The sequence below is a fragment of the Euprymna scolopes genome, chromosome 2 (assembly GCF_053919585.1).
Source record: "Euprymna scolopes isolate OS-2025 chromosome 2, ASM5391958v1, whole genome shotgun sequence".
NCBI classification, from domain to species: Eukaryota; Metazoa; Mollusca; class Cephalopoda; order Sepiida; family Sepiolidae; genus Euprymna; species Euprymna scolopes.
The window spans coordinates 138,679,926-138,752,014 of record NC_136483.1 but is presented as its reverse complement, the minus strand read 5'-3'; the positions used below and the strand labels follow the sequence as shown (position 1 = coordinate 138,752,014).

Genomic DNA, 72,089 nt, shown 5'->3' with positions numbered 1-72,089 from the left:
AGGACGCACACCACAGGAGACTTTTGATGAAATGAAAGAAACTTATGGTGATAATGCCCCATCATATGACCTTGTAAAACGCTGGCATCGTGAATTCAAACATGGCCAGAAGTCTGTGGAAACAGCTCGCAGACCTGCCCCCCCCCCACTTCTGCCATTGATGAGGCATCTGTCTGTCAAGTTGAGGCTGCCATTTTGGAAGATCAGCGCATTACTATTCGCCAAATAGCCCAAGATGTCAAGATTAGTACAGGGTCTATGGAAACTATCATTCATGACCATTTGCATATGCATAAGGTGCCTGCCAGATGGATTCCCAGGTTGCTCACGCCATTTCAGAAGCGAGAACGCGTCGAGTGCTTGAGGATGAAATTGGAGATGTGCCAAGAAAAGGAGTCAAAGTTTTTCAAAAGACTGATTACACAGGATGAAACCTGGGTCCATCACTATGAGCCAGAGACCAAAGCCCAGTCAATGCAGTGGAAGCACTTGGACTCACCACCCCCAAAGAAGGCAAGGGTGCAGCCCTCTGCTGGCTAGGTCATGCTCACAGTCTTCTGGGACCAGGACGGAGTAGTGATGACAGATTTCCTGGCAAAGGGTGCCACAATTACAGGAGCCTATTATGCTTCACTTTTGAGGAAATTAAGGGAAGCTATCAAAATCAAGAGGCGGGGCAAGATCAGCAATGGTACCATCCTCCTGCAGGACAACGCTCCAGTCCACAACTCGCATGTCGCCAGATCAGAAGCATGGGCGTGTGGTTATGAAATCCTTCCCCATCCTCCCTACTCTCCTGACCTTGCACCCTTTTCAACCATGACGGTGTTTTTGAACGAAAAGCATTTCCCAGATGATGCCGCCTTGATTTCTGAAGTCACATCGTGGTTGGAGGACCAACCTGGGGTGTTCTACAAAAACGGTCTCCAGAGCTGCATCAAACGTGGTTCCTATGTAGAAAAAGACTAATAACTGTGCTAAGTTTCGTTGCCCTACTACTATGGGAAGTGGGTCAGGGGCATTACTTATTGCACGCCCCTCGTATCTTAACATAGACTGTAAGAAAAACTACAACACGGTCGTCAAACGAACGGAAAACAAAGCTTTTTTTTTTATAAACAATACTGATATGTATTCAATGTATCTACACCGTTGGGTGTAGATTGGCGGAATTTATGACATCGTCAGAGTGAATAAACGAATTAAGTGAGAAAGTTTGTGAACTGCCGAAAGTCTACAAACAGTTTATCTTCAAGTAAGGATAACCGGTACTCGGATGTCCGGTTGGTAGAAAGGACGTCTTTCTTCAGTGGTGCCAGCTGACTACTGTTCACAATTCCCAAAAAAGGGCAGGAAGTAGTCATTCAAAGGTCGGTTGAATTAGTACGCCCTATGAGTTGATTGGTTTCTCGTGTAACCCAACCACCTCAAAGGGGTTCCTCTCCGAAAGAAAGAAAGAAAGAAAGAAAGAAAGAAAGAAGGAAAGAGATATCTGAATGTTCATCAATACTGCGCTTTTTTCTCTTCTGATTTTTTCGTCTTTCGCTGGGTTCGTTTAGTTCACAACAGGCGAAGGATATTATAGAATTAAAAAGAAAAGAATTTCATTCTAACATTTAATGTCAGCTTTATTGATTATTTTCGTTAGTATGATTTGTATGAAGAGTTAGTATTGGGAAGAGTTCCTGTGTAGAGACGTTGATGAAAGATTAGACAGACCCGTTGAGAGAGAGAGAGAGAGAGAGAGAGAGAGAGAGAGAGAGAGAGAGAGAGAGAGAGAGAGAGAGAATTCACGAATACGTGTTGAAGTAGGAGCATGCGTCCATGTATGAACGGAGACAAAAGATTAGAGAGTCCAGTGAGAGAAAGAGAGTCTGTGTGCGGAGGTAGCCATGTTGGATTGTTTGTCTTCTCGTTGGCCCAGAACCAAAGGCCCGGATGAAGTTGCGCCCTAACCGAAGAGTGTGCTGTCAGGCAAGAGCCGGGAAGAAAGAGAGAGAATTGCAGTGGGCTTAACATTTTATAAACTCATTCACGTGGTCAACTCGTCTGGATGACGGTCTTTGATTGGACAAGCCAAAAAGATAGTTGGTTGCTATAACCAATCAACAATAATGTTATAAGATAGACGAATATTGGCTGAAGAGAGCTTGATAAGGATACCTTAAACGGGCCTTATTATCGGGCTTGAAACCGACGGTACCAATGACCTGTCTCAACTAACAACTTTCTGTACACAAAATATAAATATATATATATATATATATATATATATATATATATATATATATATATATATATATATATTAAGCATATTTCATTCAATAAAATAAACGTTTTTAAAATAATAATTCTGTTTTTTTTTTTTAATCCTTTCCAACTTCCGAATAACGGTCTTCACTTAATGCATAAACTTTAAGTATTTACTTCAAAAGTGCTCAATACGTAGGTAGCGCTAGTTAGTAAGTTATAAAATATATATGGCGATTAAGCTACACTGAATATTCCGCGTTTCATCCACTCTAGGACTCTTTAGGCTTAGGCGCACAAGCCTGAAGAGTCCTATAGTGGATGAAACGCGGAATATTCTGTGTAGCTTAATCGCCATATATATTTTATAACTTACTATATATATATATATATATATATATATATATATATATATATATATATATATACATATATATATATATATATATATATATATATATATATATATATATATATATATATATATATATATATATTGTTGAAAACCAGTTAAATTAATCTATCCCTGAAAATGAATGCAGAAGGATGCAACAAATATGGCTATTACATTAGCCAGTCTCCGTCTGAAGTGAAAACCATTATTCGGAAGTTGGATAGGGTCACAAACAGAATTCATCAGTGTCACTATGTACAACTGACGTGCGACTCAAAGTTTGTACCTCAGTCACTACTCACAATTGATCTAAGGTAGCATTCTCAACCTTTCGTCTACCATTGACCCGTCGGCTTTATGTATTTTTCCATTTAACCATGATCCCATGCTGAAATTTATAGCCATCATAAAGTGGCAGAAAAACAAAATGGACAAAAAGAACCTTTTATAAATTGTTTGGTACTTTTTGTATAAAATTAATTAATTACACACAACACAACAACGAAGTCAAAGCCATATTGGACATATGAATCCAGTTAGGTACGGTTTTAGATATGATACATCACCACCACCACCACCACCACCACCGCCTTGAGTCCCTGGAGGAGCATAGGTCATCCGCAACAACCCATCAGCGTCCACGGCCCTGGACAATTCGCTGCAGCCCTCCAACCCCAGGAGTAGCCGATCTGCTTGGCTTCCATCTCCAGGTCTCTTCTCCAGGGGTTCTTTGGTCAGCTTCTTTTCCTCTTCCCCTGAGGGTTCCAGGTCAGGGCCTGGTGTGTAATGTTTGTTGGTTGTTTCCTCAGGGTGTACCCGATCCATCGCTTTGATACAATTTGAAAAGAAATAATTATTTTTAAATTATCGAGTACTTCAATTATTTACCCCCCCTGACTATATAATGTTTTACACCCCACCCCAGGGGTAAATTTACTCCTGATTGAGAACCTCTGATCTAAGTTCTAAGTTGGCACACTCACTTGCATTGATAAGAAGGAAATTATCAGAGTTAAGTTTTTATGATAATTAAGTTGCGTATTTGCTATTTATCTTTATATTTATTTTTCTCATCCGCGCTCGCCCCTTAAAGAAAATAACATACAATTCATCATCATCATCATCATCATCATCATCATCATCATCATCATCATCATCATGGATTCAACGTTCGTTTTAGATGCTGACATTTTTTGACGACTTTTTAAAAAATTCACTTCCAAACTTATCTCTTGCCAGACTTCTTTTTTAGTCATTTCCATAACGAAGTGAACAGTTTTATAGGGCCGGGTGTCCTTCCTGACCAGTGAATGACAAGAACCATTGATTTTTTTTTTTTGGGGGGGGGGGGGTTAGACACTATCTCTCGGTAAATTGTCCATCAATTATTATTTTTAATAAATATTTTTATATCTACAGACATTCAAGTTTCGTGGTACAGTTTCGTGGTAAGTGATAGCCACGTAATCGCTGACAGACACAGTATTTACTACGAACTTAGTTGACAGGCAGTGTAATACGGAAAAGTGACCATAATTAAATTTCTACCGTATTTCTTTTACAGTGTTCTGAGTCAAAAGATGAGAACATGATATTGTAAGGATAGGATTAGTCGTTATGAAATAAAGAGAGAACGAAGGAGTAGATAACAATACAAAGATGATTGAATTCGAACGAAATAATTTTTTTCTGGGAAAACGTGCCAATAAGCGACTAAAACGCACACGAAACAAAATTCTATATGTAGCAAATTTGGTTTACAGAGCTTTACCGGTAAAAGAAATAAGGGGAAAGCTGACCTTTCTGTATATAAAGGCAGACATCACGTGTTGAATGGCAAGCATTAAAACACGGCACAACACGTGCTACTGAAACCTGATAACTCTTAAAATATATTATACAGGGCGTACAGACGTTATCGTTTTGCATTTAAAACAAAATTAAAATACTTTTATGTATTTACTTAAATTGTACATCCGGGTGGCCAAGTAAATCTTCGTATCGTATGGTAATGTACTTGCATATACCGGATGTGTTCGTATATATATATATATATATATATATATATATATATATATATATATATATATATATATATATATATATATATATATATATATATAAAATAAAGAAATAAGATTCAACATTGATACATTATGTATACATCCATACAAATACATGCATACATAGATACATACTATGTGACAATATATTAAAAAAAAATTTTTTTATACAGATCCAGATCGATTATTTTAAAACAAATATCACTAACAATAACAATGCTAAGTAGGAGTTTATACAAAACTCTTCTACCTACCTGGTTCGGCATTCACCATGAGTGAGTTGAGTCAGCTTCCCCCGAAGGAGGAAGATTCTAGGGATATTAAAATCACAACGGTTCCCACTCGCATGTATGTAACCGTCAGAGGCGATAGCGACGTTAGTTTTTGCAGTTTTTTTTTTTTTTCAGGGATGTGTTGCCTAATATTACCCAATGGTCACTTATCTGGCATTAGCCAGGTTTAATGTTGCTTAATTTCGGTCTGATAGCGAGAACCGTTGTGTGAACGTGGTTATGCTGAAATCTTACAAACTCTTGTTGTCTGAGAGAGGGGGGTCGGTTTCTGTAAATACCAAGTCTTATAGACTGATTCAAATGTTAAGGGATACTGATACATCTTAACTTTTATTATTAGAATTTTTATTATTATTATTCCAGAAAACTTTTCAGAATTTTATTTTTATTTTTTAATCCTAACTGCAATCATGCGGTACCAGAGAGCAGGGTGGAGTTCGGCCCTCTTGCCTTTGTTAGTAGAATACCTATGCTTGTTGACCAGGTGTGACTGGTGGTGGCGGTGGCGTTTGCGCTGAGATTTTTTGCCTCTCATCAGTTACCTCCTCTTGCCCCGTGAGGAGTGGGAAGAACGACTTTTATCCGTTTTCCTCAGTTTTCGAATTTCGCCGGTCTGAGAAGGACATGCAAATCGTAACTCCGTCAAGAAAAAAGTTTTTTACGTTAAATATGGTGTTCTGTATTTTTCTCCTTTAGGGAAAAACGTTTTCAATTTCATTCCCAGTTAATAAAAAGCAACAAGGTTTTACCAACTGGGAAATTTTTAATCTGAAAAGACTAACTGAGGAACCTTTCGTTTTTTTAGATATTTTTCTGTAAGAAACAGAAATTTAATTTGCTGACCTGACAAGACAAGACGGACAGATTCAGCTCACACGTTTTCTACGAAAGGAACTAAGGAAGGAAGCCGTTTGTAAGACTGTTCAACCGAAACGAGACAAGACAGGTAGTTTTTCGGCATTTTTGTTATAAAAGAAAGAGATCATCTTGGAAGACATTTTTACCGAAATTCCCTTCTCATCATGACATTTTAAAAGAAAAAGAAAACAAAATCATTCGATGATTGTGAGAGTGCCTCTCAAGAAAAGGACTGAAAAAAAAGTAAAACATTTTTAAAGACCCCTTTGCGCATACTTCTTTTCTTTCAGGTTTTACAAACCAAGCAAGACTATTTTTGTATGATTATTTTAAAAGGGACAGCGTATATTTTCCCGTTTTATTTGTCACTATCGTTCGGACGATAAATTTAACCTTGTAATTCCATTCGGTAGAATTAATTCCAGAATTTGTCTTTCAGTTAGAGACCCCTTTTTGTATGTTCTATTTTTTATTTTTATAGTTGGTACCTGAGATTAATTCTTAAAATTCTTTGGAAAATAAAAGCAATTCAGCATTTATTTATTTCAATAAAACTTGACTAAATTAGTATACTTTTCAATAAAACTTGACTAAATTAGTATGCTTTTCAATAAAACTTGACTAAATTAGTATGCTTTTCAATAAAACTTGACTAAATTAGTATGCTTTTCAATAAAACTTGACTAAATTAGTATGCTTTTCAATAAAACTTGACTAAATTAGTATGCTTTTCAATAAAACTTGACTAAATTAGTATACTTTTCAATAAAACTTGACTAAATTAGTATGCTTTTCAATAAAACTTGACTAAATTAGTATGCTTTTCAATAAAACTTGACTAAATTAGTATACTTTTCAATAAAACTTGACTAAATTAGTATGCTTTTCAATAAAACTTGACTAAATTAGTATACTTTTCGGATCTGGTTTTTATTTGCTTCTTTTTTATATTTTGCCTACATTTTGTTAGTTGTCACTTTGTCTTTATTTATGAAACATTTTTCAGCATTTTAAAAAAAAAAATTCTTTCTCCATTTTTTTAAATATTTGTTATACCCCCGAAAAAAACGTATTTTGTTGGTAATGATAACTAAAAAATATGTCAAACTGGTAATTCCATAATAACAAAGAGAATTAAACAAAGTGCTGCAAGCATGCACTAGGTGGTTGCATATTTAGTGGGTTGCGTGTTTTTAATGCATGATTAACTCCCTTTTGTTTATTATCACTTATTTTTTTTTTTTAGATAACAGGTTTTCTGTGTGAGAGATATTTACTGAGGTAATAGAAACCACAGAAGAAATTGGAAATGTGTCTGATCTGGGGTTTTGAGCACCTAGAATCCGATTTTTCATTGGAAATGTTAAAGCTTAAAAAAAAACCAAAAAAATAAACCGGTGTTCATGCTGAGCTCAAAGTGCTTGAAAAAAAGTAATGTCCAATAAGATAAGGGGCATCCTGTGTAGTAGATTTTTATGTCCATAAATTGACAGCAGATTAGCTAACATATTTTGTAGGTGTCCTTACTAAAACACGTTTTATAGTGTAACAAATATATTTAAAAAAAAACGGGGGAAAATAAAGCAAAAAGAGCAATAAACAAAGTGGGAGGGGGGGGGCAAAATAAAAAGGAGAAAATGAAAAATAAACACGAAAAGTATATCAATTTAGTCCAATTTTTATTAAAGAAAAAATAATAAAGTGCCGATGGCTTTTATTTTCTAAAGCAAGGGCAAAAAATTAACCTTAAGGTAATTACATAATAATAATAATAATAATAATAATAATAATAATAATAATAATAATAATTAAATAAATAAATAAAAACTAGAAACATAGGTAAAAAAGGGTCTAAAGATAAATTTATCATCCAAACAACAGCAACAAGTTATAGGGGAAAAATGGGAAAATATTTGTTTTCCTTTTATTTAAAAAAACAAACAAACAAAAAAAAAAATTTTTTACTTGACATAAAACCTCCGTTGATTGTTACTAAACTTTCAACGTAATTTCATTCCCTGTTAATTATAAGCCAAAACGGCCTTATCAACCAGGGTACCGCTTTTTGACGAGCTGGATTTTCTCCACATTAAAAAAAAATGACCTTATCTCTAACTCTGCCCTCGTGGAGAGGCAAGTAAATAGGAAGAATCAACGTCGAAACTTAACGGGAGAAACGACACCAGCTGTCTTCTCTATGGCCGGCTACATTCGATCTGAAGAAAATGGGCAAAGAGCCCCTCCTTCACCCCTCCTCTCCTGTCAGGGCAGGGAAGGTGGTGATGATGATGATGATGATGATGATGATGGTGGTGGTGGTGGTGGTGACGAGTCAAACGATCCCGGGACCCACTACCAGTCACACCGTACAGGAAGGGGCAGACAAAACTAAGTGTAGGCTTCCCATTTTACAAAGGCAAAAAAGGCCGAACTCCCACCTTAATCCCGGTAGGCACCAAGGTTAAAAATAAAATTCCCAAATAGCCTTTTTAAATGGTCTACCAGAAAGGATGCGAATTGCTATGTATATTTCAGTAGATGGGCAGAAGAAAGGGGGTTGGTTTTCTGGATGTCTCACAATCAGATGAGGTTTGTGTGCCTCTTACAGACAAATGGACTCTGGAGCTCTTAGCTAATGGGGTGTGTTCAGACGGACTTTTGTTTTAATTTAGTCAGGCTAAGAATTTTCATTTACAAGTTTGTTGTTCAGGAGAAGAAAACGAATATCATTGTAATATCTCCCCAAATAAAACTTTGTTAGTTGTTTTAAACTTGAGTTTTCATTTTAATTAGAGAGAGAATTCTGATTTGTATTACACATAGATTCGAAAAAGTTGTCAAAAAACAAATATATAACAAATAAATGTTATCAAAGGCAAGATAAGTTACTTTTCTACCTAACTGGATAATTTTTTTTAGTGTTTTTTTTTTTTTAAATGTAACATGTTTATTCAGCTCGAAAAACATACAGTTCACCGATGTATTGGAAAATTAAAATGGTGCCGGACTCTCTGTTGGACACGGTAACTTTTGGAAAATGAGTTAAAAATAAAAAAAATACACAAAATATTGCTAAAAACCCACCGAATATAGGTCAGCCTATGTCGTGGTAACATATATTGAGTGAGTTTCTAACAGTATTTTGTATAGTTTTTTATTTTTAACTCATATGAAAAAAATGTCACCATTAATTCGTGTATGTTGAACCAAATAAGTGATTAAAGTTCTGAATTATTTTAGATGAGGGCTGATTGTTTATATTAAGTGTAATGATCGGACTATTGTTCTCATCTTGAGTGTTATTTATATGCAACGTTTCGGTCAGCATGTTCGTTGTTGTTAGGAAAATAAAAAAGTTACTGGCTCTGTATATATTTTTGTATTCTGTGAGTTAATCTCTATTTTATGGTTATAGTTTCGAATTTGTGAAAAAGAAAAAAGTGGTTAACAAAGGGCAGGCAACTCTAATAAAGATCAACAAGTTATTATCTCCTTTTCATCGCCAAAATTTGAAAGGTGTACAATGTTTGTTTTTTCTACAATTATGGGCTTGGTCTGCTTTAGAATTTTTCTTTTTCTTTTTTTTTTTTTTAGCATATGTGCTGCCTTCTTAACCATAATATAGAAACTAACTCACAGAATGTAAATATATCTACTGAGCCAGCAACTTTTCTCTTTTCTTTTTCAAACAACAACCAATATGCCTGAGGACTGTTGAAGGACAATCCGACTGACGTTGCACAAATAACACTCAAGATAAGAACAATAGTTCGATCAATACAAGTAATATTAATAAGTGATTGTCTATAAAATCGCACTTATAAAAAGTGTAATAAACCAGGCTAAATTGATCTCAATAAATTTTTTAAAAACCCATTAAACATAAATTTAGATTAAGCGATTCCTCAATTATCTGGTAGATGAACAAATTGAATTAATCATTAGAAACCTATATAAAACCAATAACAACACGCCAAACAATTCCAATTATATTATCATATTTTACCGTAACCTTTTTTTAAATTAAATGAAAAAGTTCTTAAAAACATAATACATACATATGATATATAAAATATAATTTTTTAAAATATTTTAAATTATAAATATTGTAAATTATAAATATTTTAAATTATATTTTAAATTTTAAGTAGTCACATACCTAATACATGATAACGTTCCAAATATGGCATCTTATCACCCATGCATTATTTAAAAAAAATATTTTTTAAAAGCTGCACAGTTCGAACGTAACAGACGGGAATAAGCTAAACCAATAACACACATGATAACGCTTGAGTAAATACTGTTGAAATTACTTGCAAAAAAAAAAAAAGAAGAAGAAAAAAGATTGAAGAAAAAACAATGAAAACTAGTTGTTAGCTTCTGGGTGACTGGACGACGATGAACTGATAAAAAAGTAAATGTAGTCAATTACGGTGACAAGAACTGAGAGAAAGACCAAGTATTTAAGATTCCTGGTGGAAATTTATTTAGGAGGCGAACAGATTGGACAGATTAGATTGGAAACAGACCAGCGGATCAGGTCGAGCGGATTAGCTCGAAGCATGGAGTGAGTTTGAAGGTATGAAACGAAGAGACGAAATAAACAAGCAGAGAAGTTCAGTTGAGTCGTACCAAGGAGTTAGTATAGCTCGGATTCTGAACTTGAAAAATGGAAATTTAACTCGGAGACGCTAGTTGCAGAACCCCAACGACACACACGCACCTGTTACCAACAGATCAAATCTACAATGTATATATATTTGTGTCATTGTTTTTATTATGTGTGTCTATGTTGCTCGGCGATCGCTTTACCCTAGGATCAACTTGTCCAGGATAAGAAGATGAAAGAGAAGGAAACTCACGACAAACATGCGTCATAGAGATAGGAGAGTGGAGGGGATGGGGGGTCTGGTTAAACATTTACACTATTAATTAATCAATACAAGAATCAAATTTTATCATATATTTCATCCGATAGTTATAAAAATTACCCTCTTAATCCCTTTAATTTTACAAGTATTTTGTAATTCATCCAATTCCATCTTAAAATGGTCTATGCTTTTATTGTTCATGATTCTCAATTTTTATCATAGATATGTTCCACCATATAAACTCGAGATTTCAATTTGAATAGCCAGTGCTTTTTGAGAATCGTGCCCCATGTTCTTTAGAACGATAAAATGTAATTTCATTTAATTTTTTCCAGAATATACTTAAACTGAATCAATTAAAATAAAATAGGGCAATAACTATGTATTCGTCTATGCATAGTTATTTCCCCCAAAGGTATTTTTTAAAACTAAATGTTGCATAATTTAAACGAAACACACAAAACAAATGTCAAGTTAACACTGTATTTTTATACCAACTTGTAGGACAAGCAATCTGAGGTATAGGGGAAAAATGGTAAACTTATGTAAGTGTAATAATAATAATTACAAAGAGACATTGCGTTCAAAGTTATGAAAAACAGATAACAAAACATGTAATATTAAAAAATTGTATTAATGCATTTTTACTTAGAATATAAATACAATTTCTGTTTATTTTATAGCTCATCTGTTTTTATATTTTGTAATTAGTTGAAAAACAAGGAGTTTTTGCTAAACCATCGGAAATTAAAGCTGACTTTAAACTTTTATTAGATATTATTCGATGTACAAATAAGCCTGCCTCAATATTCTGACTGTTCTATTTCTATAATACGTTTCCTTTCACATCCTCTAATACGTACAGATTCAATAATTGTACCTATTTACAAAGCTCCCCCGCCCCCACGAGACAGAGTTAGACACCAGGGTCGTTTTTTAATGTGGAGAAAAGGTACAAAAATAAAAATTGTCTCAGTCGTGAAGGATTTCTCCTCCACTGAAGAACAGATACTACACTTTGATCTTGGCCAAAAGCAATAATTGTAGCCCCTTTATGTCAGAAATATTTGTTTTGGTCTATATCGTACGTTTCCTCTCGCGTTCTCCAATGCGTATAGATTCAGCAATTGTAGCTACATTTGTCTTGGAATACACACCGAACAATTTGAGGGAGATCTTCAAGCTGTTCTTGAACCGTTTCCGCTGATCCTCTATGATTCTTTTCCTTTGTACAAATCACTGTAAAAGCTGTTTAATATACTTATATTGAAATTGTAAAAGCTGTTTAATATACTTATATTGAAATTGGCTGACTGCTGTCTTTTCTTTTCTAACAGTACGTTTCCTTTTGTCTTCTTCGATTTGTGCAGATTTAGCAATTTTGACTCCTTTGTGGGTTGCAATATGCTAGGGAAATCTTTTAGGAGGTTAAGTTTTCCCATGAGTTGAAATACAAACTGAACTGACGATGGACACTTTCAAATTGTCCTAGAGTCGTTTCTGCTGTTCTCCTATGGTTCTTTTTCCTTTTGACAGTTCGCCATCAAGGAACTGCTTTGGGAGTCTTGAATCTGACATATCAGGTTGTTGCATAAGTTCCCACCGTTTCATAAAAGATTTTTTGTTCTAAAACATGTTTTGCTAGTGTTATATATCATTAGAAAGCACATATTCTGTTCATCGTTTTTTACTCATAATTTTTTTTCTTCGTTTTTCAGAACCGTTAAATGGATAAAAAAAATTTTTTAAAAATCACGTTTTTAACACCTTCTTTTCACCGTTAATCGAGGTCAAAAAGTGAAGTGATATTTGTGCTGTATATGGAGAAAACGCTATAGCTGAGAGAATTGTTCAAGATTGGTTTACCCGATTCAAACACGATAATTTTGATCTCAATGACACTCCTCATTCTGGAAGACCAATCAAGATAGACGAAGACCAACTTAGGGTTCTTTTGAAGGAAGATGGCCATTAGACATGTAGAGAATTGGATGAAAAGATGACATGATTTTGTGACAATTTCATGCCATCTTCGGTCGATGGGATTCACATAAAAACTTGGAGCTTTGGTCCCACATGAACTTACTTTTGCTGTTAAAATTGATTTTCTTAAAAAAAAAAAAAAAAGAATAAAAAGAAAAAAGAAAGAAAATCACGACAGGAACTTATACAACAATCTAATGTGACCTGCTCAACGAACCTGACACTGCTGCAGCATGATGTATGACCAGGCTAAACCTTCCGTGTCTGGGTATAGCCAATTAGAGAGAATGAAAGTAATATTCTTCACTGCTTCACTAACTCAAGCTTTGAGAAGTAGAGGAAAAACTAAAAATCAACACTCGGATATTTATGCTTCCTAACCAAAAATACACCAAACATTGATGCCATTGCTTTCTTTCCTTTTTTTCTCTTTGCAGAACTCAACCATGTTTTGCAAAATCTGAAACAAAAATAATTTTCTTCTAAATCTAATGTTGATAAGCCGTAACACAAAACAACCAAACCAAACACAATGAATAAATATTTGAAGATATAAAGAATTTAATGCGTAACAACTTTTTTTTTTTCCAAATTATTGGATCTGGCATTAAATAACCTGAAAAGGGTTGATATGCTGTAAAACAAAACAACCAAACTAAACACATGAATAAATATTTGACAATATGAAGGACTTGAAGCATAAAACATCTTATCAAAATTACTGTATTCGGCATTAAATAACCCAAAAAGGGTTGATATGCCGTAAAACAAACCACATTGGATATCTATGTATCGCATAAGAAAATCAAGTGTTAGTTTCATAAAGGGGGTTCATTATTTGTGAAAACTTACTGAAAATCAAAAAAAATAACATTGCATAGAAATTTCAAGTTTATAATGAAAAATAAACATGTAACGTTTAAACAAAATCCATTTTTTTTTTTTTACCTATAAATAAAATTTCTATTATTATTATAGTTTATTTTATAGCTCAGCTATTTTATATTTTGCAAGTAGTTAAAAAAAAAAAACATTTATCTCTGAACTGTTGAAAAGTTAAGTTCTAAAACTTAATAGTAGGTCTATGCAGTCAGTGTCGACCATAGATGAAGCATACTTAGATTAGTTTTCAGTTGTCTGCTTGATTGGAGCAGAACTGCTTATGGCTGAATGGACCAATGCAGAAGCGGCAGAATGTTGGAAACGTCAAACATTTTTAAAACATGTCGTTTTAAGCAAAAACAATATCACATACTTAATTGTCATGTCGAAAATAGTAATATGTCCAAAAATTATGAAAATTCATCAAGTAGAAAGTTATAGTTAAAAGTAATTTTTACAGAAAATTGGGTAAAATTGCACTTCATAGACGGTAAAGAGTTCATGCACAGGGAACAAGTCAAAACGAATATTTTAGATTACTTGTTCATGGCATGCTATATTTGTTGTCTATAGCGATAGACTTAGTAAAAAAAATAATTTTTGGATATTTACCTATTTTCAACATGATAATTAAGTACGTAATATTGTTTTTGCTTAAAACAAAAAAACAAAACGATTTGTCATCTATCATAACGATCACTAATATGTGTGGTCTATGGATGGTTGGCAATGATGTCCTTTGTGTGCGTTTATCTGCAGCAGCGGTTATCAAATTCTCTTCTGCTTTCAGATGTTGCTGCAGGGTTCCTTTCTATCTTGAGCAACCATCTGCAATGCTCTCCCAAGAACCAATGTTGATGTCGGTCGCCTTCACGTCTTGCCTCCTCATTTGTTTTGGAGTTGGGAGCGTTACTTCCATTAGTACTGTGATTAACTTAAGATTCAATTTAAAAACAGAAAGCATTAGTAAAAAAAAAAAAAAAAAAAAAAGTCAGCTAACTTAAAAATCAACCGAGATGTGATTGCTTTACACAATCCAGCCTAACAGTTTTTTTGTTTACTAAGCCTCATATTGCAATGATGATTTCCTCACTTTTCAATTCAGGCTATAATCACATTTGTTTATCTTAACCTTTGCATATAGGGTATTGGAATAGAAAAACTCGTGCCTATTTTCCCATGCTAAAAAGCAATCCTTTTGTTGTTGCTATTTAGAGAAATTTTTTTTCCATTTTTCGTATTCATAGAATAAATATTTATTGATTTTAAACACCAGTAAAATTTGTAGATCACCCATAAATGTATTATGTTTGCAAAAAGAAACACATTACATAGGTTTTAAAGGTTAAAAAAGTTCTATAGCTAAATATTTAGAGCTTTAAAAAGAATCAGAAATTTAGAATAGAATCAGTAATTGTGTTGGAATTGAGAAAATATTAGAATCGTCCGATCACTAGTTAAAATCTTTCCTCGTGCATAGGTGCTCAATAGTTTTGTTAAAACCACATCTGGCTATTTCTGCCACATATTAGTCTATGATAGAAAATAAAATTTTACATTTGATCGCTTTCTTTGATTTTAATATTTAGTCCTGATTACTATTTTCTTTTTCAAAAGAGTCATGCATAAAGGAAGTTCTAGTTCTCACTTGCACACTCAGGTTTGCTACAATTATCATTCATGGATCTGGGGAAATATTTTGGAAGGCACATTTTCTGTAGCACCGTTATTATCTATATAAAGTTAGGCATGTTCATATATTTACGTGTACATAATTTACTCCTAAACTAATTAACCAGTCATCATGAATTTTTGAACTAGCTATGTAAAGGATCCATTTTTAGTTTAATTTAGGGAATAAAACTTGAGTGGACGCTTTTCATGAAAATCCAAATGCCTTCGATTGTGAAATTTCAATAGATATTAGATTGTATATTCCCCAAATTTCAGTTTATTGGAATTTTAGGGGGCTTTAGAAGTCCTAATATAAGCACATCCTCCCATTTGAAAATTAAAATATTTCAGATTTGCATTGAATTTGATCCAGTTATGCACTAACCAACCAAGATTACCTAGATCTCAATTTTTGAACATTGAAGCTTAAATATGATTTAAGTTGGCACTCTGGTGGGAGTGGGGATAATTAATTTTCACTAAGAAGAAAAAAAAAAAAAAGAAATTGTACGACAAAATCAAAATGTTAAGACAAGAAAAAAACTTAAAATGATATAGTAATATGCATTTATTAAATCATCAAGTGTGAGCGGACGATCATATGATGCAGCACTGCATGGTCTGCTTTCTATTATCCAACTAGTGCAGCCTGAAAGACCTTGTAGAGTTCAACGATAATGCAAAGATGCTTGGTGGGAAAAGAATCATTTTAATTAAAAACTTTGGCATTTTAGTGCAGTTCAAATGCAAATTCGAAGTCACATGTTCAAGATTACTAGTGCAATCGAAATACTGATTTTTGAAACTACAAGAGTTGAGCTTCTAAAGAAATTTAGATAAAAAAAAAAAAAAACTCACACTAATCCATCTCTAACCAGGTCTTTATTCATTGCTCTTTTTCTCTGGTCAATTTTTACCACTTCCTAAGCTATTCTTTGGCCTTCACCTTCGAAGTTAACTTGTTACCTTAACTGTTCTGCATCTTCCATTCATGTTAGAGCCTACATATCGATTTTTTTTAAATATATCGTTTTAAGCAAAAACAATATTACATATGTAATTTTTATATAGAAAATAGTTATAGATCCTAAACAAAGTCTTCTGTTCTGTATATATCTAGTTATATTGGCCGGATTTAATCTTCCTCCTGGGTTTTAGACAATGTGGGTGTATGTTGGAAGCAAAAATCACAAAACAAAGTGCACACAAGTAAACTATTAACCGAACCAATAGTCAATTTTATCACTTACTCCCATACTTTCCTTAGCCTCCTCTATTAACTGGACCTGCTACCTTAACTGTTCTACATCTAGTCACCCACCAGCTCATCCATACATTTGGCATAATCATACTATAAAAGTCTCCTGTTTTCAACACATTTTCATATGCTGTTCAGATTTAATTTTCCTTTAAGTTCATCAGAAATAAACTGGTCTTTAAAAACCACATTAGACATCCACTGTATTACTATTACTTCTCTCCATGCAACTCATGCCATCAACTCTAATGTAGAGAAAAGGAGCATACAATGCAGCCCTCTACTACCAAACCTTTCTGGAAAAATCTCGCAGAGTTCGAGGTCAATATAGAAAAAGTGAGGAAACTTTCATGACAAGGAAATCCTCTCTTCCTGAAGAGAGGCCTTACTAGCTCAGAAGCAACCTGGGTTCAGTCGAGGACACTTAAATATCTGAAAACAGAAAGGAGGCAATCAACAGTTGCTATGACTACCTAATGGACCCACCCATCTGCAAATGCAAAGGAGAGGATCATATGATGCCCCTACTAACCTAGCTTGCAAGATCTCTCAGAGTTTGATAAGATAAAAAGAAAATAAAAAATAAATAAATATGTAAAGAACTGGGAAGCTTTCTGACCACACATTTGTAAACATGCCTATTGAAGAGAAACAATAGACACTATCCTTGAGTGTCTAAGGTGTCTTAATAACTAGTGTTTGAGAGAAACATTTGAATGTTCTATTAAAATTAAGCTCATCAGAAATAAAGTGGTCTTTAAAAACCACATTAGACAATGCAGCACTCCCATATCAGCCCTCTACTCTACCCTCTACTAAAATGAGATGAACATTATTCAAGTGTTAGCCTTAGGTAAGAGAGCCTCTTAATTTCAGAGAACTTCCAGGATATTTTCTTCTGACCACACATTGTAAAGATACAAATAGGTTTTCCAAAAGGCGAAGAAGTCGGTCTAAAACTTGAAATATTACTATTTTTTTTTTTCTCAGCAGAAAAACAAGTCTACACAACATGAAATTAAAGGTTTGTTTAGTGTAGTTACTGAGGATTGTTATATAAAAAGCCAAACTGGACCTGTAAATTCACCCTCGTCCGTTTGTACTTTTCTCAATAACTACACCTTGGAATTTTTTTTGAAATTTTGCACAAACATTAAACAAAATATGAGTAAAAATGTAACAGAACAGATTTTCCAGAAAAACTCTAGTTGCCTCCTTAGGGTGCCTTTTGAGTTAAAGTGGCTAAAATTGACACTTGTGCTAAAAATTGAAGACTTGGATTTTTATAAAACTTTCTGAAAAGTAACTGATTTCTATATAATTTTGTCTAAACTTTGCGATAAATGTTGGGTGTGCCCCAGGGGCTCTTTTAGGGCTAATAAAAAAAAAAAAAAAAAAAAAAAAAATCCATTTTTGGGACTATTTTATCATATTTGTTCAAAATATTCTGTGTATGTTTAATTAGCAGTTTTGTATGGTGCTGAACTCAAATTTTAATATGTTGAGTCCTTGGGGACTTTTTGGGCTAAATGGGGGGGGGGGGAAGACAAATAATGGACTTAGTCATTTTCTTTGTTTTGGATGGTGCAGAACTCGAATTTAGAAGGCCTAAAACTACACTGTTCATTTTCACCAGGATTTGACATCCCCTGGGGACTTTTGGGGCTAAATGGGGAGGGGCAATGCTGTCATTTTTCTTATGCCTTGTTCATTGCACTCACGGGGACGATACATGCTTCACTTGTCTTTTCTTTTTTTTGTAACTGAATGAAACGCAAATATGAGATTGTCCTTGACCTACAAAAATACAAACTTAAGCGCTAATTAAACAGTCTTCGGTGAACTTGAAACGTTCTCCACAAAATATTGAATATACAAATTTGTTGAGACCACACTGGAGATCAATGTTAAAGATAGGACATTATCAAGTGAAAGAATGACAGTCTTCATACAAAAATAATTTTTTATTGACAATTTAATACACTGGAAAGAAAGAACTGGTATATTACAAACGGTCAGAGTCTTGAGATTTCAAATAAAGAGAATTTAAGAGTGTAGGGAAAATTTGAGTACACGTTTATTTTGGCTGGCGACGTGTGCGCTTATGCATGTGTAAAATGGGAGGTTTCTCCATACAAAAATAATTTTTATTGATAACTGGAGACAATGAAACAAAGAGTTTGTAGAATACGAAAGACGAAAGATCAGAGAATCTTCGGACATTCCAAATAAAAATGTTTTGTCTGTAAGGAGAATTTGAGTAGAGGTGTTCATTTCGGCTGGTGGCGTGCATTCACGTGTGCCTAAAATGAGATGAACATTATGAATTTGCATGTATATAAAAGTTCGGAGATTCTGGGAAAGTTCCAAGTGAAGAGAATGGTTTTGCATGTGAGGAGAATGTGAGTGAACATGTTGATTTTGTGAGTTCACGTGATGTGCATGTAAATAGAATACACATTGAAGACGTGTGTGTATATAAGTGTGTCCGTTTTGTTGGTGAGTGTGTGTGTGTGTGTGTGTGTGCGCGCGCGCGCATGAACATGTTTAAGAGTGTATAAGCTGTTATTTTGTTTAGTACTTTATGTACATCTCTTGCTGCAGCAACCCCAAAAACAATTCTATATTGCACACATGTGTAGAGTCATGAAGCAAGTGAGAAACATACGTTTGGGTTTTTATACTACATGCAAGTTTTCCGGGGGGGGGGTGACTATTTCGTCTGTTGGCTAAAAGAAAATGCTGAATTGAAATTTTGTTTAATTGAGAGTAAATACGCAAGAATATTGGCTGATACTTCTGACAAGAGAATCTCAAAATAGAGCATTTTCTTAGATCTCAAGTGGCTGTCCCCCAAAGAATTTCATTTACCGAAAGGAGGTGTAAAATCAGTCTATGGATGTTATGTTGAATAATATGAGAGAGAAGGAAGTACGCATTTTCATCTAGTTATTAAGGGAGAGAGGGATATCAGGAGTCCGGTGACTTGTCTTCCATTGAGTTTAGCCTTTTGAGTTGGAGACGGGTGCCCATTTCCATCCATGGGACACTTAAAACCGACCATGGTTCATAGAGAGACTATTCCAAAGCTAATACACTGAATTTATGTTGTCCTGTGGCTTGTTTCTGGACAGTTTTTCTTTAAAAATCTTTAAATTAAAAATGGCATATAGTTCAGCCAACAAAAGACAAAAATAGATTTGGTTAAAGTATGGAATGATCGGCTTGAATCTAACAGCTAATAATCGATAACTTTAGTCCTATAAAAATCAGTGTTTGATTTTGGTACATCTGATTTATTTCTGCAACATTGATATATGTTCTAAGCAAGAACAAAAAACAAAAAGTAATTCAAATTAATCGTCTGTGCACATATTGATCAATCAAATAAATGCATTCCAAGAAAGTCTAGAACTTTCTTCAAATTTGTCAATATAAAATTTAAAAAAAACTGAAGAGAAAAAGCAAATCAAGCTAAGAGGTTTAACCCACACAAAACCGACACCCTTGACTGGCAATTTTGCCTCAATAAAAATGCCCAAGTCTTAACCAAACAAAGGATACACTATCAATTTCAAAAAAAAAAATAAAAACCACCAACTTTGCTTATTCTTCCTTACATAACAAAACTAAGCCTATGCCATTCTTAATACAAACAAATCACCACTATCAGTAATTAAAAGCCATCATGCCAACAGCAACAAATGGTCATTTTTGTGCAAAAATATTTAAACAATTTCTATCAAACGGACTAACAACTCTTTCAAAACATTTGGTCTACAGTTATCATCTTGGATGTTATTCATCAGCCAATGTTGACTTTAAACGTCTTTCAGGTTGTCTTGTCAAACTTGAGAATATTGGCAGAATTTCAAACTGAAATTTTATTTAATTTGAAATCAGAATTCTAGGAGTCCGAGGCAGAATTTCTGGAATTCTAGGAGTTGATCTGATACCACTCAACTCTGCAACCCTGAGAAAACAAATGTGCAAACCCCTCTGAAAACTAAATAATGTATATCAAGTAGTATAAAGATATTTTTTTTTAAGGAAAAAAAATAAATAAATAAAATAAAAAATAATATATATATATATATATATATATATATATATAGGTTGGAGATCTGATCACAGAAAATCTTAAGCACCAGACGAAAGCTGCCAGCAAAACCAGCTGCAAAGTAAAACAAAGTATTGCTTTGTGTGAGAGAATTGATAATGATTAATATGAAGATTAAAAAAACTTACAACAATACTTAAAAATAAATAAAAAATATATTTGAAAATGAAAACGAAAGTCTGTACATGTTTTGGAGGAATGAAATTAAAAAGAACAGTATCAGTGGGCGGTTTTAAAAGTTCTTGATATTTTACAAGTTGGTAAATTTTGAATATTTAAATTAATTATTACTTGTGGGACCTGTGGAAATTCCACAGTTGTATCAATCATCTGTTGTATATTGCTGCCGTGTTTAAGAATGTTTCCATTCTATGGACATGCAAGTGCAAACGCATACCCCACAATATTATTGCATCACTTTTGGTCAAACTGAAGTACATTTATAGATTTAAAATTTATACTACTGAGCGTCTATTTACAATCTGTACATTTTGGTTGGCACTAATGTTACTCTTAGTGTCAGTTGATATATTCACTTTTTTTTCCGATAGCTGTGCTGCTTTGGACAATAAGTTATTTTCAAAGACTATTCTCTTTCCATCAATCTGTGTGCTTTCCAACAGGTCCTTATTTGAGTCTTTTTTTAAAATTTTATCTACAATTTTGATCGCTGTCGATTGTATGGTCGTCGAGGGTGGTGAAGGGTTGCTCGATAATGATCCTGCTTTACGGGAACGAGATCTCCTCTTTTCAAGCGTACTGTTGTAAGTTGTGAACGCCTGATAAATCATCCAAATGTTGATGATCCCGAAAAAGGAGATGGACATGAAGAAGACTAAAAGAGGAACAGTTTTCATCTCAAACGGACTTTGCATATAGCAAATATATGTGAGAAATGTAATCGGCAAGATTCCGCGCAACGCAAATGTCAGATCACAACCGACAAGAATAAATATGTAATGCTTGCACAAATTTTTAGCATGCTGGCTGCAGTCTCGCATGATCTGTCCAATTGTGGTGACTGTCGAACTGAGCTCCATGAAAATACCGCAGATTCCGAGTAACGTATTCTGTTGGTAGCCACTGATGGTAGCATACGTCGCGAGGGCGACGGTATGGTGGATAATGAGTGCAGTAAATTTGGCATTTTGAGCCATGACAATATTGCCAAATGAAAGGAATAAATATCGGCCAATATTCATATTGAAAGTTAGCTTAAGCAGCTTTGGAATGTGGTAAGTTTCAGGAAAGAACAGAGGGTACCGCAGAATTAAGGTTTCGTGTAAACAGACACATCCTAGAATCACTGTTGACAGCAGAAGTAGTTCTTGCGTGATTCTGAATCTGAAACGAGAAAAAAAAAAAGTATAGTAAATACATAGATATGAAAATAAACTTCTCATTAGAGTCAGACAGTTTTCAAAGAAAGTCCTCCCTATTTTCTAAACTTTAAAACAATAACAATTATAGATTATTATAGATAGTAAGACATTTATGATGGTTTTAAAGACTTTGGAAAGGAAAAGGTTTTCCAAAAATTAAATATATTCTAAAGAAAAAAAAAATTCCTTAAAAAGGACGTCTGTAGTAAGTATTTTGACCACAACACAAAGTGGTAATAGTGTGGTAAGTTTAGATGTAACATCTAAACTTAACACACTATTGGTCCTTTGTGTTTTTGATCAAAATACTCTAAAATTAGTATTAAAAATGAAAAAATTCCACATGTTAGATCAAGGAATAAATTGGAATTTTCCATTAGAAATTAGATGCATGTACAGGAAGTTGGGTTATAGAAGTAAATCGAGGTGGCAGAATAGCGAGAGAGTCTGCTTTTTGAGTGTCTGGTGTCAAAGTGAATAGACACCCATTGTATGGTTTCCATCACCTATGAAAAAATGCAGGTCATCTGGATGTGTTGTAAATTGCCACAAAAAGTAAAACCCAATCCCAGAGCAAATAACGGAGTTTGAGTTTAAAAAATTTTTTAAAGTCAATTCTATTATTCCAGCCAAAAAGAGAAAAGATCAATATGACTACTACTACTACTACTACTACTATCATCATTGCTGAAAAGTGTGCCTATCCAATGTGCCAACTACTGGCATGTTAAGAGACTGCTGTTCCAATCTAATATATGCCTACTAATTTATTTACATTTAGAATCCCTAGTTTTATACTTACTAAAAAGCAAACATACGAATTCAATAATGTAAATTAGTAAGGGTTTCTAAGTATTTTTAAGTTCAGGAACTTCTGCCATTACTAACCAGTAGAGAGTTACCACTGTCGACCAATAGAAGAATCTATCATGCATTTGTACACATCGTGATGTATGGAAGTAAAACCTAGCCAGTAAAGGTTGAGAACATGCGTGGCATGGAGAGAAATGATATGGACGTGTAATGAGAGTTTTAAGGACAAGTTTCGTCCTGTAGACCAGAGGATTGGTTGGTTGGTTGTTTTTGTTTTACGGCATATCAACCCTTTTCAGGTTATTTAATGCTGAATCCAGTGATTTTGAAGAAAAAGTTTTTAATAGAATATTTAAAAAAAAAAAAAAAAAAAAAAAAAAGTTTCTATTTACCCCATAGTTGGGACCCTAACAGGTACTACCACTCTGGGTCAGAATGGACCTGGGAACAATGGCAATTAAGGGGTGGCTCCACACCCCCCAAAGCCCACATGCTGGGGCCTCACCATCGGATATAGTTTAAGGTCATATCCAGGATCGTAGACCAGAGGAAGATACGTTGATAGTATGCCACATTGAAAAGAGTTCTTGTGTTAATAAATGTAGAAAAGTTAAGGTAGAAGGTTCAGTTCACAGGAGAAAGTCAAGGAAAATGCGAGAAAATGAAATTGGATTTGAAAGAAAAAGGAAATAAATAAAACCTGGCCAGAGAGGTTAGTTTGGAAGTCAATTTCTTAAATTTGATGATTCTATTGTTGGCATTCATTTCCTCGATATCTTTTGAGTTAGAATTTTTTTCTAGGAAGACACTGGGTACTCACACTAAGGATCACATGAATATCGTCAATATCTTCAAATGAAAGCGTTTCTGTGAAATGAACTGGATTTGAACTTGGCACACCTAGCTTCAGTCTGTGTCGCTAGCCACTTATGCATCACTTCTCTGGTGTTGTTGATTATGTTGATGGTAACGATGCTAATTATTTCTTTCAATCATTTTAGTTTCAAGAACGTTGGTTTCATATTTGTCATTACTTTTTTTTTTTCTTTTTTTTTTTATTGACTAGTCTTGTAACGAGGCACCAGATTTTGCTGGCTTCAATATCTTGTGACAGGAGACCGGATACACAAACATCCATTTAATTTTTTTTAATGCACACATTTAATTTGGGTGGATGGGGGGGGGCATCCTGTTTGCATAAAATAATATAGAAAAGGCGTAACTTTAGAATAGAAATGGTAATCGTATCATTATTTCTATTAAGTGACTTTGTTAGCTAAAAATGTACATTTTAATGATATCAAAGTTAAATGTAACAGTACCGAATAGTTAATTCGTAAAATAAAAATGCACAATTTATATTAAAAAATTCTCTACCAACCTGCATGGTGTTAACGTGGAAAGAGTTTGGAGCATTTTTAATAAGAGTCAAAACAAAAAGCAAGCCAACAAATGTTACCAAACGCGAGATAAATTACTCTTCTACCTACCTGGATAGGTTGTGTTTTAACTTATTTTGAACCATTTATTTAAATTGAAACAAAAGTAGTGTAAATCTTGAGTTAAAATGAAAAAGAAAAGATGCTGTTTCATTACAGCCATTTGGATCTTCAATAATCGCTCAAAAATCGAAAATTAAAAATACTAGAAGGAACACATCGAATGTCACCAACCATACAAAAATGTAATGTTCTACCAGTATCTTGTTTAATTTTCGAACGATTATAGACAGTCCAAATGAATAATGAAACCCATTTTTTCATTCTAACTCAGACTTGACATTTGTTTCAAAGTAAATAAACGCTTAAAAGAAAAAAAAAATCCCGGCAAGTAGAAAACTATTTTGCTCTTAGTAACAGTTATTCATTGTGTGTGAATAATGTTTTGTTAGCTATTATAAAAAGTGGCCAAAACTTTTATACTGTTTAAAAAATTCATACAAATCGTTTTCACATATGCATATTCGGTAGAAATTTTTATTTGGTTTTATATAAATTATGTTTTGTTTATGAGTTCTCGAGTGTTAACTATTCTACTTTTACCAAGGTGGAAATTACTTCCAAACCCTTTACTTTTTAATAAAATCCATTTATGATACTTCTGTTAATGTTTTATTTATTCGTAATAAAATTTAAAAAAAATAAATAAATAAAATTAAAAAAAATAAATAAAATAAAAAAAGATAACGACAATTAAGGTTAAGTGATGCGAAACGGGTAATTCCAATAAAATACGCCCCTTAAGATAACAATCCTCAGTAATTACAAATATTACCATGATTTGAATTATTATTTGGTGTAGCATCCATTTTACATGCTGGCAGGTGTTGGTTGGACTGAACAACTTTAAATTGATTTCCAAAATCACCTATCTCTAGCCGGGTCTTTGTCCTTTACTTTTTCTTACTTCATTCCATAATCCTCACTTCCTTTATTTTTGTCCTTTAGTCCTCACATTCCATGAGTGATGTTTCTGACAAAGGGTGAAAAATTAGCCAATAAGTGCTAGATGGATAGATAGCATTTATTGGCTATTTTTTTCTCAAGCTCAGAACGATTTCCATAACAAAAAATCCTAGGCTTTCCCTGTGAATTGGACCATAACTGTTTTAATATCTACTAAGCAAAGAACTCCATTGTTCCAATGTGGTTATACCATCAAAATATCCTGCACATCTCTCCATACTCATCTCAGTGTTTTAGATTTTGCATATTATTATTACACTAGCGGGGGGGGGGGTACCTGACGTTGCCCTGTTATTTGGCAGTGTGTGTAAGGCGGGGGGGGGGTAAAGTAAATAGTAAGCAAAGTAATAACCCTGCTAAAAAAAAAAAAAAAAAAAAAAAAAAAAAAAAAAAAATCGGCGAAACCAAAAACAGCGAACAAAATAAAACTTTAAAGAAATCGGAAAACAAAAAGCAAAAATCAGGGGGGGGGGAAATGAACGGGTTTGGAAAAAGAAAAAAAAAAAAAAAATATGGCATAAATAACCCTTGGATTCGGTTAAGTCCATGGTGCATTTTACCCAGTAGAAAGCACAAAAGGAAAAGTAACGTTAAAATTCCATTCCAGGTTTTTTAAGCAACTACAAAGTAAACTGTCCCTTGTAAATGATCCCACAACAGTGTAAGTGGTGACGGGGAAGGAGGAATTTATTAGAGAGAAAAGAATTTACTACTTCCATTAATTTTAACCGATTATGGCAGTGAACTCACCAGAAAAAATATAGGAATCCACGATTATCAAGGAAGTGGAGAGGTAATAGGCTTATAACACCTCAGATATTGTGCTGCAGTTTGTGCATATTACATTTGCATGAAATGTCTTGATTTTTAATCCTATTAAGGTCAAAATCAGAGGGAAAAAGGAGTTCATTTTATACATGCATACATATATAATGGAGGATAAGAATATGACAGTGTTGTTGGATGTAACGATGATGATGACAATGATGCTGATAATGGAAAGAAACAGCATTGTTAGGAAAAAGTATGGTATCAATTTAATACACGCACACTTATTTGTGGATATGGATAAAGAAATGTTTTTCATGATAATTTCTATTGATATAAGATGATGTCTTTTACAAAAGACATGTCTTTTTACAAAAAACACCGGTCTAGTTGAATCCACTGTCAAAAACTTTCCTCACTCTTTATCTATGCCTAAATCAAAACGTAGATTCCATGAACAAAGCTTCTTTCTTAGAACTGCACGCCTGCGGAACTGTTCCGTCTGCCTGCTTCCCTCCTGACTACAACTTGGATGTCTTCAAGTCCAATGAAAACAAATTCCTGATGAACCGCCCCCTTAAGTAGACACTTTAAATATCCACACTAACATACTGTACTTACAATAACCCTGTAACTGCACAGTGAACAAGGCATAAAAAAAAAAAAAAAAAAAAAAGAACTGACTAAGTTCAGCATTGCCCCCAACCCCATTTAGCACCAAAAGCCCCCAGGGGACGTCAAATTCTGGTGAAAATGAACAAACGGTGCAGTTTTAAGCCTTAACATATGTGAATTTGAGTTCTGCACCATGCAAAACAAGGCAATGACTTAAGTCCACTAAGGAGGGGGGGGGAGCAAACCCCCCAGAAAAACTAAGTTGAAAAGTTGTTCCTAGCTGGGAGATTATCTAAACGAATCTTAGTTGTAACAACCTGCAACAGAAAGCCGTCATGAACCCAAAGAACTCAACTTTATACAAGAGTACCCCGTATATCTTAAGAATATTTTATGAATAATTATTTTGTTTGTTTAAAGAAAATGACCGAGGTTTTCTTTACTTATCAAATGCCAGCCAGAGTGAGGATGCAGTTCATTTCAGATATACCCTGATGTCAGACGATAGAAGACAGACCAGATTCAGCATGAAGTCAAAGCGACGGCCAAAGTAAAGTGTTGCCACACAGACTTAGGGTCATGCATGTTTTGCATGCCCTGAGCATCAGAGCGGCATTTTCCAGTGACCAGTCAGTCTGGTCACCCTTGAAGGGTCCACCACTAGACAAAGTTAAGAGTGTAGCCCTGCTGGTCCCGTGAAACAGGATTGCGACAGATGCAGCCCAGAGGAGATTGGGTTATACGAGTCCCACTGATCCAAGCTACTGAATTTATACTGTGCAGAGACTAGACCTGGGGTTATTTGCCATAACTTTACTAATGGAAGCTGCCAGTCTCCGAATATTTGCATCTCGAGTTAGACTTATAAATGACCAGAATTTTGTAACTTTCAGTGAATAATTATTTTTGCTTATATATAAAAAAAAAAAAAAAAAAAATGACCACTGGTTTTTCTTTGTCGATTGCTTGTCAAATTGAAGATGCAGTTGCTTTCAGGTCTATTCTGACGCCCAAACGGTGAAGATACAGATCAAGCTGTAAGGAGAAGAGAACTCAGCACAAAGTTGAAGCGACGTACAGCTAACCGAAGTAAAGTGTTGCCACACAGACTTAGGATCATGCACATTTTGTGTTCCAAGCATTCAAGCAGTATTTTCCAGTGAGAGTCTGAGTACCTTTGAAGGGTCCACCACTAGACAGATAAAAGTTTAGTCACCGGGACTTAAGGTTAGTGCACATTTTCTTGCCCACCCAGGGGGGTGTTACAGAAAGTAGTTCGGGTTTTAGTGAAAACCTGAATCTAGCCATGTTTCCAAATTCTTGAGATGAGGATTGATAATTCCTATTTGGATTACTGTTCTCATCTTGAGTATTATTTTCATAATCTCCGACCTTCTTCAGGTGTATAGTGTCAAATTACTTAGGACCTCAACTCTATCATGATTGAAATTCCGTGCAGTGTCAGAGTTCGACAGAAAAATTCCTGAAGCTACACCTGAAGAAATCGGAGGTTACATCGGCCAAAACGTTGTGAACGTTACAATAAATATGAGAACAGTAGTAGTCCAAATAATATGAAACGTAGTCTTCTTTTCGTTCTGATTTTCAAATCCATTTTTATTTTTTATATGACAACAATGTACATTTAAATTTTCGTGAAAATAAGTAGTTTTAAAATGTTTTATTATATTTGACATTTTCAAATTTTATCTATCGAAAAAGAAATTATATATATATATATATATATATATATATATATTAATTTTTACTTGCTAAATGTGTACAACACAAAATTAGAAACTTAGTTACTGTTAAAAATGATAGCCATTTTCAGTGTCTTTTCAAAAAGAAAATACAGGTTTTGGTTTTACGAAAACCGGAAATAATACTTTTCTACACAACAAAAAGCTGCATAACATAATTGGACTTTCTGTAGTTATTGAGGATTTTTATCTCAAGGGGGGGGGGGGATTTTTTTCTATTAAACAGTATATATATAAAAAAAAAAAAAAAAAAAAAAGTATCCATTGTAAGCTAAATGCTTTCAACTACCCGCCCACGCACAAAAATAGATTCTTAGATTCTCTTTAGGTGATTACTATGAAAAACTAGACGAAAAAGAATTTTAATTTAGAGTGGGGGGATCAGTTCCGTATATAAATTTAAGGTTAAATGATTCATTTTCCGGGACATTCTACCATATTGGGATAGTTAATTTTTTTTTTTTTTTTTTATGTGGGAAAGAAATTTTTTTTTTTATGTGGGAAAGAAATTTTTTTTTTTTTTTTTTTGAGACAGAGGGGGGGCAACTTTTTATGCGATTACGTATCTGTTTACGACTGTCAGTCGGACTTAGGGTTAGTAAAAAAGCTCTAAAAGGTTAAAATGACCCAGAAATGTGCATAGTTTTACGCTAAATTTTTTATACGAAACTTATCCTCCATCTAAAAGAGTTATTCATATATTTTTTTTTGTCAAGCTTTTAGGATTCCGCAGTTTAACTAAAATTATCCGCCGCAGAATTCCAGCCACAAAAAAGACAGAATCACATTAGCATTTTCCAGTCTACGTAAAAGAAAAGTTACAAACTCGAAAACTATTTTAGGTAAAATGGGGGGAACCGCGAATTCCTCGCTGTTCGATTCGATAGCTGATTATGACGTTATTGTAAGAAATCGTGTCATATTTACGTCATTTAGGCGTGGTTTTAACGCAAAACATTTTTAAAGGAAAAAATGTGAAAATTATATGAATTATAAATAATTATACTCAATTTTCCCAACATTCTTCCTTGTAGGATGGTTAAGTAAATAAACTTATTTGGTTCTTTTCTAGAGCAGAGGCTCGCCTCGGATACGTAATTTGGTTCAGGAACACAAACTAACAAGAATAATCGAATTTTTGTGAACCTTAATTCCAATTCGAGCTTCTGCAGTTTACAGACTGCTATTTTTTAAAAAGGATTTTAAAGTTAGATCAAATTTTTGGTGTTTCTACACTTTATTGCCGAAATTGGAGACGCCATTTTATTTCACGCACCTGCTGTGCAAATGTAAGGGAGACACCATTATTTTAAACTATGGCTGAAGCATGAAATAAATAAAATTAAACTTCCGAAAGAACTATGGAAAAAAAGTGAATAAATTACTGAAAACGGAAAATGAAAACAAACTATAAAAATTTATCAAAATATAATTGTAAAAACATTTATTAAAGTTTCCATAAGAAAATATAATTTTAATATATTGTAATGAAAGCAACATTGGATTTTTATAAAATAGTTTTTTTTTTTGTTTTTTTTTTCGAACAAATAAATAATTTTAAACATGTTATTGATTAATTTGTTGTTAACCCTTCAAACTTGCTTTAATTCAATAACATGTTTAATTATTTGTTCGAAAAAAAAAATAAAATAAATAAAATAATAAATAAATAAATAAACTATTTTATAAAAATCCAATGTTGCTTTCATTACAATATTATATTAAAATTATATTTTCTTACGGAAACTTTTCAATAAATGTTTCTACAATTATATTTTGATAATTTTTTTTTATACAGTAAATGTTTGTTTTCATTTTCCGTTTTCAGTAATTTATTCACTTTTTTCCATAGTACTTTCCGGAAGTTTAATTTTTTTTTGTTATTTATTTCATGCTTCAGCCATAGTTTAAAATAATGGTGTCTCCCTTACATTTGCACAGCAGGTGCGTGAAATAAAATGGCGTCTCCAATTTCGACAATAAAGTGTAGAAGCACCAAATTTTTTACGGTATCTTGTTTATTAAATTGTTAAGCAAAATACAGATTAGTTAACAAAACTCCTTTTCTAAGAGGAAGAAGGGTTTCTAAATAGCATTGTTTCAGCACAGCCTGTAAAACGGCAAAAATTATTTTCTATCACGAGATCATTTTCCCAGGCAGTGTCTCCTTTTTTATGTAGTATGCGTGTATATGTTTGTTAGACATGCCATCCTCCTAGGCATTATCTCTTCAAAATAAACTTATACACAATTCATACACGCTCTCTTTCAAACCATGTTAATATATATAGGTACACAAATAATGTCCTTATTTTATACACATAAAACGCACACGTCACCAGCCGAAATAAACATGTCTATTCAAATTTTCCCTACAGACAAAACTTTATATGGAACAATCCAAGTCTCTAAGCTTTCGTATTATCTTTTGGTGTTTTAAGTTGTGAATAACAATTATTTTTGTATGTACAGACTTTCGCCATTGAGCTTATGTTAGATTGTTGGAATCAGAAAAAGCGAGTTTGCCAAGCTAGCTAAATATAAAATAAAAAGGCAAAATCCAAAATTATTCTCTCGCTTATGCCTCCCTATCTCTTCAGTTACAGGTGGGAGGGGGGACAATGGCTCAGTGGTTAACAACAAAGTGAGTGTCCCAAGTTCAAATCCAGTTAGTTTTACAGAAAATTTTCCACTTAGGGTATGACCACGACCACTGAGATATAGAAAGTCTGTTAACTGAAAAATGCCTGCAGGCAATGTAGGTAAGATTTGTCGAACTGTTACTGTCGATACTATATGACGGCATTTCTAAAAAAAAAAAAAAAAGCATTAAAACATGTTAAGAAAAGAAAGGAACCTAAGACTAAAGCTGCCTTCAGGACTACCAGCAACCACTGTAAAACAGTAATAAAAAATGCAAGAGAGCTATATGCTCAGTCTCTCAAATCCAAAGTAGCTGAGCAGCGGCTTTGGTTCCCACCAGTTTTGGCAAATAGCAAACAGGATCCTGAACAGAAGCGTGCGTTCCATCCTAACCATCATCAATGGACCGGAGGTCATCTCACCAGCATCAGACAAGGCCAAACTATTCGCCAAGAACTTTGCAGCTAACTACCCTCTGCGACGAAGGGCATCAACTACCCGTATTTCCTCCAACAATAGACAATACCTTATCTAACATACAAATATCTGTGCACGAGGTCGCCAAACTAATCAAGAACCTTGATTCCAGTAAAGCAACTGGCCCAGACGGCATTCCAATTATAGTTGAAAAAGCTTCGACCAGAACTTGCCCCCATACTTACAAAACTGTTTAAGCATTGCCTTAAGAAGTGCTTTCCAACACCCTGGAAAACCTCGTCAGTATGCCCTATATTTAAGAACTCAGGTGATAAATCATCTCCCTCTCAGTACAGACCAATAAGTCTCTTGTGTGTCAGGAGTAAGTTACTGGAATCCATATTAAATAAAGAAGTAGTCAACCACCTTAGCAGAAATAACCTTCTTAGTGACATGCAATATGGTTTCTGTTCTACTAGATTTACAGCTTATGTGCTAACACAGTTATATCCCATCGGATTAGTGAATCTCTTCACAAAGGCTTCCTCTCTAGGGAAATTGCTCTTGACATATCAAAGGCCTTCGATAAGGTTTGGCATAAGGGCCTACTTCACAAGAGTTCCAGCTACGGTATAACTGGAAATGTTTTCTCAAATCATTTCTCTCTGATCGGTTCATAAGAGTAGTGGTTGATGGGCAGAAATCAGAGGCCCACAGTATTAATGCTGAAGTCTCCCAGGGGTCCATCCTGGGCCCAACTCTCTTCCTGATCTACATCAATGATCTCCCAAAACACATAATTCATTCGTTGACATCTATGCTGATAACACGACCATCTACGGCAACACATCAAAGGCCGTAAATGACAAAGCTCTCTCGGATTCCCTTTCCTCTGATGTTGAGCACGTCGTTCAGTGGGGGAAGAGATGGCTGGTTACTTTTAATGTATCTAAAACCAAGCTCCTAACTTTACATCATCAACGCTCTGTTCGTCATCTAGCATCAATTGAAATGGATGGCTCTCGTCTTGGGGAGACTTCATGTTTTGACAAGCTCCTGGGTTTGACCTTTACTCCTGATCTGAAATGGAACACGTATATAAAGTCTGTTGCCCAGGTCACTGGGAAAATGGTAGGGTCCTTCTACCGCTCCAGAAGATATCTCACTACTGATGCAATTCTCTATCTCTATAAAAGCCAAGTACGTCCAAAGATGGAGTACTGCTGCCACATCTGGGCTGGAGCTTAAAAAAGAAGCCTATCCTGCCTTGACAAAGTACAAGATAGACTTTGTGGCTTAGTGGGGGATGCCCTTTTCTCTACCCTGCAACCTCTCTTCCACAGAAGAGATGTTGCCTGTCTGTTTTATCGTTATTTCCATGGCAAATGCTCGTCCGAGCTCCAATCTATGGTCTCCCCCCCCCCCTCGCCAATCCTTCATGATAACCACCCGTCTAACTAAAACCACTGTCAGTAATTTCCCCCCCACTCTTTATCTGTACCTAAATCAAAACGTAGATTCCATGAACATGGCTTTTTTCTGAGAAGTGCACGCCTGGAATTCTCTTCTGTTTGCCTGTTTCCCACCTGACTACAACTTGAACGTCTTCAAGTCCAACATAAACAAATTCCTGATTAACCACCCCCCTTAAGATGCTTATTAAATCTCCAATATCAACTATTACGATATTATCCCATTGATTATTGTACACAAAATAACCCTTATCCCCGAGTGGCTTACGGGCCTTGATAAGTGGCGATCCCAATGTGAAAAAAAAAAAGGAACCAAATTCAATTAATGAAACTGAACTTTATTCAATATAAAATAAATATTATCTATGTAAAATTATGTAATTTTAAAGCAATATACAATCTAATACTGATAAATCTGAATTATGAATTTAGGGAACAAACAATTAAAGAAACATAAAACAGTTCTTGGCCTTCAGAACAAGCTCAGTGTAGTAGTATCTGTTCTGATGCTACAATTCACCTTTTCTGTCCGCAGCCAGTGGAGGAGAAATCCTTCACTACAGAGAATTTTAATTTTTGTTTCTATCCAGAGTGCGCCTTATTGGGGAGCTGGATCCCCCTTCCCCACAAGTTTATATGCTGAAATATTTAAATATCTATTACTTTTAATACAGAAATTACATTTAAAGTTTTGGTTTTCTGTTCTATGTTCATTTTTTCCATCCAAACGTGTAGTTTTTCAGTTACATGGTTAGGAATCCTACATTTCGCAATAGTCTTCATTTTCATATGATTGCAGAATACATGAATACGGAAATGAAGTTCACATAACTACTCTCAGTAGCCTTGGTATGATACTTGTTCACTGGAGGTGTGTGGAAGGAGAGTTACTTGGTTGAGGAAACCAGCTCTCCGTGTGAGACACGATATCAAACAATAGGCACATGGAAACAGAGTCGAGATGGCGTCGACTAATCGGCTTGTATGGGTCGCTTCTTGAGTCTTCCTTGCATCGCTACAGGCAGAGTTTCCATAGTCAGCATTACATGATAGGGATGGCTTTTCTGAAATTTAACACTTGTATAAAAATAGCGAACAAATGCATTTTTATAAAAATATGCAATTTATTTTACATTTAACACTGGCAGAGCATATTTAAGTCAAGACCGGACGTATGCAGTCAATCTGCTATGCGCATCTGTAGCACACAAGAAGCAAGCTGTAATCGGTCTTAATTATATGCTTCGCCAGTGTTAAATGTAAAATTATATTTTTATAAAAATGCATTTGTTCTCTATTTCTATACAAGCGTTAAATGACCAAATCACCTCCCGGCTATGAGGAGGGGGGGGTGACAACATAGTGGGACTTATAGTGCCATAGGGATTTTGGTAACCTTCACGTTTTCCCTCTCATAAGTACTTTGCAGAAAATATCTTTCCAGTTGGAATTCTCAGAAAAGGAATGCTAACAATCATCCGATTCCTTCAAAATGAAGGATGCACAGCAACAATAACTACAGGTTAAATAATATTTCTTTTTTATAATCGACTATTAATCTACTCTCCTTTTATTATTACATTGACTGTTAAACAGAAAAAAGTGACAGAAGCGAGAGTGATAGATACCACATGAAATAAGAGCAGGGGTGAATGGAAGTCAAACAATATACTGTAAGAAAAGGTGCGAGTGAGAGATAGACACTTGATGAGTTAATTGCAAATTATAGCAAATTAAAGCAATTAAAAATTGGAGATTTTTTTGCCAGGTACAAAGGTATCACAGGGTCACTTTAACAACATCCAGTGCTTGGAATTGTTACTTTCTGTTTATCTGGACAAACTAGAAATTTACTTGTCATTTAGTTTCACTTGACTAGAATAGGCTGCTTTTGTTCCGACAGGTATGACAGCTTGTTTGGCTACTGTTTTTGACTAGTAGTACAGAAGCCCCAACTCATAGTAACTGCTTTATCAACAGTTGTATAAGATTGGATTAACTGTAGTGTCATATCACACATGGAAAGGGATTCTGCACTTATCAATGTTTTCTTCCCACAAGATGCGACAAGGTTGGAAAATGGGAAAAAGTACTATAAAAGAACACTCTGGTCTACTAAAACTGCCCAGACAACCCTGTCGACATTTGAGAATTGAACAGCAGACAGAAAGCATCCTGAACACGGATGCCCTTTTCTCTCGTCCTAATTCACTGTACCTCAAAGCACAGGCTATCTTTGTCCAAAGATAAATTGCTTGTAGACATCCAGCAGTCAAAATTTCTTGCTTCATTCCTTCATTTTGTGCAAACTTTTGCTAATCTACACTAAACGGTATAACTTTAAATAAATACCTTTTGTTGTTGATCATAAAAAGGTTTTCCTTTCATGTGACAATCGTGTTTGTTGTTACAAATAGTATTATAGGAGTTGACTTGGACATGCCCTAAGATTGGCCCCAGAGAGAATTGCTTTGCAAGTTTGCTTCATTGTTATTTTCATGGCAAGTGCTCGACTGAGCTCCAATCTATGGTCCCCCTCCCCAAACTTTCACAAGAAACACTTGTCTAGCTGAAAACACCATCATAAACCCCCCCCCCACTATCTGTGCCTAAACCTAAACGTAGATTCCATGAACAAAGCGTCTTTCTAAGAACTGCACACCTGTGGAACTGTCTTCAGGTTTTCCTGCTTTCCAGCTGACTACAATATGGTGGTCATCAGTCCAACGTAAACAAGTTGTTGATGAGCCGTTCCACTCAAGTTAACAAATTTACCGAATTTCCATTACTAACAATTACTATATTGTCCAATTTTACTACGGTACACTTTTTAAACCTTATCCTCGAGTGGTCTGAGCCTTGATAAGTGGTGATGCCTATGTAAAAAAAAAAAAAAAAAAAAAAAGTGCTTCAGTACACCTATGAAGGTAAAATATAGGACTAAAAATGAACTGGAAGCAAGCAACTGAGATTCGATTGCAAAGGGAAGAAGCTGGAGGGATGCTGTTGATCTGGCTTAAGACCGAAAATGATGGTATATGAGGGCGTTCCAAAAGTTGTTTTTTTTTTTAAATTCTGCCCGAATGGATTACAGGGAATTACAAATGGCATAGTTATGATGACTGAACTTATGGCATTCATTACCTGAAAGTTATCTGTTGCAGATATTGATAGTGTGAGATTAAGCAATACCTATTTTGGATGTGCATCAGAAGCAGAGATGCATCATTGAATTTCTGGGAAAGTGCAATAAGTGGTCGTGACTAGGTCTAAAAATAAATTCTGGTGTACAAACGGGCGCTGGTTTTAATAGTACCCCTCCCCTTTTACCTTCGTAGCTCTTGAGTTAAAAAAAAACAAAAAAAAAAAACAACACTTTTTGGAAAGACACCTTAGTTCTTAAATAAGTTGATCTTAACAGTCTAAGCTAGGATTAGACTTATGGGGTAAGCTCAGTTTTTTTGATAAGATTGGGTGACTAAAGAAAAAAACTATTCGAGCTACTTGGCTAAGGCAAAGAATGAACTTTATGAATATTGCTTTTGTTTAAAGAAAAAAAACTTGTGAATGTATATTTTTCGCTCGAATAAAATCAATCATTTGCTGTAGTTACCGAGGATTGTTATCCCAAGAAGGAAAAGTTCTGTTAAATATCTTTACAAGGTCACAATTTGTCCATTCACAGAGTATTGTTGCCACATCTGGGCTAGTGCATCTACCACTAGTCTCTCACTCTTACACAGGGTCTGGAGAAAGAAAAAAAAAAAAAATCTAATAGGCCCCGCACTAGGCTCCAACCCTGTACCATCGCTGCAATGTTGCATCCATGCCCATTTCACAAATAAATAAATGGAATGTGGTCTGCTGAACTAATCACTTATGCCCCCTTTCAACATACATACTCCCGATTAATCGGACAAGCAGCAAAATCCCACCCCTTCACTGTTGAAGTCTCTAGATGCCGGAAAGCCTTGTGCCAGTTGACACAGTTAAGATTCGGATTAAAAATTGTTATAAAAATAAATACAATTTAGGCGCGCAGTATGATTATGATTATGTTGGCGCGTGAAAAATAAAAAATAACTCCCACGCAAATTCCGGCGTGGCCTTATATATTAAATCGACTCAAAACGAGCGGACGTAGTACAGAGCACCCCACGTGATGTTTCCGTCCAATGGGATTTCTCCAAGGACATTTTTCTAAACTTTTCTTCTTGAGCTCGCTGGGAGCCGGTCCAAATAGTATTTAAGCACACACAAACATCAAATCTCTCAACTGCATTCTCATTCGGACGTTCCACGCGTGTTACTATCACTCTTCCATTTTCACCGCTCCGCGCGCTTCATACAATTTCACAGGCGAACATTACCTATTGCCTCTCTTAACATGTTTTAACATATGAACAGTTCAACAAAAAAAGACATTCTCCTTTTTTTTATACGAACACTTAAAAAGGACTTCTGAACTCATTATAAAGAGAATTATACTTTATTTGTTAATGGCTGGTTTCTGTGAATAAAACCTCCGTTTGTTTTGCATGTAAGTCTTCTTTTTATTTTTATTTGTGGAGGAAGTTAGTTCCTAAAAAGGCCTGACGACCCCCACAGCCTTCTACTCTAAGTTTCTTCCCTTGGAACGCTAAACTTTGGAATTACTTCCGTTTCTTGTTTCCTTGACTGCACTAACTTGCATGATTTTAAATTGTAAGGTGTTTAACTCTCCACAATCCACTTTTAGATATGACCCCAAATAGTAGCCCTTATGTCCAAATGGCAATAATCCTTGTTCGAGGTGAAAATGAAAGTTAGGAAAGGCAAGCAGTTAAAATAACAAATATAAACTAGGAAATCAAACCGTCTATTTGCTCTTTGTATTAGTTTATTTTATTTTATTTTTATTTTTTTTACATCCGGTTTTTTTTTTCGGGGAAATACCGATTTCAATGAAAAGAATTGTTCAGCGTGACGTCCGTATCGTGTTGAAAGATTAAATATAAAAGGAAGTCGAAGTAGTTTTAAAAAACGACAAATGATGAAATATCCGAATAAGAAATCTAAGTGTTTATGTCAACAAGAAGGTTTTGAATTTCCCATCAAGTTAGAAAACCTCACTCCTTCATGCTATATCAAAATGAAAAGATTTTTCAACATAACGAAAATCTTCAGATGATATTTAAAGTAGTGAGGAGACGATTCCAATATTTTACCAGATTCCGATTCATTTTAAATTTCTAAATATTTGGTTATATTTTTCGGGAAGCGTTTTATATTATACTAAAAAAAAAAAAAAAAAAAAATCATGTAAAATAAATGGAACCTACGTAATCGTCATGTAGCAAATAGCAACATATCAAAAAATTAGAGAAAACGATAAGGTAGAAAAATAATGAAAAATTTTCGATAAAGTTTATATAGGAAATAAATTTTGTCCGACATTTTGAATTACGTTAGTCACGTGACGTAAGCAACTTATCTTTTTTAATAAGCGAAAGATAGTGATTTCCCTTTCTTTCATGAATTTGATATAATTACCGATTCTGATTCTTTTAAAATTAATATTTAGTCAATTTTATTTTTCAGATCTTAAAAATCGATGTAATGTGCATATATTTTTACTAACGTAAAAATACACTAAGGGGAAGGGGGTGATCTTCCAAACGAATGTGAAAAAATACGCATGATTCTGTGACGTCAGATTTGTTAACTATACGAACTATGGAAAAGCAGAAGCGACTTAATGATTTTGTAAAACCTTTGTTTATCTTCAAACTGCAATTAATCTTTGTTATAATTTTGTTAGGTTAAGATTTACAGTTTAATGATTAATATCATAAACATTTGTATATTAATATGAAATACGGTTTTACTAAATGTTTATTTGGTTAACTACCGGCTTCCATATTTTGTTAGATAAAAAGAGAAACAATATGGAGGATGGGCTACAAAATGCTTAATATTTGTGCAATAATATTTTCAAATCAGTTTTAATCTGGCGATAAAATAGCCATGTTTATATTAAGACTTAATATTTAAAAAAATTTAAACAATTAAAAATCTATGTACATTTTGAAATGGAATTTTAATGGCTTTAATCTTTTAAAAATTTATTTTTAGGAAGTTTCTTTTTCTTGGCAATTCAACTGATTATAGTATATCTATTAAATCGAAAAACGCTATTTAAAAAATAAATTTAAATTTATATCATTTTTTTTAATTGCAACTTCAAGGTAAATTTTTGTTCAGTACGTGTATTTAAAAAAAAAAAAAAAAAAAAAAAAAAAAGTCTTATTTAAACTTGTTTCATAATAGAAATTTCGATAGATTTAAATATATTGTCCAAATTTCGAAAAAAAAAAAAAAAAAAAAAAAAAAAAATCCCCCTCATATTTTACAGAAACTGCATTTTATATGTAATTTCATTCTAAAATGGATAAGTATCGAAAATTTCAAAAATCTGACCATTAGTTGATTTTTGCTAAATTTATTAAACACTTGTATATTATTTTAAAGCGTCAATGATGTAAACACGATTTGTCTCGCAATTTCATTATTTTTTATATGATGAAAAAATTTAAAATTATTACTAGTTTATTCTGCCCTTTTAAATGGTACAAAAAGTTATACTGATAATATTTATTTATAATAAAGTTACATTGTTTTACATATAGGGGCGGGGGTAATTCTGTGTTGACTCTTGGAGGTGCCTAGTGGTCTATAGATTTTAGTTTCACTAGTAATTTTAATTACTTGCACAAGAAAATTAAGTTTGAAATAAAAACAAAAACAATAAATAAAAGAATCTTTTTGGCATGGGAAATTTTTTTGCAATTTCAATACAGATTCGATACCACAAAATGTTCTGATTTTTCAGCATCCCGATTTAGATTTATCATCCCAACACTAATTTAAAGCAAAAGACATTTTTTCTATTTTAATTTCCAATTTTTTAGTCAAAAGTTTTGCCCCCACCCCCATTCGCATCTACAGGGCGTTATCTCTAAAAAGGAGGGCGACTGACTTGACTATAAGACGAACTCAATGTGTGCGATGCTTACATGTTCTCTATAGAAAAGTTAGAGAATCTACATAAAATCTAAAAGTATTCTTTTGTGAAATTTACCGGAAAGATAATAGATATTCCCTAATCCATAAATGGACCCCAAAGGGGGCTATACTAGCATAATACCCTTAAAATTTGAAATATCCAATTTTTATAAAATTGGAATCGTGTATGAAAATGTTCTTGGATAAACAACGGAAATGGTCCTGAATCTCAGTCCCCCCCCCCCGGCAACGTGATCTGTGGGTCGAACCTCTTAAAACTTGAAGTATCTCATTTTGATGAAATGTACATACTAGCAAGGCTACCCGGCATTGCCCGGGCCATAAAAGAGGCGAAATATAAAGTTTTAAAAAGAGTGCAAATCATTTTTATATTAAAACATCTATCTACCTCTCAATCTGTCTATCTTTCTCTTTTCCACCACTTTCACTTCAGCCCAGCCCTGTTTTGATGTATAAAAATACTGTAAGTCATTTATCTGAGCTTTCAGTCTTACAGTTTCTTCCCGACCCACTTCTTCGAAACTATAATGAAATCTATATTTGTTTTAATTTATTCTCGTGCAACTCTGAATATATAGTCTTCACCTCCTGTTCTCACCTTTAATGATATGAAATCGATATTTTAGTGCATTTCCAGACAATGCTAATTTTTTTATCTTCCCTTTCTCCAAGCATACAGCACATTGAAAATGTACAACTGTATTGTTGCACATATCTGCTCTACCTAAGATACTGAACACTAACTCCCAGGCAACGCAGAGTATCCTTTCCAGTATTCAAGAAGAAAAAAAAAAAAATGGATAAAATTTTCTCTCTCGGGTAACAGCGTTTAAAAGCACATACTCTATTATCTAGGATATTGATAACTCCCGGACAACGCTGAGCCAATATGACCTGTTTGGATTCAATTTGCTGTCTACTCGCCGGAATGTGACAGTTGCATCTGTTACCTAGAGGTTTTGGTTCTTGCCCAACTGCAATGCTTAAATATCTTGTGCTGTGACCAAACAGACCAAACCTGCGATGATATACATTAACATTAGACCCTCTGCATAATCACTAGTGAGGTCTCAGATGTACGGACAGTCTCCATTTGGATTGTGTTCCGTGCTGTAAATGAATATGTATTAGTCACATTTTGAATTGTCTATCATGTTAAGTTTTATGACCATGGCTTACTAAAAGAAATACTGTAAAAGTGTATAGTGATTCAATCCTGAGTGACGTGGAGTCTTCCTGCAAGAAAAATCAAAAGTTTAAAACAAATAAAAATAAAGAAATGTTGCTTTGTACTGAACTTAAGGCATTGGTTACCACATTACATTCTGGGTAGCATAGAGTTTTCCTGCTAATAAAGGCCAGTGTTGGAGTCAGAAGGCATTAGACCCAACTTTAAAGATTTCAAAATTTCCGATACAAACTACTTATTTTCAAAGTCTCCCATATTTACATTGCTTGATTCTCCAGAGACTTAAAAATCCGACTGAATTCTTTTAAAACATTCGGCTCCACAACTCAAGTAAATAGATCAAACCTTACACTCGTGTTAAGTGCTATTCAGACATTTTAGCTTTTTAAAAAAACGAATTCACTAAAATTATTTTTCAATAAAAAAACTTTTTCAGAAAAGACCGTGTATATAACACATACACAGTAATAAAAAGAGCGCTATCAACAATCTCGTTAAATTCAATAATCTACTTTTGGATACCTTTAACCTGGAAAATTTATATCTCACAAAATTATGGAGCACCTATAAAAAACTTAAATAGTTTAAACCTACACCATTAAAGGTTAAGAATTGTACAGTGAACAGTGGAGAGCAAATGTACAATACTTTAAAGGCTTTTCTAAGAGACTTAGCTGAATTTCATACGAACTTCATTCAAAATGATTCATGGTCATACTAAAAGTTCTTATTTTTCAGGTAATATTTGATTCCTTCCAGTGCTCTAATAATATATTTAATTAAAAATGCCTCCAAAGAAGCAGTTTTCAGAGATTAAAAGGGCACAAATTGTTGCTTTATCTGATGAACGATATTCTCGGGTAGAAATTGCCAGTAAAATGGAATGTTCAAGAAAAGGAGTTGAAACAATGATTAAAAATGTACAAGGAAACAAAAAGTCTTTTAAAAACAGAAAAAGCCGTAAAAAGTCTACAACCGCCAGGGAAGAGATCTTTAAAAAGAGCATCCCTTTGTTTAATTTAGGGAGGATGCAAACAAAAACATCAGCTCGAATAGTGAGAAGGTTTTTAGAAGCAAGATTAAAAGGATACAAAGCAAGGAAGAAATCATACTTGTCTTAGGCTAACAAGAAAAACGAAAATTTGACACCTGATGATTGGGCCAAAATTGTTTGGTCTGACAAAAGTAACTGAGGTAAGTTAACAGTTAAACTGCCCAGACTTTGAAAGGAACAACTGAAATTTTTATGTAGATACACATCCATAACATCTATTCAAAAATTGTAACAAATTCTCATTTTTTTTTCATCAGATTTTTGGCATCCCTGGAACGGTTTATGTTTTCCGTAGGGAAGGAGAGGCATTTCATCCTGATTGTGTGCTTCCAACTGTCAAAAGGAGGAAGCGTAATGGTTTGGGTTGCATGGCTTCTTCAGGCATTTTGAACTGTTGTACACATGTGAGGACAGAATGAATTCTACAATTTATAACATGTTGGATCAAGTTTACCAAACCTTTAAAATATTTAACATTCCAAGTGATGTAATCTTCCAACAAGACAATGCCCCATGCTATACGTCAAAAGCAGCATTGGGTTGGTTTGAGAAAAGAGATTACATTAATGGAGTGGTCCTATCAAATCCCAGATCTAAATCCCATTGAACCTGGTCTCATCTAGGGAAAAGAGCGAGAATGCACAAAGGTTCAAAAATGAATTAGAGGCCAAACTTCATGAAGAGTGGCATAAAATAGATCCTTCAACCTGCAACAATTTAGTCAATAACGAATGCAAAAATGAATAAAAGTTGTTATAAAGGCAAAAGAACATGTCAAATATTGATTGTTATTAAAATAGATTTATTAACGTTTAGTCTACTATTGAAATATATAAGTTTTAATCATAATTTTGATTTTTTCCATTACTGCTCCATAATTTGGACCAAGGAGATATATATATATATATCTAAGCTGAATGTGTGTGTGTCTGGTCACAAATAGGCTCCTATATGGTCGACTATTTTAAAAAACTGATTACATATGATAGATGTATCAAGACACAGGAATGGGTAGGTTTGATCCTGCAGAACGGCGGTTCATTAAAATTGTGGGGTTTGCGTTCGCGCCTGGTCCACAAAGTATGGAAATAAAAAATTTTAAAAAAGCGTTTACAAGTGTTTTTGATATAGATGTACATAATACATACCTATCAAAGTATTCTTAACTTAAATAGAGATGGTATAATAAAATTGTGGGGTCTGCGTTCGCGCCTGGCCTCCATAGAATGGAAATAGGCACAAACTTTAATAACGACTTCATATCTATCTGCGTAAGTATACTTTGATAATTATGTTTCAGTTTGAAGAAATATGGTATAAAATTATGGGGTGTTCGTTCGCGCTTGACCTCAATAGAATGGAAATATGTCACAAAGTTTAACAAGGTTTGTTAATATAGATCCACAGAATGGTGTGATAAGTGTTTCCGTGTGAACAGGTATGGTATCAAAAATTATGGGGTTTATTTTATTTTTGCTTTCATCATATTTTGCTTTGGTTTTGCTACCCCCGAATTCGAAGCTATCTCTTTATAACCCTTCCTTTTCATAACCTATCATACTTTCATAAATCAGAGTCCATTTTCTGTAGGCTGTTTTTTAACCCAGTCAACGACGGGTACTTGTGCTAATATATATATATATATATATATATATATATATATATAAGTTCAGGTTAAGAATGCAGTCATGGGATAAAAATCCAGAGAATATCCACGGGGTTTACCTAACAGTTCAATAGTATTGAGAGTTATTTATATTAATATAGACATGTAAAACCCTCATTACACTGACATTTTAATGTCGGTGATCTGTAGTCATTAATACCCAAAATGTCTTCAGGCGAAAAGTGTTCATTTAGGTTTTTATATTAATGTAGTGAAGCTTGTACAGCTCTGAATACATAAAGATCGAAGATGGTGTAAATATCAAAACCATTGCAACTACTATTCCGGTTTATCTAATATACATATTCCCTTTATTTTTTTTCAAAGCCGAGGAGTTCCTATTCTGATGAGTTAGGGCAGAAAAAAAAAAAGAATTGACAATTATATGAATAATTTTGCAGTACGAAACAGATCCTGTCTAGAAATTAACATTTTAACATGAAGGAAATAAACGGTAAGAAGAAAATCTTGGAATATAGACCATTTATTTGTAATATATATAATACGCTTTGAAACTTTTTTTTTTTCAAAGAAATATTAACTGCCATAGTTGTTTGATGTTCATACATCATTCAAGCAAACACGCGCAAGAATAAAATATGAAAAAAAAAATCTATAAATATTTGGCTTTAGAATATTATATATTAATCGAAATCACTCCAGACAGGTCATGAAACCATTTCATATAAGTAGTTAAGCAAAAATACTAGTAAAAAAAAAAGGCAATGTCGAGGTCGAACAACTGGTGCCACTTAAAATGTTCGACAATCTGTCTTCTGCTACGGGGTATCTAATCTTTACTTGATCCGATAAGTGTTACATGTTACTTCCCCTCTGCCAGAAACATTATCATGGAATGGGAGGACTAATGGAGTCAGCCATTTATTACAACCTTTCGAGGTTCCGATAAAAAGGTGAAATAGAAACACCTAGAGTTTCCCAACCGTAAAAATATCCATAGTTTGAAAGGAAACTGAATTTGCTTGCGTTTGTTAAGTTTTGTTGTATATTTTATTTGTTTTCGATTTGTTCGGTTTAACTATACTGCAACATTGTCATACATTTTAAAAGGTGGAATACCGGCTATAAAGATAGAATAACGAAGTGACCGCTTTCTCCAAGTAAATTTTAAATTATGTTTATAATTGAAGAAAAATAAAAAGAAACTGCACTTATACAGAACATGGACAGTGCTGAGATAATTTTTAGAAACTTTCGCCTAACAATTTAAGGTACAATAAAAATTGAATTTGACTTGAAAATCCTATCTAAAAATAGTACAATTCGTGTTCTGCATATACCCACCCCAAACACGTGGGTCGAAGTACAAAGTCAACTTTTTTGTGATTTACGTCTACAATGCATCCTCCCCCACCCTTTTTGTTTTTTTTCAAATTTTCAGCAAGAATTTTTTTTTTTTTAGGGAGAGGTCGCCATTGAAGAGTCCTGTCCGCACAAGGAATTTTTTTTTTTTTTTTTTTAATGGATGGAGGTTGGAGGGGGGGGATCATTTTTATTTCTCTTTTTAGGGGGAGAGGGGATTCATATCTGCTTTTGCTCTCATTTACAAGGGGCGTGCAATAAGTAATGCCCCTGACCCACTTCCAGTTGTCTGATCTAGCTGAAATTTTGCATGTGCAATGATTTATATCTCTGCAGGTTATGTGGCAAATTATAGATCTGAATTAATTGTGGTTTGTTTTACAGGTGTTTGAACAGAGTCAGGTGTGAAATGGAGCCTGTTGAATGTTGATCAGTGATCCGGTTTTTGTATCAAAGGACGCACACCACAGGAGACTTTTGATGAAATGAAAGAAACTTATAATTACCCATCATATGACCTTTTAAAACGCTGGCATCGTGAATTCAAACATGGCATATTACTATTCGACAAATAGCCCAAGATGTTAAGATTAGTACAGGGTCTGTGGAAACTATCATTCATAACCATATGCATAAGGTGTCTGCCAGATGGATTCCCAGGTTGCTCACACCATTCCAGAAGCAAGAACGCATTGAGTGCTCAATGAGGAGTTTGGAGATGTGCCAAGAAGGAGTCAAAGTTTTTCAAAAGACCGATTCCACAGGATGAAACGTGGGTCCATCACTATGATCCAGAGACCAAAGCCCAGTCAATGCAGTGGAAGCACTTGGACTCACCACCTCCAAAGAAGGCAAGGGTGCAGCCCTCTGCTGGCAAGGTCATGCTCAGTCTTCTGGGACTAGGACGGAGTAGTGATGACAGATTTCCTGGCAAAGGGTAGCACAATTACAGGAGCCTATTATGCTTCACTTTTGAGAAAATTAAGGAAGCTATCAAAATCAAGAGGTGATGCAAGATCAGCAAAGGTACCCTCCTCCTGCAGGACAACACTCCGGTCCACAACTCGCATGTCGCCAGATCAGAAGCACGGGAATATGGTTATGAAATACTCCTCATCCTCCCTACTCTGACCTTGCACCCTCTGATTTTCACCTCTTCCCAGCCATGAAGTTGTTTTTGAAAGGAAAGCGTTTCCCAGATGATGCAGCCTTAATTTCTGAAGTCACGTCGTGGTTGGAGGACCAACCTGGGGTGTTTTTTTTTTTTTTTTTTTTTTTTTATTTATTACATTTTCACCCCAAACAAGGCACATTGCCACTTTGGTGTAGGGGGCTACTATCAGGGGAAACATCTACTGGGGTACTATGTAGGGATTAGGGCAGCGAGATGTTGGTTCATGTTGCACTTGAACTTATGCATGTCAGTACAGTTGGGGAAGCAGTGACCTGGAATGGAATTCCAAAGTCTAGCAGTTCTGGGGAAGAAACTACTGGAGTAGAAAGATCTTTTACATCTAGGGATCTCTACAGTGTGGGGGTGGGATTTTGCAGCTTGTCGGGTCTGTCGAGGGTGTTCACGTCATGGGGGCACAAGTGCTTGCAGTTCATCAGAGCATTCACCATTATAATATTTGTAGAACAGGCAGAGGGATGCAACGTTTTGATGAGGAGACAGAGGCTGAAGCTTAGATGCCAGTTTAGGGCCTATCAGATTTGCGACTCTTTTGAACCTTGTCAAGGAGCGAGAGACTAGTAGCCGATGCACCAGCCCAAATATGACAGCAATACTCCATACATGGGCGAATAGTGGCCTTATAGAGGTACAGGATACTTTCGGGTGTTAGAAGTTTTCTAGCACGGTAGAGAGAGCCCACCTTCCTCGCAGCGGCCCTGGCAATGCTCTCAATGTAATTGTTCCAACTCATGTTTCCTGTGAATGTTAGGCCAAGGAGCTTGAGAGACGTACTCTCAGATAAAGAGTCGTTGGCCATTGCTATAGGTGGTAGAGAAGGTTTCTTGTAATTATTGAATGAAACCAGTTTTGTCTTGGCGGCATTGAATGAGCAGAGGACCAAGGATAGATCCCTGGGGCACTCCCGCATTTATATCATATTATTTAGATGTACGACCGTCGAGGACAACCTGGATTTTTCTCTTATCTAAGAAGGATTTAATTATGTTAAGTATTCTACCAGTGATACCGTATGATCTAATCTTCCTGAAGAGACCCTCATGCCATACCCTGTCAAAAGCCTTAGATATATCTAGAGCTACCGCTCTGCCCTCTCCCGCTTTGTCCAGTGAATGGTATATGCGTTCAGAGATTACAGTGAGAATGTCTGCCGTTGAATGGGCTTGTCTAAATCCATATTGTTGGTCGGTCAGAAGTTTAGCATCTGTAAGGTGCTGGACTAGAGCATGGTTAATTAAGGTCTCAAATATTTTGGCAAAAAGTGGGAGGAGGCGATAATTTAATGGGTCAGTTCTTTCACCAGAATTCTTGAATACTGGTACAACAGAAGCAGTTTTCCAACAGCCCGGAAAGCAAGATTCATTAAGGCATTTGTTGTAGAGTTTGGAGAGAACTGGAGCTACTTCGGCTGAGCACTTTTTTAATCGCACAGCTGGGATGAGGTCGGGTCCACATGCTTTTGAAGTGTCAAGGTTTTTTATGATAGCATGCACCTGAGCAGGGGTGATTATTAGATCGTCTAGCGTGGCGTCTGTCCGCATAGGAAATTGAGGTAGGGGGTGGTTTAGAGGGTCCAGTGTGGAGTTTGAGGCAAACCGACTGGCAAGCATGTTAGTCTTCTCGGTTGCTGAGCAAAGAACCTCGTGATTTTTGGTTAGTGGGGGGAATTGTTGATTGCCTATTATTTACTACACTGTTGTAGATTTTCCAGAAGTCACGAGTTCCTAGTTTTTGTGCTTCGATGCGTTTTTTAGTGGTTTCCGTAAATTCCCTCTTAGCTGTCGCTATTTCTTTCAACGTTATTTCTAGCTTCTATGTACTTCTGTCTGTTTGAACTGGACTTATGTCGGTTAAACCTGCGGAATGCATGCTGCCTTTGGGCAATGGCAGTTGCGCAAGTCGAAGTAAACCATTGGGGAGAGTGGGGCTTGCTATAGAATTTCCGCATGGGAACATGCGCTTCGATTGCAGTTTTGAACCATTCAGTGGTCTCGGTTGCACACTGTTCAGCAGGAAGAGAAAAAATATTTCCCCATAGGGCGTCTGATAAGATCTCTGATGGCTTCCCAGTCAGCCTTTTTATAATATCTCGTTGTTTTGAGCACTGGCTCTTCAGTTTTGGGTCTAGAGTTTAGGGCAATTTCAACCATTATCACTGCATGATCAGCGTTCCCAAGTGGGCTGTCGGCTTTCGTTACACAATCATCAGGAACTGTGGTCAAAAACAGATCTAATAGTGATGCGTGTTCTTCCTGATCAGGGAAATGGGTTGGAAAAGTAACAATTAGGGAGTGAGATACAGAGAAGCTATGAATTGCGCTGCCTGCTGCATCTGTGTAAGTAGAGAATCCAAGCCAGTTTTTGTGATGGACATTAAAGTCACCAAATACATGTACTCGGGCGCTAGTGTCGAAGGAGAGTGCTGTGTCTATGCTGTCAGATACTTTGTTTATTATGGTGCAGTCTTGGGTTGAGGGAGAGCGGTAGAGAAAGTAAAAGTAGCTAATGTTGTGTTGCATGATTAGTCTAAAGCACATAAAGGCTTGATCATCCGTTTCTAGGTTTGTTTCTCTAGTCAAGGGAAGGGTATTACGAATGTAAACTCCAAGTCCGTGCATATGTCTGTCAGAGTCCTTACGGCAGAGTGGGAGATATCCAGGCATGTTAAAGTAGTTAGAGGGGATGGAGGAGTGTAGGTTAGTCTCCCTTAGTGCTAAGATATCCGGGGTATTTGTTAGGAGAAATGCTTCAACATCAGCTAAATTAGTTCTAAGCTCACGGATATTTGTGAATGCAAGCCTCAAGGGAGGAGGCAAGTTGGATTTGTTTGACCCTAAGCCTGGTTTAAGCTTATTTTTAGATTGTACTGTCATCATATTTTTTAACGAGTTTCAGTTAGGTTAGGGGAAGCCGAACAGGAGGTTATGCAGAATATCACACATGCATCACAAGTAGACCATCAGCTGACCCTCCATCAACTAGGACTGTGGCCTCAGGAAAGACCACCGAGGATGAGTGCAGGGTCCCTTTCCATGCGCGACATGGCACTGCAAACATCCCGATATTATACAACTGTTGATGGAGCAGCCGCTCTAAGCGCTACCAAAGAGTTAGGGGATCCTGTACTACCAGTCGGAAACAGCAGCCAGTAACTGTCAATCCGGTACCCTCAACCCATCAGAGGAAGGTCAACCCAATCTAATTGCTCAGGCATATATGGTACTCAAGCATTCTCAAGCGCCCAGCTTTAGGGGTTGGGTGTGTCGGGAGTGGGGAAACGGCGTTCATTGCCCTAGACAAGAAACAAGATCTACCAATGGGTGTTTCTGTCGAATCACTGTGATAGTATCTCTGCGCCTGACTAATAGGCAAAGAAGGAGTATGGAAGCCGGGCGATAGGCAGGACCTATCTACTCCTTAAGCAATTTAGGTTTGCAAACCGGTAATTTGTTTGAGTCACCAGCTCTAGGAAGGTTGTCATCCAAGACTGAAGAGGCCTCCCTCTTTGGTTTAGTTTCAGAGTTTTCCTTCTCCTAGACGGATGATCTGGAAAGATCTACTGGGTCCGTCACCACTGAGAGGGGTTGCTCCGCGCCTGGGTTCTAATCCAGGTATTTCTGCAACCCCGCGTGGTTAGTTAATGTTATTGGGTTAGTTTGTAGAGGTTATATATCTGCTAAATAGTTACACTCCCCAAAGTGAATTAGGGACATTGTTATTTCATTGTTACTGGATAAAGGGGTTGAGTAGAGCTCATGCAGTGTAAGCAACTATGATTGTAAGGAGGCTTGTTAGGAGGAGATAATGTGGTGTGAGGCTTTCTTTTATATATATACATTTTTTTTTTTTTTTTTTTTTTTTATTATTCATGTGAGCTTGGGTCTAGTATAACATTAAAGTGTGAGTAGGTGTTAAGAATTGAACTACGAGTTGTGCCCAAACTATATTTTAGATGACAGCAGGGCATGAGATACGAGTGCAATATAGTACGGGTAAAACAGTAAGTTTTGAGTCATGTGTAATTTGGTAAATAGATATATGGGCTGGTTTTAGTAGGTGCGAATAAAGTTGAAGGTACAAAGTGAGTTTCTATTATTGAGAGAAGATGTTTTCAGCTTTCAAGTAAGAGTTATGGACATTTAACATAGCAAGGAGCATTGGTTCAGTTTCGTATTAGCGTTGCAAAGCTATCTAAGAGGAGACATAGTTGTGTAATGCAGTGCGGTGTGCTTTGCTTCCGAGTATATACTTTGGCTGTTAAATACCAACTGGAATAGGAATGAACTCCAATGCATGTCTAAAGGGTAGAATTGTATAGATGTTTAATGATGACTAAGCAGTTAGCATGTGAGGGTTAGGGGCTGGAAGTTAAAGATTCCAGTACAAAACCGTGTGAAATGTAGGAGTTAAGTGGCGGTTTGGTAGGAAGGAGCAGATTGTTAGCCTTCAAGGGACAGGAGTTATTAATTTACAAGAAACAGATCTACATTAGGATTTAGAGTGGCAGGTAAGGTTTTTTTTTTTTGCGCATGCAGGTTAGACAGGGGTAATCGTCTTGGAGATAAAATGTATATTGGGATTTCATAGCTAGCAGTTAGGTGTTTGTTCCAGTTACAAGAACTAGTTCATGGCGGATCGGAAATTCGTATTTTGTATTTATAGGCAGACATTAAGGTCACGCACAGAGAATAGCATCCACTCAGGAAGAATAGCTCTAGTATCACAGCTAAGATACTGCATATTTAGGTTACGAATAGTGAAAGTTAAATTGGGCGGCACTTTTTTTTTTTTTTTTTGCACCTTACCATGGCTGTTAATATTAAGTATCATACTTAAAGTTCTTCTGTCATCTAAATAAGCTAAATAAGGATTCCCCCTCCATTACTACGTCGATGTGACATAGTAAAAAAGAAAAATTTGTCAGGAAATTGTTTTAAAATAAGTGAATCAAGAATGGTCAAGATGTGTGAGAAATAAGATAAAATTACATAGAATGATATGAGCACAAACGAAAAAAAAAAAAAAAGAGGGTTAGATTTGTTTGGTTTTAAAAATAAAATAAAATAAATAAGTAAAAATAGAATAAAATAAAATATAAAATAAAATAAAGTGTGCAAAGAAAAAAAAAAGTGCTGTGTGGCTCTCTTCGGCCACCGTGCAAATGACACTAAGGAATTCTACCCTTTCTATCCCAGGTCATTGGAGTAGGGAACGGTCTCCAGAGCTGCATCAAACGATGGGAGAAATGCATAACTGGGTGGTTCCTATGTAAAGAGACTAATAACTGTGCCAAGTTTCATTGCTCTACTGCTATGAGAAGTGGGTCAGGGACATTACTTATTGCACACCTCTTGTACCGATGTATTGGAAAATTAAAAATGGCGCCAGACTCTGAACTTAAGTTTGGGAAAATGAGTTAAAAATAGAAAACTATGCAAATACTGCAAGAAACTCAATATGTCACCATGACAGTCTGACATATTCTGTGGTTTAACAGTATTTTGTGTAGTTTTTAAATTTTAACTCATTTTCCCAAACTTACCGTGTTCAGAGAGTCCGGCGCCATTTTTAATTTTCCTAGACATCATTAAATAGTTTTTTTGAGCTAAATAAAGGGAGTATCGGTGCTTTAACTGGAGTTATCTCCCCGTGGCGTGTTTAACAAATTCCATAATGGCGGACTTCAACGCGCTCTCATGTTTTTTTTCCGCTATAACAAAAAAAAAAAAAAAAAAAAAACTTTGAGTAGTTTTTTTTATTACATTTTCACCCCAAACACTCAGGTGTAGGGGGCTACTATCAGGGTCAGCAACTACTGGGGCACTATGTCGGAATTTGGGCAGCAAGATGTCTGTTCATGTTGCACTTGAACTTCTGCATGTCAGTACAGTTAGGGAAGCAGGATCCTGGAATGGAATTCCAGAGTCTAGCGGTTCTGGGGAAGAAACTACTGGAGTAGAAAGATCTTTTACATCTAGGGATCTCTACTGTGTGGGGGTGGGATTTAGCTGCCTGTTGGGTTTGTCGAGGGTGTCTGCGTCATGGGGGCACAAGTGTCTGCAGTTCGTGAGAGCATTCACCATTAAAATACTTGTAGAACAGGCAGAAGGATGCAACGTTTCGTCGATGGGACAGAGGCTGAAGTTTAGATGCCAGTTCAGGGCCTATCAGATTGGCGACTCTTGAACCTTGTCTAGGAGCGAGAGACTAGTAGTAGATGCACCAGCCCAGATGTGACAACAATACTCCATACATGGGCGAATGGTGGCCTTATAGAGATACAGGATACTTTCAGGTGTCAGTTTTCTAGCACGGGAGAGAGAGCCTACCTTTTTTGCAGCGGCCCTGGCAATGTTTTCAATATAATTGTTCCAGCTCATGTTTGTGACCGTTAGGCCAAGCAGTTTGAAAGATGTACTCTCAGACAGGGAGTCACTGGCCATTGCTATTGGTGGCAGAGAAGGTTTCTTGTAGTTATTGAAGGAAACCAGTTTGGTCTTGGCAGCATTGAATGTGACCATCCATTTATGTCCCCATTCCACTACAGATTGGAGGTCATCCTCTAGTGTTTTTGCCATTTCAGTAAATTTTCTTTTGAGATCTTCAGTTCAAAACGGGTAGTACAATATAACCTTTTGGGTTTGTATTACTGTACACAAATTCGAAAAAGTTGACAAAAAAAAGTCAATATGAAGAATTACTCCACCCTCGAAAATTCCTTTAAAATTACCACTCTTATAGGTTTTCGGGTCGCTGAAAACGAAAATAACGTTTAAAATTACGACAAAGGAGTAGTTTCTAAGATATGAAGAAATGTTAGATCTAAAAAGTGGGAGATCACTTTTCTATAATAATATAACATAAAATGATTACCTACTTTGTGGCCATGATTTTTTTTTTTGGGGGGGGGGCTTTCTTTCCACCCTCGGAAAATCCTTTAAAATTACCACTAACGTTTAAAATTCCAAGAAACAAGTAGTTTCCAAGATATAAAGAATTGCACTCACTTTATGGTCACGGCTGCCGGTTTGTTTATCATTCTTTTTTTTTGGAGAGGGGATATTCAATTATAGAACTTGTTTTGTTAGAGTTCCTTATGCAGTTTGATTAACCGTTTTAATGTAAGTAACGTGCCGATATTAACCGAGCAGAAGAACTTTAATATTTAACAAAAATTCTGTTTACATACACACATCATACATACATACATACATACATATAACAAATAAATGCTATCAGAGACAATATAAGTTACTTTTCTACCTAGCTGGATATGTTTTTAATGTACCATGTTTATTTAGCTCGAAAAACGTGTTTACCGATGTATTAGAAAATTTAAAATGGCGCCCGACTCTTTGACACGGTAAGTTTGGGAAAAGGACTTTAAAATAAAAGAATACTGTTAAAAACCCACCGAATATATGTCAGTCTATGTCACGGTAAGATATATGGGGAGAGTTTCTAACAGTATTTTGTCTAGTTTTTATTTTTAAGTCCTTTTCCTAAATTTACCGCGTGTCGGGCGCCATCGGAAAACACCATGTTTTTCGAGCTGAATAAACATGTTACATTAAATAAAAACACTAAAAACATATCCAGTTAGGTAGAAAAGTAACTTATCTTGCCTTTGATAACATTTTTTGGGTTTGTATTACTGTACGTACACAGATTCGAAAAATTTGTCAAAAACAAATATATAACAAATGTTGTCAAAGGCAAGATAAGTTACTTTTCTACCAAACTGGATATATTTTTCGTGCTTTTATTCCATGTAACATGTTTATTCAGCTCGAAAACCATACAGTGTTTACCGATGTATTGGAAAATTCAAGATGGCGTCTGACTCCCTCTTTAACACGGTAACTTTGGGAAAAGGTGTTATAAATAATAAACTAGAAAAAATACTATTAAAAACCCGCCGAATATATATCAACCTATGTCACGGTAACATATATTGAGAGTTTTTAACAGTATTTTATCCAGTTTTGTATTTATAACACCTTTTCCCAAACTTACCGTGTTAAAGAGGGAGTCAGACGCCATCTTGAATTCTCCACGGTAAACACTGTATGGTTTTCGAGCTGAATAACCATGTTACATTGAATAAAAAAACACGAAAAATATATCCAGTTTGGTAGAAAAGTAACTTATCTTGCCTTTGATAACATTTGTTATATATTTGTTTTTTGACAACTTTTTCGAATGTGTACAGTAATACAAAGCCCATTTATATATATATATATATATATATTTTTAGACAAGTTTTTCGATATTTATTTTTTAATGTCTTGATTAAACTGTACAAGTACCTTGTTTTTTGACAACTTTTTTTCGAAACTCGGGTCCCTTATTTTTGTTTAAGAATAATTGAACTCGTTCTTAACTAGAGAGGTAGAGGTGTTGGATAATTAATCCTAAGACGGACCTGAACGAGCTTGGCCTCTCTTTTGCTGCAAAATTAATTCTTTTTTCACGTTTTTATTTTTTCTGCAGATTATCGTCGATAATAGACAACTTTCATATTAGCAGGAAACTAAATTTCAGTTCATTTAATGACTGGTAATCTGGAAGAAAGAGAGCCTGTTTCCTCCGTTTGACTATAGGTGGCGTTACTGTCTGTTCACCCAGTTACGGAAGCACAAAATGTATATAATGGCACCCTTGAAATAAATGTTTGCTATATTTTAATTTAGTAAACGCCACCTATAGTTAAACGGAGGAAACAGGCTCTCTCTTTCTTCCAGCACTTTTCATTAATTTCTATTCGGTCTTTCTTATAAATTTTACAATTTCATTTTACACCAGTGGACACCACACCGACACGTGACACCTTAATAAGGAGAGTTGTAGTGATTGACCGCAAAGTGGGGTATCAATTTAATTTTTATAATTGAAAAAGTAAGTCATTAAATAAACGGGTTTGTATTACTGTACACAGATTCGAAAAAGTTGTCAAAAAAAAAAAATATATATATATATATATATAACAAATAAATGTTATCAAAAGGTAAGGTAATTTATTTTTCTACCAAACTGGACATATTTTTGGTATTATTATACAAACACCGTGACAGCGTTAGGGTTAGGATTAGGGTTAGGGTTAGGGTTTAGGGTTAGGGTTAATTCGCTGTCACGGTGTTTGTATAGTTTTACCATTGGTAAAACTATACAAACACCGTGACAGCGAATTAACCCTAACCCTAAACCCTAACCCTAATCCTAACCCTAACGCTGTCACGGTGTTTGTATAATAATACCAAAAATATGTCCAGTTTGGTAGAAAAATAAATTACCTTACCTTTTGATAACATTTATTTGTTATATATATATATATATATTTTTTTTTTTGACAACTTTTTCGAATCTGTGTACAGTAATACAAACCCGTTTATTTAATGACTTACTTTTTCAATTATAAAAATTAAATGATTAAATCATTAGGCACGCCATAATCCACAGAAAAAAATTTCAGCAGGGGGCAAGCTCGTTTAGGTCCGTCAATCCGAACTTAATCAGGGAGTTTTATTTTAAGTCGTTTTCATTTAATGTCGGTACTAATTGACTATTCGGCGACGGTTTAACTATTTCTGATCTTTTGCGTAAATCGTAATTATTGGAGTCGATATGGGTCCTAGTACCAAAAAGATTCACAATCATAATAGGAGTCATTTTACATGTGTGCACAAAATATTCGGTGATTATGTAGAATTTTCGACAGAAAAAGAAAATACAAGAATTAAACTTGGAAATAAGATTTAAAAAATAGCGCGGCAGTAATTGCACTCGCAAGAATATTTTAAAATGCTTTTTTACATATATTTTATGATATTGGGGACTTAAAGTTGACTGTTTAACATTATTTTTTACTCGACATTAAACAACTCAAAAAGTAAAAATATACAGTTAATAAAAAATATATAAATCTATATATAAAGTTCGGTTGAAAATTAAATGTTCGACAGAGACAATGAGGTTTCACAGAGTAAAATCCGTCGACAAGAAATTCCACGGTGATATTTATTGGGTAGGTTTCTGTCAGATCTTTGTTTAATTTTCGAGTTTTAAGCGATTACTAAGACTCCAGAGATGACTGCCATTCCCCCCCCCCTAACGTAACACGACACTACTCGAGTTTCAAGTAAGTTAAAACACCAAAAACTTATTCAGGTAGGCAGAAGAGTAACTTATCTTGCCTTCAGTGACATTTGTTGTGTTTGTTTTGCTATCTACCCTACAAAATTCCCGGGTACTTGTGCAGAATACGGGTCATGTTGAAATAACAGCATTATTACCGTAAAATTGAATTAACTTGAAAACCATATAGTACGGTCCGTAAAGTGTAGAAGTAGCCTACATAAAAAAAGTTAAAATAAAAATCAAACTTAAAAAATACTCACGATTTTTTAATTAAGACACGTGTTTTGTAGAAAGGTTCAGATTCGATTTTCTTCACGTCCTGCAACGTATTTTCCGGAGTTTTTTGACAAACCATGAAAATTTTCACAAGTATTAAAAAAAATATACAACCTACATTAAAAACCAACGAAATGCTTAAAATGTCTTCCATTGTGAACTCGAAATGGACCCCCATTATTTAATTATTATTATCTTTTTTTAAAAGCAAGTTCGAATCCGTGGCAGTTTTGCCGGCTTAACGCAAAACTGGAAGTTGCTCGCTGGCCAACTCCCCTAAGACTGATAACTTCGATAGTTGGCGATTCAGTTTTTATCTAACGTGTTTTAGGTCAGCCCATAAAAAAAAAAAAAACACTCACAGGGAAATCCGCATATTTCAGTTTCGTTGGCTAAAAAAAGAGAAAGAGGGGAGGAAAGAAACCAGTATACGGGCAGTTTTCAACCTCAGAGGAGGAGGCTGTGACATCATGAGATTTATAGCCTACGGCGATGCGTGACTATTTTTAGCTTTTCATTCAGGATGTGAAGACACAAAACCAACTTATCGCTAAGTTTATTTATTTGTTTATTTTATTTTTTATTTACAATAATAATATTTATAAAAAAAAAAAAAATACTAGATCTGGTCTCCGGCCCCAAATCACAGAGTAGTATCTGTTCTGATGCTATACTTTATTAAATTTGTCCTGAGTCAGTGTAAGAGGGGGAAACCCTTCTATACTAAGGCAATTTTTACTTTTGCCTACTTCCAAAGAGTCCTTTTTTGGTGAGCTGGTTTTCCCGACATTAAAAACGATCTTGTGTCACATTTTACTTTCGTAGGGAACCAAATAAATACCAATTAGTAAAATAAACAAATCTATTTTTTTTATTATTTGCCTACTCATATGAGACTTATTTGCGTTAAAATATTCAATATAAGTATACATATTTAATATAAGCTTTTAAAGTTACCGTAAATATCGATTTCGAGTAAAGTAGCCATCTTTAATAGGAGGAGGTAAAATGATCCACAGCGTAAACAATTGGCTAACTATAAAACAAAATGATTACTTTGCTCAGAACCGTTATTTATGGTAACTTTAAAGTCTTATAATGGTGGTTCTTCGTTATTCTAGCGAAATTCGAAAATCGAAATATTGAATTTCAAATAAAAACAATGGCACCTACTTAATTGTCATGTCGCAATTATGAACGTATCCAAAAATTACAAAAAATTTAAAAAAAACAAAAAAAAACGACGAGATAGAAAATTAATTATTAATGAAAACAATTTTCGGAGACAATTCGTGAAAATTGAGTTTTGCTAAATTGGCCTAAGATTTCAGAATATAATTACCTCCCTTGTTACGAGTGGAACTGGCCAGTTTTTATTTTTTTATAGACCAAGAAGTCACCACTTATGAAGGCCCTGAGGCCACTCGAGGATAAGGGTTATTGAGTGTACAGTAATCAATGGGATTATATCATAGTAGTCGTCATTATTTCGGATTACTTAAGGGGGCGGTTCATCAAGAATTTGTTTATGTTGGACTTGAAAACAACCAAGTTGTAGTCAGCTGGGAAGCAGGCAAACGGAAGAGAGTTCCACAGGCGTGCAGTTCTAAGAAAGAAGAATTGTTCATGGAATCTACGTTTTGATTTAGGCACAGTTAAAGAGTGGTGAAAATTATTGACAGTGGTTTCAGCTAGACGGGTGTTTTTCAAAAAAGATTGGCGAGGGGGGGGGCAGAGATTGGAGCTCAGACAAGCACTTGTGGTGGAAGTAACGATAACACAAAGACAGGCTCGCAATGTCCCTTCTGTGAGAAAGAGGTTGCAGGGAAGAGAAAAGGGCATCCCCCACTAAGTCTATTTTGTACTCTGTCAAGGTAGGATAAGCTGATTCTAGCAGCTCTTGCCCAGATGTGGCAACAATACTCCATTCCTGGATGTATTTGGTTTCTGTATAGATAGAGAATTGCATTAGCAGTGAGATATCTCTTGGAGTGGTAGAAAGATCCCACCATTGTTCCAGCGACCTTGGCAACAGATTTGATGTATGTGTTCCATTTCAGATCAGGAGTAAAGGTCAAGCCCAAAAGCTTCTCCAAAACGAGAGCCCTCCATTTCAATTGATGGCAGATGGGGATCAGAGCGTTGATAATGTAAAGATAGAAGCTTGGTTTTAGATGCATTTAAAGTAACTAGCCACCTCTTCCTCCATTGTACCACGCGTCCAAGATCCGAGGAGAGAGAATCAGAGAGGACTTGGTCATTTACGGCCTTTGATGTACTTGCCATAGATGGCAGTGTCATCAGCATAGATTAAATGCAAGTGGGAACCAAGCCACTGCTCAGCTACTTTGGATTTAACGGACTGAGCATAAAACTCCCTTGCAATTTTATTACTCTTTTACAGTGGTTGCTCGCAGTCCTGAAAGCGGCTTCAGTCGCAGTACATCTATTACGTTGGTAGCTATGGAAAAAGTGATTTCTGTGTGCAATGACAGCAGCACATTCTGGAGAGAACCATGGCTAACTGTTAGGTTTTTGCTGAAATATTTTGAAGGGTATGAATCGTCTATATCTACAATTAACCATTCTGTCATGTCTAATACTATAGAGGACACATCCTTTTTAAACATGAACGCAGAGGTAGATCTGATATAAATGTACGGAAGCTATCCCAGTCAGCCATAGAGTATTGGTATACTGTATGATGGAGAGGTATGTCTGAGGACCTATTACATTTTGTTTTTAGCTTAACTGATACAACAAAGTGGTCGGAAGATCCCGATGGAGACAGAATGGAGGATGAACATAGCTCAGGGCAAGTAGTGAGGAAAAGGTCTAGGAGACTTGCATACTGGCCGTCAGAGTCGGGTGCATATGTGGGTTCATGAACAATCTGAGTAAGGTCATAAGCAATGGAGAAATCATGACAGAACCTCCCCTCGTGATCGGTCTTGTTCGAGTGGGTTAACCATTCCATATTGTGAACATTGAAGTCTCCACAGACTTGAATGTTTGCTGAAGGATACGCAGACAGGATGTGGTCAATCTTCTTGGATATGCTATTAAAGATAGTAACTCCACTGTTATGAGTGCAAATATAAACGCAGTAGTGTGAGCAAGTGCCACCCGGAAGCACATATAGGGTAAGTTAGGATCTTCTCTGGAGATATCCCTACCACAAGGAAATCCATCTTTAATGTAGGCACATACTCCATGCCCATGGTGATCTTGGGGGTCGGATTTGGAAGTTAAGTTAGAATATCCTTTAATTACGAACTCATCTAGGAAAATAGTTGGTCCAATGCCAGTTTTGCTTAGGAATAATAGGTCTGGTTTAGTCTCCTGTAATAGAGTTTGAACCTCTGGAAGGTTGGAACGTAGAACCCTGATGTTGGAGAAGGAGACAAGGTAGTGGGGGTCTACATTGGAAGTTAGAGGTCTGGGTTTAATCGAGTATTTTTTCTGGAAACTTTTCATGATTGAGTTTTGGGGTTTGTGGAATAGGTCGTCAGACTTGCTTAGAGCAGGGCAGAGAGGGAAAGTAAGAGAGAGAAAGAAAAGAAGTTTTTTTTATGTAGCACATGATAAAGTAAAGCCGTAACAATTACCCACTAATATGGCATCGAGAAGCCCCACCAGGAGCTACTGAATGGTTCAGAATCCATTCACCAAATGGCAATACAGCAGCCCCAGTATTTTGCACCTGCTAATAGGACAGCCTTCTTAGTGGTTAATCCGAGGTTCGGGTCCCTGACTATCAGGCAGATAATGTCAGCCCAGCTAAAACATTTACCTCCAGCACCCTTACTAGTGACATGGCCACAAGGATAGATATAGAAACAGAATTTCCAACTTCTCTGGCGATTGTTCACACAAAATACTGCCAACCTAGAGTACAGCTTTTTCTTCTCCCTTTGCCAGAAAAATCACTCATTGAAAAAATGAAGTCTGAGGGACAAATAAGGAGAAGCGAGAGTAACGAGAGCTGTTGATAATGCATCCACAATGCATTGTCTACTCTCCATTAAAAAAAAAAGTGATTAAAGGGACTTATTAATAATTACTTAGCATAAGTCCGTAGCTCTATTTGAAATTAGAGATTATTAGAAGATACCTTCCCCTACCATATTAACATGTGAATTTATATTGTAGAATACACATGACTTGGTTAGTTATAAGTTTCATAACATTTTTTTTTTGCAATATTCTAGTCACATTTGAATTTAAAGTACTAACACAAAATAAACTTATAATATATTAAACTAAATAAGATAAAAAAAAAAACAAATAAATAAATATAATAAAAGAATTTAGCACGGAAAACCAGTGGGGATTATCTCGTATTGAAATATGTCCCCGTACATGGTCTGAAAGGATTACACTTCACATTGGTAGCATTAAATTTTGCTTCATTTGGTCGGTATAAAACCTTTGAAAACTCTACCAAACTCCTCCGCCAATTTTGGGTCTAAACACTTGAAATTTTAGATGTAGGTTACTTGGACAGAGATCAATCTTTTAATTTGATTTGATCTCCAAAAAAATAAATGTTAAGGAGTCAAAATTGGGGTCAAATTTTAAACAAAATTTGACTTCTACGGTCTCTTCCAAATTACTCAGCGAATTTCTGGTCTGAACATTTGAAATTTTACATAAATTTTACATAAAGTGTATTCAAAGATAGGGCAAGCTTTTAATCGGTTTGGGTCGAAAATTTAAGCGGCCAAGGGGTCAAAGTTCCAAAGATTTGATCTTTACAGCATCTAGCAAACTACTCAGACAATTTTGGGTCGAAACATTTGAATTTATGCATAATGGGTAATCAGACATGCCGCAAGCATTTTAATCAATTTTGGGGGAAAAATTTGGCTGGCAAAAGGTCAAAGTTAAAAGAGTTGACCTTTGCAGATTTTACCAAATTCTCTGCTAATTTTGAGTTTAAACACTTGAAATTTTAGATGTAGGTTACCTGGACATGAGTCAAACTTTTTAATATATATATACATATGCACATAAAGTTATGAACAGTACATAGGGTCCGATCAAAGGTGGGTTGAACTGCTAGTATATATATCTGGAAACGACACACTGATTTTTATAACACTTGACCATATACACAGACATTACAGAAAAGAATAGACACTAAGATAAGTATGTTTTCCTAAGATTAATATATGCATATTTATATATACAGATAAGGATAGTGTTGAAATAACTCATTAAAATTGCATCTAACAATATTGAAGCATGACACGAACCAAAGAAGCATCAGACCTATCAGAATTTCTGCATGGACAAATCGTGGGTCAACATAAAAGTGGTCTTAGTCAGCTCAAAATTAGCAGGGAGTCTTTCAATACCCCTTTTTACTGTTAAACAGAGTGATCGTTTAATTCAGAAGAGAGGGCAAAGAGTGTACAAAACTTCATCCAGGTGGCCTCAGGCCCTCTGAAAGAACCTTGCGTCTTGTGAAAAATGTTGAAGAGGATCCTCAATGTAAAGAATACAAACATTGGAATACAAGCTGGTGTCAGTCCCAGAACAGCTGTCAGGTATCTTCACTAGCTGGGCTACTATGGTAGAGCTGCGACAAGGAAACCTCTTCTTCGTCCTGGCAATATCAAGCGCAGAAAAGATTGGGTTCATCATGGAGACACCTATGATCTTTTGAACCAATGTCATTCTTCCTGATGAGTTATGATTTGCATTATTTTCTGACAGTGGGAGGGTATGGGTATAGAGGCTCCCTCAGCAAGAGTTTGACTGCAGCTAACACTTATGGTATGGGGTACAATTTAGAGTGATGGTGACTCAGACCTGATGGAGTTCGAAGGAAGCACTAATTCTGCAAAATATGTTTCAATATTACACGAAGGACTCCTACCAATATTCTCAAGTGGTAAAATGAACCGAGTTAAATCCTTATTTATGGAAGATGGAGCTCCTTGTCACTTTGCTAGGGCGACACAACATTGGTTGAGCCAAAATGGGATTAATAAACTTCTATGACCAGGTCAGTTCCCGGATATAAACCCAATTGAAAACCTTTGGGGCATATTAGACCTGAACCTTCGCAAAAATAAAAGGAAGCCATCTTGTAAGTCTAAACTTTCAGCATTATTGCATCAGACATCGCAAGAAATTCCTCTAGATGATATTCGTCAGTTGATCAATGCCATGCTTAGAAAAGTCCTAGCAATGAAAACAGCAAAGGGAATGTCAACCAAGCATTTGTTATTAAATTTGTGACTAGTTTTTTTATTTTGTTCTATAAATTATGTCTTTATTGAACTAAACTGTCCCTATTGGTGTCTATTCTTTTCTGTCATGTCTGTGTAGTTTTGAAAAATATTAAAATTTATTTTATTTTATCAACAGGCCAGACTAAATTTTAGCTTGACAGACCAACAAACAGGACAGGCACTTTTTGCAAGTACGAGTACCCTCCTCAGGGGGTAGGGGGAGCTAATCCCATTTTCATACCATGGTATCACAGTTGTTGCAGTTGAAGAGAACTAAATACCCCATCACGGATACATAAAGATTTTTCTTTAATTTGTTCTTTTTTTTGTTGTTTTTAATATAGGGGAAATACTAGACCAGGTCCCTTGTATAAAAGTATCACCATTTAATAATTATTATCCATTGGCCAAAATTTCCGCTGGCCAAAACGTCCAAATGAAACTCTCTTCTCTTCTGTTAGTGCTTACTTTGACCTGGGGGAATTTGAAATAATAGCCCATGAAGCTTGTCATTCAGCCATGACTGATTATATTGAAACCCCAGGACACCACAGGTCAGATTCATTGTGAGCATTCAACCAAGACACTCAAACAGAACCAATCCCTGATATCTGAGACTTGATGAATTAAATTTTTTTACTCCTACAGGCAAATATCAATTAAGCTTGGTCAACGATCTGTGAAGAATCCTGATATAATTATAAACATATTATTAGAACTATATTAGACCTGTCCTGTTTGTTGGTTTGTCAAGCTAAAATTTAGTATGTCCTATTGAGAAAACAAAATTGGCTTCTCAGAAGAAATGTTGCATGTTTATCTTTGCTTTATCGTTATTTTCATGGCAAGTGCTCGACTGAGTTTCAATCTATGGTCCCTCCTCGCCAGACTTTCACAAGAAATACTTGTCTAGCTGAAAACACTATCAATAATTCCCCCCACACTTTATCTGTGCCTAAACCTAAATGTAGATTCCATGAATGAAGCTTCTTTCTTAGAACTGCATGCCTGTGGAACAGTCTTCCGTTTTCCTGCTTTCCAGCTGACTACAATATGGCTGTCTTCAAGTCCAACGTAAACAAGTTCTTGATGAGCCGTTCCACTTAAGTTAACAAATTTATTGAATTTCCATTACTATCGATTACTATATTGTCCAATTGACTACTGTACACTCTTTAACCCTTATCCTCGAGTGGTCTCTGGGCCTTGATAAGTGGTGATGTCTATGTAAAAAAAAAAACTTCTCAAAGAGAGAAGGCAACGCCTGAGAGGGTGGACCGCCTTGAAAGGCATTACACCACAATCAACATGGGATCAGATCATTACAGGCATGTTTTAATCTCTGTTGATTTTTGGGTCCTGAGGATAAAAATCCTGGATCAAGTTATGTATCTGTGACGAAAAGAAAATATTATACACCAAAAAGCATGTAAATTGATGAATTAGCTTTATTTTCAAATAAAAAATCAAATTCTGTGGCTAAAAGAACAATAACAAAACCATATTGCAACGTCATCTAGTAATCAAGGGAAATAACTGCAAATAATTCAAACTTGTGAGATTTTAGGAAGCCATTCTTAACATGGGGAGAAACGACAGTGTAAAAAACTCAAATTCGCTTAAAAACGATTTTCTTTATAAAAATAAAATTACTTGATCAATTTACGTGATTTTTAGTGTACAATATTTTCTTTCTGTCACAGGAATGTACATCATAAAGATTTTTTCTTATTTTTGTATTTTTAATATAAGTCGAATTCTGGAGAAGCACTTGGAATGCATATTAGCTTTTTTTTTTTTTTTAAATTTTCTTCCTTTGAAGATTGTAACGTTGGGTGTGCAACCAAATCAGCTACCAACATTGCCCTGCTTTTCATTGAAACCAGCCGAGAGCTCTTTTTAATATCCTTGTTGTTCCCTTAAGTACAATTGTCTGGATCTCTTTTGCACTTGGTTCACCAAGAGTATTAGTTAGGTAGGACTTCCGGTTCTTCTTCATAAGCCCTGTGGCATCCATAATAATTGGTATGATTGATATCTCCTTAAGATTCCAGTTTCTTTTCATATTATACATGAGACCTTGATATTTGGTCTGTTTCTCCCTTTCAGCTCTGATTAGACCTCTATCATTAGAGACACTCACTTCAACCAAGGTTGCCACTCTAATGTTTCCAGTTGTGATTTACAAAACTGGCTGGAAATGGCCGATCCTTTGTCGAACAACCAACAGGTAATGAATGAAACATTTTTTCATCCCTCCCACCTCTGTGTTAATTTTCTCCAAATAATTTTCATGTACTAATAAGTCACAACTTATAAAGGCCAAAAGCCAATCGAGGATAAGCGTTTGTGGGGTTGTCAATTGAATGATGAACAATACTCTGAGAGGATTGGCAATGATTAGCGAAAAGGGCAGGATTTGATTATTTAAAGTTTCCGAATTTTTTATATGATGATTGATTATGTGTATTATTTAAATAATTCGAACTACTTTTCTCATCTTAAGTGTTATTTGCATAATGTTTTGGCCAATGTAACCTCTGACCTTTTTTTTTTTTTACTCATGTTCACCCCAAACAAGGTATATCACCACTTATATGTAAGGACCATGCCTAGGGAAGATGAACAAGATGTTGGTTTATGTTACATTTAAGCTTCTGCATATCAGTACAGTCAGAGAAGCAGGTAGTAAGAAGGGAATTCCAAAGTTCAGCTGTTCGAGGAAGAAACTATCAGAGTAGAAAGCTTTTTTTTTTTTTTTTTGGCATTTATGAACCTCAATATTGAAATGATATGCCTTTGTTGCTAAGTAGGTTTGTCGGGGATACGTACATCGAGGGGGCACAAGTGCAACGAGTTCTTCAATTCTATCTTGTTGAACTCGGGAATCTTTCTATCGAACAGAAGCCTAAATTTAATCCATGGAGTTATAAGTCTCCGATAATTCACAATTGTATTCTAAGTATCGCCTGCATAGCAGTTTTGTCAATCAAAAAATGCTTTCATTTTTTTGGTGTGGGATAACATGCTCTTGTCCTGTCAGCCACACCTGGATAGAAGTCTTAAGTAATTCACAAATGTATTCTTTGTATCACACACGCTGAAGATTGAGCCTTTAACTTCCAACTGAAGTACTTTATTCATTACACCACGATAGAAAGATTCCCGGGTTCGACAAGATATCTGAAGTAGGTCGAAAGTTACATTGACCAAAACGTGAAAATAACACGCAAGATGAGAACAGTAGTCCAAATAATTTGAATAAGACGCATTAAGTTATTCATCATCCAGTTGACAATCGCATAATCGTTGAGTGGCTTTTGGCCTTGATAAGTACACTGCTTGAATGCATTGAAATTTGAAAAATTTAACAGTTCAGAGAGCAGTCAAAATGCCGATTTTTTTAAATAAACATACTTATTTATAAACTTTGAATACACAAATAAAACTGTTTTTAGAACAATAGAAGATGCAAAATTTTATTATAAGAAAGAAGGAAAATACAATCCGACTTCTTTCATTCATTTTTTTTTTCCGAATTGCTGTGGATTGGCCTTCTAGAATATATATATATATATATATATATATATATATATAAAGCTGAACGTGTGTGTGTGTGCCTGGTCACGACTAAGCAACCTCCGTGGCCTTCGGGCCAAGATCAAAGTGTAATATCTGCCGGAACAGATACTGCAAGCAAAGACTATATGTGGGGGCGACCCCACAGATAAGACCTTGGTCAATGTAGGGGCAACCCTTCATACCAATTGTCACTATCCAGCTCCCCATTTCCCCTTCACTCCTCACATCAAAAATCGGCCTTGTGCCTAATTTGCTTGGTGGGGGAGCAAATAAATAACGTGTGTGTGCGTCTGATCACGAATAGGCTCCTATATGGTTGACTATTTTAAAAAAACTGATCACATATAATGATAGAAGATGTAACGAGACACAGGAATGGGTATGTTTGATCTGACAGAACGGTGGTTCATTAAGATTGTGGGGTCTGCGTTCGCACCTGGTCCACAAAGTATGGAAATAAAAAATTTAAAAATGAAAATAAAAAACGTTTACAAGGGTTTTTGATATAGATGTACATAGTAATACTTTGATAAGTATCTTTTAACTTAAATAGGGATGGTATAATAAAATTGTGGGGTCTACGTTCGCACATGGTCTCCATAGAATGGAAATAGGCACAAACTTTAATGAAGACTTTTCATACCTATCTACGTAAGTATACTTTGATAATTATGTTTAAGTTTGAAGAAAAATGGTTTAATAAAATTATGGGGTGGTAGTTCGCGTCTGACCTCCATAAAATGGAAATATGTCACAAAGTTTAACAAGGTTTTTTAATATAGATCCACAGAATGTTGTGAAAAGTGTTTCAGTGTGAACAGGTATGGTATAATAAATTACGGGGTTTATCTATTTTATTTTTACTTTGATCATATTTTGCTTTGGTTTTGATACCCCCAAATTCGAAGCTATCTCTTTACAACCCTTCCTTTTCATAACCTATCATACTTTCATAAATCAGAGTCCATTTTCTGTAGGCTGTTTTTGAACCCAATCAACGACGGGTACTATGGTAGTGTATATATATATATATATATATATATATATATATATATATATATATATATATATATATATATATATATATAAGGTAAGTGTCTAAAAATGTGTTAGTCTTCAAAAAATAAATGTTCAAAAACTCCTTAAAAAAGTGGAATAACAATACAGTTGAGAACCCCCCCTTAAAAAAAAAATGAAATAAAAATAAATAAAATTGAAAAAACTCCTAAAAAAATGAAATCAAATATTTATAAAGTTGAAAAAAAAAAAAAAACTCCGAAAAAAAAAAATGAAATAAAGTTTATTTCCTGATTTGAAGAAAAATAACATGAGAGTGAAAGATATTTGACCTTGATTTTAAATCAGGGTTAAAATAGAAAGTTGCTTGATTTAATGTCGATACTAATCGACTGTTCGACGATAGCTTAGTTATTAGAATCTTTTCAATAAATTTGAATCCTGGTCAATATAGGTACCCACCTATAGAAACGCCAAAGTATTTTCATATTTTTTTTTTATCTGTATACTAGTGAGCACCCGGCTTTGCCCGGTCGTAAAATACACTTAAATATGATATTTTGATTTGTCTAGATCTCATATATATTATTATGGAGTCCTCATTTCAAAAGTAAAAAGAAAACACACACAATATTTGGGTGCCATCAGCGAGAATGTAAACTGAAAGCAAAAAATGCGAAAAAATCGATCCCTCCCTGTAGAAAAGTGCCCAGTTGAGGGTGAAGAAATTAATGTTTTGAGCCAATTTTTCGATATTTGTCGTAAGGAGGATCGAGCTTAAAAACGATACCGATCTCGTGTAGAACCGTCGCCTCTGTCGAAATTTTAAGGCATACATACATACATACATGCATACATACATACATACATACATACATACATACATTTAAACAGACAGGTGAGATTTATATTATAGAAGATGACCTTCCATGTTATGTAATAAATAATACATATATTTTTTTATCTTACAAAGTTTTGGTTTCGGTTTCGATTCAGGCTGATGCACCCAAGTCATATGGATTATTTTTTTTATTTTTTAAATCACAACTTTATAATATATAAGAAATGATACAAAATTGACTCTATAATAACATATACGAAATCTGCATAAATTAAAATATCATATTCAAGCATATTTTACGACCAGGCTATGCCAGACGTCTCTGCTAGCTTAGATAAATACTTTTGCAGTTTTAACAAAAGAGCTACAATAATATCAGGGTGTCTCCATTTACGTTGAACATCCACAGAATGCCAAAATCAATATATTACATATGAAAGTGTCTGCTGTGGAATTTCCACAGGTCCTGCTAGTTTAAAATTGTTCTCTTTAAAAATAACATTTTTTTCTTTTTTTTTTATATTAGTGAGTAACCACTTATCAAGGCTAAAATCCACTCGAGTATACTTGTTAATGCGATTGTCAATCGAATGATGTTTAGTTGTTTCATTTTATGGCATATCAACCCTTTTTGGGTTATTTAATGCTAAATCTTGTAATTTTTGTAAAAGTTTTTATGCTTCAAGTTCTTTATAACTTCAAATATTTATTCATGGTGTTTGGTTGTTTTATTTTATGGCGTATCAACCCTCTTTACGTTGTTTAATGTCAAATCCAGCCGTTTATGTAAAAAAAAAAATTATGCTTTCAGATTATTTCATGCTGAATCTGGTTATTTTGGTAACAGTTTTTATAATTCAAGTTCTTTATATCTTCAAATATTTATTCATGGTTTTTGGGTTGATTGTTTTATAGAGAAAAATTATTGTTTTTGTCTTTGTAAAACATGATTGAGTTTTGAAAAGGGAGAGAAAAAAACAATAAGATCAATACTTGGTTTATTTTAGGTCAGAAAGCCAGTATATTCAGACAGCCTAATTTGGTAGCATCAGCTGATGAACAATACCATGAGAGGATTAGTGACAATGTGTGGAAATGGCAAAATTTAATTATTTAGGAAAACAGATTGACAAGTATTTGTTGATATTGTACTTGTTGTAGTCAGCAAGGAAACAGCCCCATGGTAATATGTTCCACCAGTGGGAATTTCTTTGAAAGAAAGACTGTTCATGAAAATTCTGTTTGATTTTATGTACACATAGGAAGAAAGGAAAGTTCTCTGTAGGAGTGATAGTTGGACGAGTTCTTACTTTGAATATTTTACTAGGAGTAACAATGAGATTGGAGCTCAGTTGAGCACGTTTAAATTGTACATTTTAAAAACATTTATTATTTCACCTGTAATGTTGAAAATATCCATTTGACCCCCAAAGAAAATGAATGAACTTTGTATATATTTAATTGTATTTTAAAAATAAAATATATAAAACACAAGTGTCTATGGCAGCACTTCGAAGAGGATTGGTGACCAAGAGCATTGATGATCCTATCTTTTCTGATCTGGAGCATGTGGTACAATGTGTTGTGACCTTTAAATCAAGCTTCTCTCCTTTCACTACCAAAGCTCAGATCCTCGTTATTTTTTTCCAGTTGAAATGATGGGGCTCTACTTAAGGAAGGCCTTTGTTTTGATAAACTTCGAGGACTAACTTTCACTTCAGATCTAAAATGGGGAAACTTATATCTAATTCGTTGCTAAAATGGAGGGATAAATGGTTGATTCATTTTATCGCTCAAGGAAGTACCTGATTTCTGATGCTGTCCTTTACTCATGTGAAAGTGAGATCGGACCTAAGATAGAGTACAGCTGCCTCTTCTAAGGAAGTACTATTCAAAGTACATTTTTTACTTTTTTTTTTTTTTTTTTACTAAGGTGTCACTACTTATCAAGGCCGCAAGACCACTCGAGGATAAAGGTTAAATGAGTTTTACAGGTGGGCAGTGAGACAACACTGTGATGGTTGGTAATCATGGTGATGATTAAATAGAATTTGTTTAATTAAGAAGGCGGCTGAACAAGAATTTGTTTACATTGAATTTGAAAACGAGCTTGTTGTAGTCAGCCCGAACACACTGTGTTTCACAGGCGGGCAGTTCTATGAAAGAAACTCTGCCCATGGAAGTTTTGTTTAATTTTAGGTAGAGAAAGAAATGGAAACTATTGACAATGGTTGTAGCTAAACGAGTATTTGTTGTGAACGTTTTCTAAGGGAAGACAGTAGATCGAAACTCAGTTAATAACCTGACATGAAAATAACGACAGAGTAGAGAAAGACTAGCAATGTCTCGTTTGTGAGAAATAGGGAATAGAGAGGAGAAAAGGGTACCTCCCACTAGATTTCATAGTTGGTTTTGTATTCTGTCGAGGCAGGAGGGGTGCTCTGAGCAGTACCTCCTTAGATGTGGCAACAGTATTCCATTTTTAAGAATGTATTTGACTCTTGTATAGATAGAAGATTGCGTCAGGGGTGAGATATTTTGTTGCCTTGATAGAGTTCAAAATCAACTTGGCAATCTAGTGAGCGAAGATCTTTTCTGTTCTCTACAGCCCCTTTTTCACAGAAGAATCTTTCGCTACTCTATCGTTATTTTCATGGAAAGTCTTCGACTGAGCTTCAATCTCTGGTTCCTCTTTGGAGGACATTCCCAGCAAGAACTCGTCTCTCTACCACAACTGCAAATAACTTTTCTTTCTTCCTCTGTTTACCTAACCACAAACAGAATATCCATGAACAGTTTCTTTTCCAAGAACTTTCCATTTGAGTAACATATTACCATGGAATTGCTTCCCTGATGGCTAAAACATAGCGGTCTTTTAATCCAATGTCAACAAATACTTGTCATAAACCGTTCTCATTAAGTAATAAAATTTTGTTCATTTCATTCAGCATTTTGAATTTTTCCAAAATATTCTTCAGCTTATAGTCATCTATATTAATCTAGTCATTTCATTAATTCTTATCCTTGAGCTGCTTTTAGCCTTGCTGAGTGGCGATTCATTAATAAATTAAAAAAACAAGTAAGAATGAACGTTTTTAAATTAATGCTTACATGAAATATGTTTAATCTCTTATTCTTAATTTATCAAAAATTTTATTTTTCATCATCATCACCACCCCCACCACCACCACCACCACCACCACCACCACCACCACCACCACCATCCATTTAACGTTTGTTTTCCATGCTTGCATCTGGTGGACGGCTTTTTAAAATTGACTTTGAAAGTAATCTATCTTTGCCCAGGTCTTTGTTTATTTCTCTTTCCCTCCCATGTTTTCTTGAACTGGGGTTATGTCTCCAAATGCATAAGCATATGTGCATACCCAAGTTTAAAAAAGGAACAAACCGAGTTTTGTGTTCATCAACGTTTCGTCTTTACTTCGAGACTTCCTCTGGACGAAATAAAGACGAAACGTTGATGAACACGTAACTCGGTTTGTTCCTTTTTTATTTCT

At 35.1% G+C, this 72,089-nt stretch overlaps 1 protein-coding gene across 2 annotated transcripts; it reads right to left on the bottom strand.

Annotated features, from left to right (window-relative positions):
• Positions 1-18,474: 18,474 nt before the first annotated feature.
• Positions 18,475-57,300, bottom strand: LOC145296367 (uncharacterized). 2 transcript variants are annotated; one of them, XM_080142527.1, is made up of 2 exons: positions 57,252-57,300; positions 18,475-21,993 (listed from the first exon to the last, which is right to left on the bottom strand). In XM_080142527.1, the coding sequence occupies exons 1-2, from the start codon at positions 57,263-57,265 to the stop codon at positions 21,105-21,107; spliced, it is 903 nt and encodes a 300-aa protein (XP_079998653.1). In that variant the 5' UTR covers positions 57,266-57,300; the 3' UTR covers positions 18,475-21,104. The 2 variants fall into 2 exon arrangements, with proteins under 2 accessions (XP_079998653.1, XP_079998652.1); XM_080142526.1 differs by lacking the exon at positions 57,252-57,300 and adding an exon at positions 56,874-57,228.
• Between the last annotated feature and the right edge of the window lie 14,789 nt (positions 57,301-72,089).

Coding starts and splice junctions, on each gene's coding strand:
- LOC145296367 (XM_080142526.1), bottom strand. CDS start 57,067: ATGGGGGTCCATTTCGAGTTCACAATGGAAGACATTTTAAGCATTTCG. Junction 21,994..56,873: donor CGTGTCTTAATTAAAAAATC/GTGAGTATTTTT, acceptor TTCTCGTTTCAG/ATTCAGAATCACGCAAGAAC.